General features: G+C 36.6%; 2 protein-coding genes and 2 long non-coding RNA genes across 4 annotated transcripts; 3 read left to right on the top strand and 1 right to left on the bottom strand.

Annotated features, from left to right (window-relative positions):
* Window positions 1-16843: 16843 nt before the first annotated feature.
* Window positions 16844-18415, top strand: LOC108981631 (UPF0481 protein At3g47200-like). Its single transcript, XM_018952862.2, has one exon. It carries the CDS (start codon window positions 16844-16846, stop codon window positions 18413-18415), a length of 1572 nt encoding a protein of 523 aa, XP_018808407.1.
* A 9273-nt stretch (window positions 18416-27688) lies between these two features.
* Window positions 27689-28606, bottom strand: LOC108981633. The gene is made up of 3 exons (XR_001994591.1): window positions 28500-28606; window positions 28320-28411; window positions 27689-27721 (listed from the first exon to the last, which is right to left on the bottom strand). It is a non-coding gene; the product is annotated as an uncharacterized LOC108981633 (long non-coding RNA).
* A 61-nt stretch (window positions 28607-28667) lies between these two features.
* LOC118348256 lies at window positions 28668-41240 on the top strand. The gene is made up of 3 exons (XR_004801349.1): window positions 28668-28888; window positions 29910-29914; window positions 41230-41240. It is a non-coding gene; the product is annotated as an uncharacterized LOC118348256 (long non-coding RNA).
* A 3993-nt stretch (window positions 41241-45233) lies between these two features.
* Window positions 45234-46820, top strand: LOC108981638 (UPF0481 protein At3g47200-like). The gene has a single exon (XM_018952865.2). The coding sequence runs from the start codon at window positions 45234-45236 to the stop codon at window positions 46809-46811; it is 1578 nt and encodes a 525-aa protein (XP_018808410.1). The 3' UTR covers window positions 46812-46820.
* The last annotated feature ends 25269 nt before the right edge of the window (window positions 46821-72089 follow it).

Raw genomic sequence — 72089 nt, 5'->3', positions numbered from 1 at the left:
CTGATGGTTTTAACAGAGTATTTATAAGTTGATCATGTTTTAGTTTTTATATATTAAACTCATTTTGTATGAGTTTTGTTTAAAATATAGATTAAACAAATATTTGAAATATATTATCAGTATTAAGATATTTTTTTCAGAAGTACATAGTAGTGCAAGTTTTTTATTTTGAACTCTTTAAAGAGAAACTAATTAGTCTATTTTTATTAAATGAAATATTTGTTCTCCTACTCTAATCAGTTTTGTTTTAATGAGTCTTTAAACCAAAAATGTATTTTTTGGCATAATTGAATTTATTATTAATATTATTATGCAATTTTAGAAATATTCTGAGTTTAATAGGTATGTGCATATTGAGGAATTTAGGAAGTGGTGGTATTTTAGAATTAAGAGAAATTTTAGATTTTTAAGGAATTAAAATAGGTACTTCAGGTGTATTATGAGATTATCTGTTCATTGGAAATTTATTTAAATTACATGAATTTTTATAGGTGACGATAGACAATTGTTCAGTATAGTTGTGGAGAATTTTCTGTAAAGCTAAGAAGCCCAGGTAAGCAGGGTTCATATACTAGTTTTGCATAGAAGAAATGAAATGAGGTTGACTTTAAAAATAAGCATGTTTGTTTTTGAAAAGAAATCTGAAAATGGTCTCAAATGTTTATTCTGCATATGCATAAATTCTATATAAGATAAAGTATTTTCTGTGATGACTAGTGTAGATATGAGCTAATTTTGTGCATTCTTTTTTCTGAACTATGCAAAAGAAGCGAATATGAAAATCTAAAAGTTTTTGCTATGAATAAATGAAGATGTTTTGGATTCTGTTTATTTCGAACATGTGAAATGATATGAAGCTATTCGGTATTTTGTTTTGATATGATGTGTCATCTGAAAACCTTGGCATGAAGTTCTTACTCTGTATATGAATGTGATCTGATTCCGATGATGTTCCATTCTCTTAGTGTTAAGGCCCATCCACGGGTATAATAGTGGTTTATAACCCTTCCACGGGAGTGAAACATGTTATACAACCCAGCCACATGTATAATGGTGGTTTATAACCTACCACAAGGGGTTAAACATGGTATTTGTCCCGATGTGATGCTATGAGATGATATAAATTTAATGTTTCAGTTTGGATATGTCAAAAAATTTTCTTTTTGGGAACAAGTTTGTTTTTCTGAAAATTTCGCTATGATGTTTTGTACCAAGTTTGTTTATACATTCCGAAAGTAAATATGTTGTTTCTGCATTCTGAAAGCAAATGTTTTGTTCTGCATACCAAACGTTATAAATGCTCATGTTTACATGCTAGTATATGCTCTCTGCTTATTGAGTTATTGATAACTCACCCTTTATCTCAACAATATTTTTCAGATATGTTGATGGTTCAGCTGAGGATCAAGATTATGAGGCATTTGGTGAGATGATTTAAGTATAGTGGATTAAACATAGAAAGTTTTTATGAGTATTGGCGATTTTTATTAAGAAATTTTATTGTGTTATGATGACTTGACATTTTGGAAAGTTGGTTATATTAAGGAAATTAGTTTGAATTAGAATTTTTATATGATATTGGGAATTTGGAGTCTATTATTATATTGTTGAAATGTGAGTTTAAGTGATAGGAATTAACTCTCCGACCCGTGCGGGACTTGGGCATTACAAAGTGTCTCCTCATAGTCCAATGATAGGAATTTCTCTTTGAGGCGGAGCTTCATCTCTTCCCAATCGGTAATAGGTGGTTGTCTACGTCGATGGAATTGCTCATCTATACTCTGTCACCATACTCTCGCTTGCCCTTTCAATTTCATTCTTACGAACCGAACATTCTTTTTGGTTTCCATATTAAACCATTCAAAATAGTCTTCCAGTGACATTAGCCAATCATGAAAGTTGTTTGGGTCTAAGCTCCCATGATAATCAGGTACATCCACTCTAATTCTTGGTTGAAGTGCTCGTACTCCCTGGGTTGGTGGTATTGCCAAGGGAAACAACCAATGTAGCCACCTCTACATAGTTTCCTCCCATATGTAAGCCATTCAGATTGAGTATGTTTGTTACAAGTCAGACATGCCAATTTCCCCTTACCGCTCCAACCTTTCAAGTTTCCATAAGCGGGAAAATCATTTATTATCCATAACACCGCAGCATGCATCTTGAACGACTTGCCTATTGATGAATCAAATGTTAAGACCTCATTCTCCCACAAATCTTTCAATCCTGCTATCAATGGCTGCAAGTGTATGTCTATATCATTTCCTGGTGATATCAGACTTGGAATGAGCAAACTCATCATGAAATATGGATATTTCATACACTTCCATGGTGGTAGATTGTACGACATAAGTACAACTGGCCAAGTGCTATGACTAGTACTCATGTTCCCAAACGGATTAAATCCATCTGTTACTAACTGAAGTCGAACATTACAAGGTTCTTCAGCAAAGCATGGGTGTTCCAAGACAAATTCTTTCCAAACTTGAGAGTCTGCAGGATGTGACAAAACATTATCATTCTTGACTCTAGATGATAAGTGTCATGTCATATCCACTGTCGTTAAACGTGACATAAATAACCGTTGTAATCTAGGTATCAATGGAAAGTGACGTACAACCTTCTGTGGCACATTCTACTTTTCAGTTGTCCATCTTGATTTGTGGCAAATGGGGCACTCGTTTAACTGCTCATTGTCTCGCCAAAATAACACACGATCATTCTTACATGCATGTATTACATTGTAATCAAACCAGAGTCTTTTTTTCAATTGTTTTGCTTCGTAAAAGTTATGGGGTAAAATATTGTCCGATGGAAGTGCCTCTTTAAAAAACTCAAGCAACATATTCACAACCTTAATAAATATTTGGCACATGGATTTTATATGAAGCAGTCTAATTGCAAATGACAACCTACTGTGCCTTCTACACCCAGGATATAACTCACGCTGTGAATCATTCCACAAGCGGATAAAAGGGTCATGGCACAAATCATTTAAATTTGATGGATCTGTTCCACTTTCATCCATAAACATTCTCGCACCAATGTCGCCTAGCATTTGTTCTATATCCTCTTCGAGATCGTCACCAACAACCTCAGGATGTACATCTTCATCGATGTCTTCTTCTTCATCTCGAAATTTGAATGACGTTGGATACGGTTCTCTATGTAAGACCCAATCGGTATAACCTTGGTCAATACCTTTGACAAACAGATGCTCTCTCACCAACTCTATCTTATGAGAATGCAAATTATTGCAAAGTCAGCATGGGCATCTAATACGACAATCACTGCCAATTGTATAGGATGCGAACTCCAAAAATTTCTTAACTCCTTCAGCGTATACATTGTAATCCTCACCCAACCGATCTTTAACTCGTATCCAACTCTTATCCATGTCTAATAGCCTATTGTAAATAGTCATGTGCATTAACAAACAATCAATTATCTAACATATTGTGCAATTTCTTGATTTCACCGGGTGGTTGGTCATGTCCCATTCGGGATTGTAAGATCATAATCACCAACCTACCAACTATTATCTGTCACGTCCAACAAAGTTTAGGCAGCATCTCCCCATAGTTCTCCAAATATACTCGTTTGGTCGTGCACACCGACGAGTAATACATCGATGCACCTTCACCAAAACTGCATATCCAGAGAACAATAAGGGATGATTCTACCAAAATCATAATGTCGGATGCAACAGATATAATTTGATAGTTTGCGAGAATAATCTTACGATCACAAACTGTCCACTCTGGACAATTCAAGAGTTATCAATCAATCGTTTAGCATGATTGATAACTCTCAAACGGGTCTAAGGTTTATTTCAATGCCAAGTAGAAGATACGATATTAAAACACAACAATAATAAAAAATGCGAGAATACAAGATGATACATTATATATATCATGGGTATTTAAGTATCCTAAATATATCATAGGTATTGCTTATTAGCTTAATTATAAATTATAGTTAATTTTAAGTATTAATTAAAATTTAATTTTATTATTTGTTAAGTTAGTCCTCATAGTTTAATTAATATGAGTTTAAGTATTAATAATTCTTATGTTTTTATAATATAATTTTAGCACATATTAAGTAATTAGTTGTAAGATAGTTTTAACAACTATTATCTTTTAAATATTAATATGAGTTTAAGTATTAATAATCCTTATATTTTTATAATATAATCTTAGCCCCTTTTAAGTTAGTTGTAAATAGTTTTTAGAACTATTATCGTTTAAATATTAATATGAGTTTAAGTATTAATAATTCTTATGTTTTTAGTTTTTATAATATAGTTTTACCACATATTAAGTAATTAGTTGTAAGATAATTTTTACAACTATTATCTTTTAAATATTAATGAGTTTAAGTATTAATAATCCTTATGTTTTTATAATATCACTTTAGCCCATTTTAAGTTAGTTGTAAGATAGTTTTTACAACTATTATCTTTTAAATATTAATATAAGTTTAAGTATAATTAATTCTTACATATATATACTATATATAATCTACTATAATATTACATGTTTATATGATAGTTTAAGATAGTTTTACAACCGTTCAAACATGGTAATATACTGTTCGAACATGTTTATACCCGTTCGAACATGTTTATTTCTTCGAACGGTATATTACCACGTTTGAATGGTATCAACCCAGTTTCCAAACACTAGCCAGTTCAGATGTGACACAATCTCACAAAACATCATAAACTCATATTCAGAAAACACTACAAACATACAACATATATACTTGGAATAACAACCCTCTAACAAACATACAACATATATACTTACATATATACTTCGAATAGCAACACTCTAACAAACATACAACATATGTACTTCGAATAGCAACCCTTTAACAAACATATTTTGTGTTTAATCTAACAAACACCTACACAATATATATATATATATAAACTACAAAATCAATAAAAAAAATGACAGATTTAGAAGTAAAATGATAAAGAAAGTCATACATTTAAGCAAAATATACTAAGCAATCCTCTTTCTAAGATGATAGAATGAAGGATTGTGTGAAGAAAATATAAGATTTTGGAGAGAAAACGGAGAAGAGAGAAAAAGAGGAGATAAAAATGAGGGACTGACGGCATGCGGAAAGATTATAAGTTATGGCCAACCGTTCGAACGTAAATAAAGTGTGGTCGAACGCGAAAAATTTTAGTGTGCCAATTTTCCCGCCCGCACAAATTTCTTGTTCGATCGGCTAAAAATTATGTTCGAACGGTAATCCAGGAGTCTTTAATTGGCAGGGTATTTTCCCACCACTGCAATAATCCGTTTGAACTATAACAAATAAAATTCGAACGGTAATCGAGTGCCATTAATTGGCGGGATTTTTTTTCATATGTTCAAATGCAAATAATGTGTTCGAATGGTTTATGAATACCGTTTGAACACATCACCTTAATCTTTAAATATATTTTTTTTCATCATTAAATGAAAAGTACTATAAGATCATATGTATTTGTAATATATACTATCATATATATAGTAATCTATACTAAATATCATAGATATAGTATAGTATATATATATTATACTATACTAAAGTATACTATAAAAATGTAAGATGATTTCTATTAGTAATATATACTATCATATATATTAGTAATATATACTATATATCATATATATAGTATCATATATATTATACTATACTAAATTAGTATAAAGGAAAATATATTAGTAATATATATATGATATGATATATAGTAATATATGATATGATATATAGTAATCTATACTATATATCAAATATATTAATTTCACATAGTAAATTATAGAGAAATTTATAAGATAATAGTATATTAGTAAGCTATACTCTCTCTCTCTATATATATATATGCTGTATAGTATCATATATAACATATATAGTAACGTATAATGGAATATATAGTATGATATATATGTAGTTAAGTATAAACTCATAGTATATAGCACTATATACTATCATATATATATATATATATATTACAACCTCATATATAACACTTTGATAGTATTCTACTATTATAATATATATTATAATATTACATATATATTACAGTATATATAATCTACTATAATAGTATATATATTATATTAATTTATAGGATTATAAATATAATATACATTTAATATAAATTTTTACTAAACTTAAAACAAATACCGTTCGAACGTTAAACATTAATGTTCGAACAATAGTTTAAAACCGTTCGAATGGTCAACTATAACGTTCGAACGATTATGCACATACGAGTTATCGCGGGAAGAAATCTCTCTCACGCTGTCATCCCCACCGTTTGAAAACAAGAAGAAACGTTTGAACATCGATCAATCGCAGTCGTCTGCCGCCGTAATCAGCACCTACGTCAAACATTTTTCCTTCCAAGCAAAGGTATGCATTTTTAAAGTTATTTTACCATTTATTTTATGATTTTATATTTTTATTCGTTTTCTCTAGAAAAATTGTATTTTTTCATCCATAGTCACAGAAGAACACCACAAACCCACCGTAGGATATTTAGAAATGAATAGTAGTATGTGTTTTGTCGAAGAAACCACGGAATCGATGCATTTTTTGGTGTTTTCATGGCCGCTTAGTTGACTCAGCCATGGCCGAGTTTGATCTAGTTTTCGTCAAACAGTTTTAAAACGTTCAAACGGTTTGTTGTGTTCGTTCGACCATATATTTTATTGTTCGAACGCTTTATATTACATTCGACCCATTTACTTTGTATTAGCTTATTAAATTGTTTTGATCGTTTTATTGAATTGTTCTATCAATTCATTTATTAAATTGCTATTAGTATATAATTTTGTAAATCTTTTCTTCATAATTAGATTTTATCACTAATGTTGAATATATATTTTATTTTTCAAATTTCAGGTTCATAATAATGTTTTACAGGGGCCATAAACGTGGTAGATCAGTGGAACCTTCCATCCAAATAGTTTGAGAGCAGACTGTTTTACTTGAGCAACAGGTAAAACTATCTGATTTTGTGGCTCTTATATGGGAGGGTCATTCCCTCCCATCAGTATTCAATGATCGTAATTGGACACCAATCTTAGATCAACGAGAATAAGGAATGGAGCTCATTTCCTACATTGAGATTGTTACTGAGTTTTACAAAGAGCTCGATGGTGCCAGCCCAGACGATGGAGGGGCTCCTGTTATATTTTCAGCAGACGAACTCGCTGCATATCTCTAGATTCATAGGCTTCTCAACGCATATCCGAACCTGCCGCCGAGAGAATCTGATCCTTCAGGTAATGTAGAGATGTCTTAAGATGAGGGACCAGTTTACACAGATGAGATTGATACACTTGCTGATCATGAGATCAGAGACTTGATTGTTGGTCCAAATGCTCCAGTGTACAATGGGACGAAGAGTATTAGGCATGCAGATTTATCTTCTTTCTTCAAGATCATGAATTTGATCATCGCCAACAATATTGACCATCGACAGTACAAGACCGAGGTCAGCATGGATCAAGAGAGATTTATGATATAGGTCACTCGTGGCATTCCGATCAGCCTCATGAGTTATATATTTAAGAGGATCTTATCAGAGGCTCGATTCATTACGACAGATATACTGTCATTTGGAATCCTCATCACTCGATTTTTGCTACATGCCGGGGTCATGCCAAAACCTGCCGAGCATTCCCGGGAGCATATGAGACTGATCAACAGCACCCCCCTGTCACGGAGCACGAGACACTCGAGATTTCATTTTCGTGGAGTTGTTCCTTATAGGGCTGATATTCAGAGAAATGCACAGCCGGGAGATACTAGAGTATTGGCTGGTGAGACATCTACACAGGCCAAGGCAACATGCACATCTACTCGTGAGGAGATGGTCAACATACTGTGTGCTGAGATCGGCGTACACACATCAACAATGATTGATGCAGTGCATATTGCCATGTCTGAGTTGCGTACAGAGATTATGGCTATCGTCTCTGGATTACATACATAGTTTAATGAGTTATGTACAGATATGAATGCCAATAATGCAACTCAGGTCACGCTCAGTACTCGACTGGCACAGGTAAAGAGACAATTAGCTGCAGTCGATGATGTGTGTAGAGACCTCGCATCACAGTAGTTTCTATTTTTTTATTTATGTTTTTTTTTGTTATAGTTATGGACAGTATATATGATGTTTTGAAAATTTGCTTTAGTTGTAAATTAAATATTTTGTCTTCTCTGGAGTAATTATTGATTTATATTATGTGGTGTATGGTTGATAATATTTATTTAAATAAAAATCTTATTTAACATAAAAGAAATCATTAAAATATTTTTAAATTAATTACATAAAATTAATTAATGAATTTGTATATATGATATATATTTTTTATATTTTGAGTTTCGTACCGAGATTAATATTACCTTCGAATGTATAAATGTGGTGCTTGAATATGTTCTAACTAAATATATTCCGTTCGAACGGTTTTGAAACCTTCCGGCCAGGATTTGCCACCAAATATTTTCTGTTCGAATACAAAAAACTATTGTTTGAACGGTTATGAACTTTCCCCGCCATAATAAATTACTTCCCTGCCAAATTTTACTGTTTGAATGGAAAAAACTTTTTGAGACGATTTAATTCATCACATAAATACTTAATGTTATCCATGATCCCAAACAAGTTATAATTACTTTTGCATGCAATATTGCTCATCCATAACTCATAATAATATGTATGCATGTTTAGATTGATGAACATCTCATGCAACAATAATATTGCCAAACAAGCTTGCAACATATATCTAGAATGCCTTTCATATTAAACATTAATTTCAAGAAAAAAAAAATATTATATAGTGGAATTAATAAAAGCGAGCCTTTTTTTTATACAAAAAAAAAACAGAAATAATAAAAATTAGCTGGCCAGTACGTACTTGATATTGGAGGAGCGAATGTACATTATAAGTAATATTTTCAAAATCCATACTTCTTTATACTTCACAAGAAAAAAAAGTAATTTTTCAAAAGATAGTTCGATGATCATGAAAATTAAAAGAGAACTGTTGCGTATCACTTGTACACCGCACACCTCTCTTTTATTTATTTAAATTTATTTATTTATTTTTATTTTATACCAGACCAATCATATCTATTTGATTTCAATCTCTCTCATCAATCTATTTCACCAAAGTCCATCTCTCTCTCATATCGACCTCTCTCTCCTAAAGTTCTCTCTCTTTGACCTCTCTCTTTCCTCAAGCTCTCTCTCTCATCGATCCCTCTCTCTCTCTCTCTCCCTCCGTCCTTAACCCTTTCTCCTCAAGCTCTCTCTCTTCTGATCAAGCTCTCTCTCTCATCGATCCCTCTCTCTCTCTCTCTCCCTCCCTCCTTAACCCTTTCTCCTTAAGCTCTCTCTCTTCTGATCAAGCTCTCTCTATATCTCCACGAGTTTAGTTTTGGATTGGTTTGATTTTCACTTTATTTTTGTTATCAAAATTTTTACACGCAAGACAAAAAACATTGAGAATCTAAAGTCGGTTTTTGCATTTTTATATTTAATTAATGAACTCGGTTTGCCACATCAAGTGTGTGGTGTAGAATTTAAAAACCCACTGATGAGAATATTTACTCAAATTAAAATAACTTTATCAATATTGCATGAAGGCCATAACCGAACTTTCCATGTTTTTCAAGGATTTGTACTCTCAAGTAGTAAATCGAGATATGTTACGGAAGATGGAAATAGACATTGCTACTATACTATGTAAGTTCAAATAGATATTTTCACCATCATTTTTTGATGTAATGGTCTATTTAGCAATACATTTACCTCAGGAGGTACTGTTAGGTGACTAGGTGCAGTTCCGTTGGATGAATCCAGTTTAAAGATATTTGGGTTGATTGAAGTGCACTGTTGGGAATAAAGCTCGAGCTAAGGGTTCAATAGTAGAGGCTTATATACACGATGAATGGTTGACATTTTGCATTCTATATCTTTTTGGAATTGAGACTCGATTTAATCGTGAAGAGCAAAATGTTGATCTTGCTACTCCTCCGCCTTGCGAGCTATTAGTGTTTTTCCAGAATGTACGGCCCATACACTACATGCACGGCTCGAGATTATAGATTTCATACTATGAACTGTGAACGTAATCGAAAGATGCAAAACTGTGGTGTGTTGGTCGAGGACAATCATGGAACAGATGATATTGACTACTATGGTGTCATACATGATATTAATGGATTAAAATACCTGGGTGAGAATGTGACATATTTTTTAAATGTGATTAGTGGGACATAGGCAGTGATCTGGTTTCAATACATAAGAATAGTTGCTTTACGAGTGTCAATACTGCATGTAAATGGTATGAAGATGATCCATTCGTATTGGCTTGTCAAACTTCCCAAGTCTATTACTTGGGTGATCCAATAAAATGGGCCAATGAAGATAGTGAAGAGATAACTTGGCAAGTCGTACAAAAATTTATTCCTCGGAATATCTATGATGCAGGAATGGTAGCGGATCACAATCATAGTGGAGATGAAGATAACACTCCAATTATAAAGGCCTACCAGGAATATGAAGGGGTTATTAATTTATTTGTTGACCTCCATGCACTTGAACTAATCCCCTTATGTAGAGATGACGTCCCACCCGTACATCTCGACCCATCCGCATTAAATGATCATTCAATTCATGAAGTAAGTGAAGAAGAGGAAGAGTTTGAAGAGGAAGTCGATGAAGAAAACGAAGAAGAAGATGATGATGACGAAGATGTTATTGAAGTTGATTCTAAAACAAGCATGAAAAATACAACTAGAGATGAAGAATAAAAGTATTCAATATTTTATTCACATAGGTGATAGTACAAGACATTTTTTTATAAATTATTCTATACCAACTTTTTTAAAATATTAATCATTTTCAAAGATGCCACCAAAACGACAATGAAGAAATGTGCCTCCTTCCCCAAGTTCTGAATCCGTTCACGACTACCCAACTGAGGACTCTGCTCCTGAACAAGTTGATACGCAAGGAACAGACAGCCAATCGATACCTACCAATAAGGAAATTTATTGATAATTAGTTATATTTCAATACTTTGGGGACTATATTTAATAATTTTATAAATATTAGCTGATGTCTTGTCATGTCACGATGTGGCTTAACACGTGGCCTTGCTCTGGAAAAAAATAGAAGGTAGGAAAAAATCAAGGTCAACACTCCTGATAACTTCACTAGAAGAGTGGATGATAGTGCAATATCACTTGCCTCCTATGTCGGCATACTAGTCTAAGCTTATGCCCTATTTTATGTGCGATCAAGGAGAGATGTTCCAAATGAGGTTAAGGATCACATTCGGAGTCGTGTACTAGTGAGTTTATATACGAACGTAAATTTTTTGAGAAGATTTTGATTTCATATTTTTGACGCAATTCACTTCTTAGGATGAATTCGACCTCAATTATAGTTGTAGCGAGGATGTGCGAACTATGGGTGAGTTGATGGCCACATTATTTCGGCATCATACGGGACGATGTCATGACCACTTCAAGAAATTTGAGATGTTGGAAGAGACTGTTTATTCCCCTTTTCAGAAAATGAATTTAGACTATTGGAGTGTTGTGATCTTTTTATAAGTCCTGATTATCAGGTATTCTATATTTATTCCCTATAACTTATTTACATCTATATTGTTTTCATATATTATATTTAACATTGTTAATTTCTCCTGCAGAACCTAAGTTCTATCAATATACATAATAGAGTGGCTTTGACAATCCACTATTGCGTCGGTTCAAGGTCATTTTAATGTCTTACTGATAAAATGGTAATTAATAACTTATTAAAATTCACTTATTTTTATCATATTCTTTTATTTAAGTACTAATATTATACTTTTAAATTACTAATGCGGCTTTGTTAGAAACGTGATAATCTAGAATATTTATGCCCCATTCATGTCTATGCTGCTACTCACACTGATAACCACAGTGGGTGGATTGATCATGTTGCTAAAGATAATTATGTAAGTGAGGTTATTTTCTATGAATAAATTATGCAACATGTGGATTCATATTCTGTTTGATTCCCCATTTCTTTTAATATGTTACTTATTGTGTGTTTTTGTTGAAATTGCAGAAAAAATTATTGAGATCCAATCAGCCTCTGAGGAATCATCTCCTAGTGATATAGACATATTCATGCAAGTGCTTGGGAACAAGTTTGGTTTGGTAAGAGGTTTCAGACGTTCTTTCAAGTGTGTCAGTTCATCCTCCACGACCTCGACTTCGGAAGTTAATAATCTTACTAAAAATTTAGATGCAGCACGCTAAGGAATTGAGCAGATGAAGTCGAGACAACAAGAGTTGGAGTCCTTCTTATCGCAACAGTCTGATTTGGAGAAGTGTTTGCAGGAGCGACAAAGAGAGCATGAGGAGAGAATACACATTGAAGTCCAAGAACAAATACAGAGGGAGATGATGATCCAAATGGAACGTGTTATGTCACTTCAGTAGGATCGTGGTGGGTGAGGAAAGAGGAAGAAATGATCAGTATATCATTATCATTATTAGAAACTTTTATTGTCTATTTTTTACACTCTATAAAATATTATTAGTTGTTATATTTATGGTGTAATATGAAACAATTTGTATGCATTTTAATTTTATGAAATTACTATTTTTGATCAGAATGTTCACATGTAAAGAACAAACCGCTAAACATGACTTCATGTTCGAACCAACTTTCGAACATAATACTACCAAATTCCAACAAACGTTCGAATGTAAGAAACTACATTCGAACATTTCAAGTTATATATTAGGGCCCGCAACAGGTGCATGAAAACATATAAAATTATAATAACAAACCAGCTTATCAATAATATTTCCGTAAATGCTCAGCGTTCCACGAGAGTGGCAACTCGTTTCCTTGGGAGTCCCTAAGATGGTAAGAGCCCAAACGACCACGTAAGGGTCCTCCCATCGGGGGCCTAGCTTTCCCTCATCCCGTGTTGTTGTTCATGTCTCGTTGAGTATGAGATCTCCGACCTTGAATGTTCTCGGCCGCACACGCTTGTTAAAGCATCTCTTGGCCCTTCTTTTATTGGTTGTTATCCTTATCTTAGCTTATAGTCAGACTTCTTCCAGTAGGTCTAGTTGTTCTTCTAGCCACCTATCATTGAACTCTTGCTCCAAGTGCTGAACTCTATAGGTGGGGATTCCAATCTCTATAGGTGGCATTGCCTCGTGGTAGTATGTGAGGGTGAAGGGGGTTTTCCCGATCAGTGTTTTCACCATGACTCGATAGGCCCATAGAACGGCGAGGAGTTCTTCTGCTCACGCCTCTTTTCTATTGTTGAGGTGTTTCTTCAACATTCCCATCAGTATTTTGTTTGTCGCCTCGACTTCCCTTTAGACTGGGGATGTCCTTGGGATGTGTTGGGGATGAGTATTGAAACTTGATCTCCAATTCCCAGCACCAATTGTAGTAGTGGTCAAAATCGAATTGCCTCCCATTATCCAATATGATGGTGTGTGGGACGCCAAACCTGTAAACTACTGACTTCCATAGAAACCGCGTGATGTTGTTAGGGCCTCAACTTCGACCCACTTGGAGAAGTAGTCCACAACCACCACCACAAATTTGACTATTCCTTTGCCCCGGGGGAGTGGACAGACAAAGTAGATTCCCCATTGGGCGAAAGGCAAAGTTGGAGTGATTGACGTCAACTCCTCTGGTGAACAATCGGGCATCCTGGCATACTCTTGGCATCTTCAACACTCCCGCGCATAGTCCTTGGCGTCCCGTAAGGCCTGTGGCCAATAATAGTCTGCTCTCATTGCCTTTCCGGCTAACACTTGTCTTTCCGAGTGATTCCCACAAATCCTTTCATGTATTTCTGCTAACATGTGTCGCGCTTCTTCCGAAGAAATGCACCTTAAAAGAGGCGCTGAATGACCCCGTCACTATAGGACTCCCTCGATCATGGTGTAGCGCGCCGCTCTATTTCTAATCTTCCTTGCCTCCTGTTGGTCCTCAGGTACCTCGTTGGTTTCCAAATGTCTAATTTTGTCTCTCACCCAATCTGTGGCTCATGACCATATTTCCATTACCTTGATTCCCACAACAGTTGCTTCCATCATTCGGGTCACTGTATTTTCTGGTAGGGGGAGTCCATCTGCCAGGATGAGACACGCACCAAGTTGTCCGCTTTCTATTTTTTTGTCCTCGGTACTTGCTGAATCTGGATGTACTTGAAGTGGGGGTGTTTGGCCTCTATCAGTGCCAGATATTTCTTCAATGTTTTGTATTTTACAACGAACTCCCTCTCACTTGATTCACCATTACTTGAGAATCGGCCTATACTTCGATCTCGGTAGCACCTAGAGACCTGGCCACCAGTAATCCTGAAAGCGCGTTTCATACTCTGCCCAATTATTCGTTGTTTAGAAGCCAATTTAATGGTGTAGTTGTATTCTTCTCCCTTGGATGCAACGATATGCACCACCACTCCCTCTCCAACCTGGCAAGACGAGCCATCAATGAATACCTTTTAGGGCTTTACAGGAGGTGTGTCATCGTTCTCTACCAGGAAGCTGGTGAATTCAGCAACAAAATCCGCTAATACTTGCCCCTTTATGGTGTTTCATGGTGCTTAGTCAATGTCGAACCCGCTCAGCTCCACCGTCCAGTCGTCGCAACACCTTCTTTGGAGGGGTTTTCATAAGGACTCGCATTGGGTGAGCTTGAAAGTACGGACACAGCTTGCGCATAGTTACAACTAGCGCAAGGACTAGTTGCTCTCTACAGGGATATATGGCCTCAGCCCCCGATACGCCCGACTGGTGAAGTAAATCGGCCTTTGGGTCCCCTCTTCTTCGCGTACCAATGCTGAGGAGGCTGCCTAAAGGGAAACCGCTAAGTACAGAGTCAACGTTTCTCTGCATTGGGGTTGGTTGAGGAGCGGTGGACTCATGAGGTATTTGTTGAGGGCTTCGAACGCCTAGTCACACTCGCCATCCCATGCATTTGCTTTCCGCAATACTTTAAACAAATGTAGGCACTTGTCAGTTGATCTTGGTACGAACGTTGGCAATAAAAAATTTCACGTTTGCATGTAGGTAGCCACAGTGTTCAAATGTATATGTGACGTTCAAACGTAAATTTGCTCTCTGTTCGAACGTTAAAAAAAAATAAAAATAAAAACCTCATCTGTCTGTAGTGACGATTTCCAAAAACCATCACAGAAAATATTTTTTAGTGATGTTTTGGGGACTGTCACAATTTCCCAACTGTCACTAAAAAGTAATTATGTTGTAATAATAATCATTACAATTTTTTCAAATTCTTATACAAAATAAAATAAATAATTCAGTTTTTTCAAATTTCAAAATAAAAATTATATTCTAAAAAAATTTATTTAACTTTTTTCACTATTATAAATATTTTGATATGTATAGTCATAATTAGCAAGAAATGAAATCGGTATAATCAAAGAAAACCCCAGACAAAGAATATTAGTACGATGTAACTATCACGTGATGTATGCTTGATACTGCTAGATGCAATGATAAAGCTTGGGCTAGTCAATACTAAACTTGTTGCGGTAATAAAGACTTCTTTTGTGTTATTCAAAAAATAAAAAATAAAAAATTCTTTTCGTTTTTATTTTTTATTTTTATTTTTAAAATTAATTAATTTCATTAAATAGAAAAGGTGATACAAGAGAAGGGTGGGTTCCCCAAAATTCCTTTCGTGTTTGCTAGTTGGGCAGATAGTCCTTGAGATTCTTGTCAATAAAAGAAAAAGGAAATTCCATGAGTACTGTCTTAACGTTTAGATCAAATATCAGCACGATACCTCGTGTAACATGTTTTTCTCCTTTCCTGAAAGGATGCACGATGACGTACGGTTGGGAATTGCTTTAGTTTAGATATGGTCATAAGATTGTACGAGTGTAGAATATTTTTATTAAAGAAAAGTAAAATTTATTATTAAAATATTAATTTCTTTTATGTAAATTTTATATTTTTTTAAGAAATACACTACGCATATCATGCACGCATGATATCATATGCATGACATCATCAAATTGGAGCCGTAAAGCAAGCTAGTAACTAATGCTTGATTCCTAACTTGGCACATTAATAAAAGTTCGAGTAATGCTATGTTCCCTAATTTATATTATTCATTTTGCTCCCTTGACACGACACTACAATTACAACGTGGTTTAAATGGTTTATTAAAAAAGTTCAAATTAAAAATATAAAATAAAAAGGTGGATGAAATATCAAATTTTAGACTTCTTCTATTTGTATTTTCGAAGGCAATCTTATTTTGAATATATATTTTTAAAGTTACGTGGCACCACAATGTGGTGCTACATCAAATAACAAAGTGAGATATATAAATTAGATGGCATAATATGAAATAGATTCACCAAATTAGGAAATGTTTATGTGATAAACCCTCGTCATTAATTGCTACTCATTTCGGAGAAAACGATGATACTTTTTCTTTTGTGATCAAGAAAGAGAGCACATGGTAAGGATGCTAGCAAAATAAATATATTAAGTAATCAAGAGGGATTTACGCTTTAAGCTGTAAAGGCTGTCTGGATTCTGGACAACACATGATTCCAATCTGTATCTCGAACTAATTAGATACATGCCAAATGCTAAAATCGATAGTTTTGAGAACACACTGAAAAGGGGTTAAGCGTAATTTTATTTCTTGTCGTCAGCCTTGTATAAAGTACTTCATTACCTGAACATTAATGGTACCAAATATCTCACTTGCTTGGGTGCACGTAGGCGCAAATACGTACGTACAGACGCCATGGCCGGATGTGGGGAGCATGTTATTTCCATGGAGGAGTTGCTTTCGAAAAAGGTTAATGTTGTCATAACCGAAGCTGGTGAAACAAGCAGAGGCCGCGACAATTCCGGCCTGCGGAGGCGGATCATTGAAATCGGCGAGGAAGCCTGCGAGCTGAAAAAAAAGAGATTTGAGAAACTGCGGAAAGCAGCCTCAGATCATCTCAGTATTAATACGCCAAATGGAGGTCAAAATGCTACACCAAAAATACAAAAGGTTCCGCTGTTGCTGCAAGATCACAAACATTTCGACAAGTATTTCAAGCCAAGGATAGTTGCAATCGGTCCCATCCATCATGGTGAGCCAAAATACAAGCGAGCCGAGGTGTACAAGCTTAGAATGGCATCCTACTTCGTCAAAGACAGTGGTAGAAAGGATGACATTTTGTACGACATTGTTGAGAAGAACATCGAGCAACTGAGGCAGTGTTTCGACGAGAAGGTGACCGAGAAATATAGCGATCAGGCCCTCGCCTGGATGCTGTTTGTGGACGGGTGTGCAATATTACAGTCCATCCATTGTGCTGTTAGCAATAACTGCAAAGACTGGACAATGAAATACGATCTGATGGCCTTTACGAAACAGGATTTGTTCCTGTTGGAGAATCAACTTCCTTATCAGCTCCTTGTGGATTTGATGAATTCCAGCGCAAAGAAAGCTGAATTGGAGAAGTGCATCCCAATCTTCATCAATCAGCAGGCCGTATACAATAAGTCGCAGCCGTGCGAGAATGGATTACCGACTACGGAAAGGCCAATCCATCTTCTCGATCTCCTCCGGACGAAAATCATGAAAGGTAATCGACAAAGTACTAACGGCCCCATTAAAGCTGGCGACAAAAGCAAAAGTACGAACACGATCCAATCATTTCTCCGTCTTCTCAGCTGTAAACGTCGCCTTAGGGAAAGTGAAGACAGCAAGCAGAACGGGGAACGATTAAAGTTGACTTATCGCAACGTGGAGGAGCTTAGAGCAGCAGGAATCTATATGAGGTGCAATGATAGTGAGGATCCCTTGACAACAATACGTTTTAATAGATTACTCGGTTTCTACCCGGGATACCTCTGGCTTTCTCCAATAACAGTTGATGACGCAATGGGGCCCAAGTTCTTGAATTTGATAGCCTACGAGATGTGTCCGGATTTCTACAACAAGTTCGAGATCACCTCATACATATTATTCCTGGATTCACTCATTGATAACATCAAAGACGTAATGGTGTTGAGGAATAAGGGAATACTCAAGAACTGCCTTGGCAGCGACGAGGAAGTGGCTCGACTCTTCAATGAGATCGGCACCGACTTGGTTCCTGACCCCGATGCATATGGGGATGTCAAAGATGCCATTCAGAGACACTACGATGCTAAGTGGATGAACTGGATTGCTGAAGCCCTCCACGAGCATTTCAGAAGCCCCTGGACATTTATGGCTTTTTCGGCCGCCATAATAGTACTCAGTCTAACTTTCATACAGACTTGGTTCGCAATATTCAAAGAAGACGCAGGTAATTCCCGACCCCGAGTTCGGCGCTAGTTGCGAGTTGATCACCATCATGCATGCATCGTGAAAATAATTTTTATGATTTGGAGAGAGGTATAAAAATATAACAGATACATCTTATCATTTAAATCTGCATGATCTACCTATTTAAATAAATATGAAGTTTAAATAAGCTCATGTGAGGAGCTCATGTGTGGACTACTGTATCTGGTATTAATTATTAATTATCTTATCTCTCACTCTACACTCTCTTAGCACTCTTATCTTCTTATCTTTCACTCTACACTTTCTTATCTGAAATAATGCATGCAAACTGTCTCAGTTGGTCTTTGCATGCGTACTACTGCTCTGCCAGCTTAATGAACAATTCTGCATTCTCTCTTTCTCGCTCAGTTTTATTCAACCTTGGCTATTTTTTTTAAAATAATGCTAGATACAATTTTAAACTTTACAAGTCCTGTGTATTTTTTTAAAAAAAGAAGTGAAGTCCATTAATTAAGGGTGTAATTACCTGTCCAATTTTGTACATTTTTTAGAACCGAATTGGTATATATATACCAGTTTTGAAGTTTCAAGAACCAATACGGGACCAACTCACTACTGAAACCTGGACATTAGGTTTTTCTGGTTTCGGTCCCGTCCGATCCAATTTTTTCGATTTTGCGAATTATTTGTTTTAGTATCTATTATGTTTGATTTGAATAATGAGTTGAGATAATATGAATTTAGGTGAAAATTAAAAGTTAAATAAAATATTGTTAGAATATTATTTTTTAATATTATTATTGTTATGGAATTTGAGAAAGTTGAATTGTTTATTGTATTTTATGTGAAAATTTGTAAAAATTGCAATGATGAGATGAGATGAGATGAGATGGGTTCAAAGTATTTTTGAATCCAAACCTAACTAAGTCTATTTACATTATAGTATAAATACATCATTTTATAATAATCATATACTAGTATATATAGTATTGAATTTAACTATAATCTATATATATAAGTTATAGACTTTTTATATTTGTATACATGATCAAATGTGTAAAAATATATTTATAAAAAGAATATATATTATAATTTATTATGTCAAAAATGTATTTATCCTTGACATATATATATATATATATATATATATGTATGTATGTATATCAAAAGTAAGTTTCTCACTTATCTAGATCTCTAGAGTTTGGAAATGAATTATAGGAATTTTGATCCATAATTAAAATATTAATCAAGATAGTTAGAGATTCCAAATCTTATAAGATCTAACTAAAATAAGTTCAGTATTGGAAAAAGAAATTTCGGGCCAACTTTCATTAAACTTCTAATTCCAGTTCTTGCCATGTCTCCCAAAAAACTCTGTTAGAGATGTTTCTATTTTCTTTCCACCACAAAGTGCTGCAACAGCCATGAAAAGAAGAAAATACCATGATTTTCGGCTTTTATTTATTTATTTGATACCGCGTCCTTGTCTCCTTTTTTGTTGTCATCACTTTAACCGGAACCGGCCTAAAACACCATCTCCACCAACTTTACTCACAACCCACTGATCCTCCAGTACTGCATTCCATGAAAAGAAGTTCTGAATCAATCTAATTATATTCTCCATCTTCTAAACATCTCTTTAGCTGAGTAAGATCTAAGGTTGAAGAAAGTGATCAGAATCCACTCGTTCATCATCAAAGCATTTCTTGGGTTGAGGTTGCACCACCCCTTCTCATTTCACTGACTAAGATACCCATTTCTCCTGTTCTGGAGACAATTACTGAAGAGGAGGTTGAAGAATATCATGAGTGTTGAATCCTAAGAAACCAGTGATACAAGAATGTAGCACAGGTGCTCGTAAAAATGCGTCAAAGACAGAATATATTCATAAAACCGTTCTCTAAATTCATTTCATCCTCAGTACAGTAGCACTAGTATTTATAGCAGAAATACACAAGAGTCTAGAAGATTCTAATTTATTTCACACGGGGCAGAGTTGGTTATGGCATTCTGTTGAGGATCAACAGCAGAGGAAATGGAAATGCAATTCTGTTGGTGGTGCGCTGCAGATGCATCGGTCTTGACTTGTGAGGAGTTATCCTCTACAGCAGGTTCACATGCTCTAACAATGAGGATCAAACAGCTCCTAAATATTTGAGAGTGCTTGTGTTTGCATTTCTTTCGATATGTTTGATGTGAAAACCTTAGAATTAGCAAGTTTTGCAGTTCATCCTTACGAATTAGTGATGCTTAGTGCAAGGACTTGAATCTATTTTGTTTTTTATCTACCAACTTATTCCACTGGAATTCAGTTATATTTAATTCCTTCTTAATGCAATTTTCTTGTAAGATCCCTTTATCAAAGTTGATGATCACTCTAATGTTCTATGTGACATTTGCAACATAATTTTGTCACTCGATCGACAGAATTATGATACGAGTGACTGAAAATAACTAAATTATACCAAATAAAGTTGTGCAATATAAAAAATAGGAAAAATCTAATTGTAAGCGATTATGCGCACTAATACGCGCACCCATTCAATATGATTGGTCCGAAAGTAGATTTTATTGAAAACAGTGCTAATTTGAATTTAGAAAATGTATTAAATAAACGGTTCTGTCAAGTCAAGTCAATCCATGTGTTATCCGGGTTTACATGAAAATGATCCGATTAATTATTGGGTAAATCAAGTTGGTGTCAAAATTGATTCAAACCAAATTATACCAATTTAGTTAGATGAAAAACCAACACAGCTGGTGAACCAAACAAAACATCTAAGTACTAGCGACAAAGTTGTGTCAATGATGCATAGATCATTTGATGTAGGAGAAGCACACACAATTCCATATCCTAAGAATTGCATTAATTAAGCCTGAAATTCAAAAATCTTGCCTCCGAAATATGAACAAATGCACACACTTAAAACAATTCAAAATTCATGTCTTAAAGGATTTTAAAGTTGTTTAAGTTTAAAAAGTCCAAATTTCTTAACTCTAAAGAATATCTATATGTATATATAGATTTTTATAAATCTCGAAAGTCTTCCAATTTTAAATGTTAAGAGGTGCAGCTGTTAACATTTGTTACTCTTATATCATCTACCAACTCTCTTCAAACAATTTTCATTTTCCCTCTACAAAAATTGAAAAATAAATTATATGGTGCGACTATTTATCTAACTCAAATTGAAAATTTTTGTATGACTATTTAATACGGGTCAACAAAACCTTTACATAACTCATATAAATAGTAGGTAAACAGATTAAACTAGCATGCATAACCCGTTTGTCCTTATTAACATAATTTTGCATGAGAATTAAAATTTATAATTTTAGTAGCCATGATAGATATATATATATATATATATATCTATCTATCTATTGAAAAAAAAACTACCTACCAACACAACCAATATTTTTGAGATATTAATCTATAATAAAACCAATATTAAAATCCCAACAATAACAAACATAAACATATTATGAGATTACCAATAAGTCCAATATTACAAATCATAATCCCAACAACAACAAACATAAGCATATTAAAAGAAACCATTATTACAACCCAACAATAACAAAATTGTAATAATATCAATGTAATAATAACACAATTGTAATAATATCAATGTAATAATAAAAAAAAATTGTAATAATATCAACTTTTTCAATTCTCAAAATAAAAATAATATTAAAAAATATATTCTGACTATTAAAGTCGTACTTCGCACACCTTTGGGTCAAGTTTGGACAACTCAAGTCTTATGAAATGGGCCTGCAAAGGATGGAGAATAGTTCTACTAGGAGAGGGCGGCCTTGGGGCCGGGGAACCTCCGATGCCAAAGTTAGTAAGTATTTTTGAAAGTTTGTAAATAAGTAAATGAGTCTAGAGATCAGAGAGATATTCACGTACCTGAGATATGCTATTTATACTACAAGTATGGGGAGACAGATTGTGTCTGCCCCTATGGAGTGTGCGTCCTTCGCACTGTTTCCTGTGTCTGAGTCCTTTAATGCAGCGTGGCTTTGCAACGGCATCATTAATGTGACATGTAGCATGGGTAGTGGTGCTATTAATACGGTGTGGTTCTCCAACTTCTTTCTTCCAGACAGTATCCTCGGTGGTCTGTTGATGTCTTTCTTGTTAGAAGATCAAGGATTCTCCACACATTACACCTACTATGCAGACGGGCACTTGAGAGCTAGACACAACTCGAGGGGCCTTTTAGATCGACGAGTCTCATCCCCTGCAGCACCCTTTTTGCTGCAAGTTGCTTCCAGAGAACCATTCCCATGGGCTGAGTTGGAGACTATTTGTCTTGGGTTGGGCTTTTGGTCTTGATTCTCATATCTTTCATTCACAGGATCGCTAGGTTTAGTAGGGAAAATCCCCTTACAGTTATCCTGCTAATTCTCACCTGACGTGTACGATTAGAATTTTATCACTATTCCAACCCGCCTAGCCACTGAAGCCCGGATCCCATTGTTGATGTGTGCATAGCTCCGAGTCGGGGAAGACTCCCTTTCGTTTGGTAATTTTGGCAACGTTTTCCCATCATTTTTTATTGGCTCGCCTTTTGATGATTTTGATGACATCTTTTTAAGCTCATTAATGTGAGGGTGTCAGGGGCTCTTCGTGTTCGCGTCGCTTTGTAGATTTCACATCCATAATTCGGCTCATACTTCTCTCTTTTGCCATGGGGTGGGTGACCAACCGTTGCCTTCCCCTATATAAATTTAGAGTTGGGTGTTGTTTCCTTCTATTACGTTGTATCCTTCTTACTATTTCTGCTTTCCAATTTTTCTTTCCTCTGCCCAATTATCTTTACGTTCTTCACTATCTCATACATTGGCGATGATGGCCTCTAAAAAGTCTACTCAACCCAATGTTTACGGTGGGGGTTTACCAATGTTGGGCCTTTGTTCGGGAGCAGTCGTTGGCGTTCAAATGCCATGGTATCAATGCTGGTTTTCCTGGCCTTTACTTACCAGGTACCGGAGTCAATATTTTTCAAGATTCTTGGTCTCAACGAGGGTGTCGTCGATGCAGAGGGCCATGCCATTCCCTTGCCCTGTTAGCGACCTTCTTGATTGCCAGGATCTGGCCCCCTCCCTACAACAGCCGAATGCTTGGAGGCTTTTGATATGTTGCAGCATTATATGGCGGCATGCTCTGCTAGAATCATACTCGAATGATGCGAACTTTATCGGTCGTGAGTTCCTTCTTACCCATAAAGTGGTCTGGAAAAAAGGGAAGGTCTGCAGTTTCAGGACAACACTTGCCCAGGTCACCCTGGAATCGAGATATCGTAAAGGGAAAGACTGGTCTCCCAAGTTATTTTCCGTGTCCAGCCGAGGATGGGAGCTCCTGGTAGGCTAAGTGAGTCGCCGTGAGTTTCCTATTCGAACGGACTGGGGGAGGGCAAGGTTGTGCGTCCGTCGCCTACTTCCTATGAGGCACGACGCATTGTGGCTATCCGAGAATGGTGCAAAAGAACCCTGAAGGCATTCTCTCCAAAGTCCTCCTTTCTGAGGAGAGCTTAAGAGGTTCACTGCCTTCCCTTGGTCACCTTTCTTCTAATGATAGGGCGACTATGGCCTGACCTCGGGTTGTCCTTGCTCGAAGTGCTCCTCGGACCCTTCCTCACTAGGTAAGGGGAAGAAGCCTCACTTGGAGGGTGCCAAGGTTGACGGCAGGTGCTCTTCTGGAGCTTTGAATCCTCCACTGCAAGAGTCAGCTACCCTAGAGGTCGGCTACCTTGGCGAACCTGACGAAGGTGCCTGTGAGGGGTTTGGCGGATGACCCCCCCGCCTCGTCATTGCTGGTTGCTACTGCTAAGGTGTCTACGGACAAGGTGGAGCTGAATGCCCTAATCGAGAACCTTTATACGGTTATGATTCCTGGGTGAGCTTAGGTGGAGAAGCATTCTTCTTGATGGATTTCTCCACCTTCTTCTCGCTCTGTCGCTGGTAGCCACTCCTTTAGGGATGAGGCTGCTGAAGAGGGGGCGGTGCCTGCTACTTCCAGCAACCATGTAGAGACTAAGGGCCACGAGGGACGCAAATCCCTTAAGGATGTTGTAGCCAGCACGGGTTCGAGGTGCCGGTTGATGGCCTGTCCATTCAGGCGGAGAACTCAAAGGTCGGTGATCCCCCTCTGGATATTATAATCGGCAAGGGTTCGAGGGGTTTGCACGACCAAACGCTGTAACACCCCGCCTAATTAACCATTAGGATTAACCCTAAGACGCCCTTAGACTATGCTTATAATTTTGGGCTTTAAATATTTTTTATTTTTTTATTACAATTATTATTATTATTGCTTATTTTATTATTTAATTTAATGTTGATAGTTAGATTCATTTAGACCATGACACTTAGTGTCATTAATTATTTAGCATGGTGGGTTAGAGAAGCAAGGCCATTAATAATAATTCTATTAAGGCCTATAGAACCTTAGGACATTTATGGGCCAAGCCTTAGAAGGCTTTAACCAAGCCTCTTAGGAATTCAAGACTTGGTAGGATAACCTTGGCCCAAGTATGACGAAGGCTTAAGGCCTTTGGGCCAAGCTTGGTATAGATTTGACCCATGGCCCAATTAAGCCAATGAAAGTCTTTCAAGCCCCATCCTTGTGAATCTTGACGTCTCTTCTAATGTCTCAAAATCTGGAAAGAAGGCCCCAACTCACTTAAGCCCAAAAGCCTTGTTTTGTTTTATTTCACTCTTCAAATTGAAAGCCCAATACACTATACCATGAGTTTTCTTAAGCCCATATCATACCCTAAGTACCCAAATTAAAGTTCTAAAATTGGTTAAGACCATTAATCAACTTACCCAAGATTATTGATCTTTAAACCATGTTTTGAAGCTTAATTTTCTTTCATAATCTTTCTTAACCTTTTGATATGAAATTTTCTTATTTTATTACTCAATTAAATCACTCTTAAATCATTCTAGATAAACCTCCATAGATGTCATTGGAGGAAATTACATATCAAACTCCAAAACTACACCAATCGGCACACGTGTGCCCTTTGTGTGCATGGACAATTTTTTCCCTTAAGCCCAACCTTTTTGTGCTTTGTTCTCAAAGGCATTATGGTTCTTTAACACCTCATATGATACCATATAACCTAGACCAAGCCATGAATGGAATTAATTGAAAAAACCAAACCAAATAGACAAAACCGATTGCACCTAGGAAGCTAGTTGGATACAAACTGAATTGGTTGAGTTTCAACCACCCATCTGCCATGGTTAAACCACCCAATCCCCAAGAGGTCATCATGGTCATCATTACCATTTGACTCAGATTTCCCTCCCAAAGAGGCACCAAAAACGTAGGCACCCAAGACCATTTCACTCGGCAACCACCTCCCTTTCATCACTTTCTTTGAGTAGCACCTCCATGATCACATGGAAGCCAACCCTCCACCTTCTACCACCTAAAAAAGGCTTCAACCAATGATCTTACCTTTGCACAATTCAGTCTTGAAGAAAAGCCAAGAAGAGGAGTCAAAGTGATGATCAAATCTGCCCATGGAAATCACATGAATCCGTCAGCCCCCTTGGATGGTTTTGAGGATTTTTCTCATCTCCCCTCTGCATCAAGACTTGACCAAGCCCCATAGGAGAAATGTAGCAATTGTAATGATGAAATCATGGGAGTTTAGGGCATTTTTTCGTTCTACACAAGTGACACAAGCTGAAGGACTACAATATGAAAAATCAAGCCCTTATACCACCGTCCACCTCAACCAATCCCCATAGACCAAGGCCAACGCCTCTACCCTCTTGGCCACCTATAAAAGGTCTCTTCACCGACCTCATTTTACCACACCTCCTCGCCAGCTTCCCCTTGAGCATAGAGAGCCATCTTCTCCCTTAATCTTGAGAGAAACCGAAAAGTGTGTGTGAGCTTGAGTGTTCTTGAAGTTCTTGTGTTGGAAGCTTGAGTAGGCCATGAAATTTGTGGGTTTTCTTTCCCTAGAACTTAGTTTGCATGTAAAGTCCTGTTTTCTAGTGTTAGAATAAATTTTGGTTAAGTTTAGATAAAGCTACCTTGCTTGATTCAAAACTGGATTCATTAAGGATGGGTTAAGTGTTTGAATTATTTTAAGTGGAAATTTACTCTTGTTTATGAACCTCATCCATAGTAGTATTAATCCTAATTTAATACGAATTTGATTTTAGCCGCTACGATCTTTTCCAAAAACTCAGAAAGTTTATAAGTTTGCCTCTAACTTACACCTTGATAAGTTATTGATGATTATTGATAAATCAGTAGGGGTGAGAATCGGGCGGTCCGGACCGGAAAAACCGACCAGACTGGCCAATTCAGTCCGAACCGGACCAGACCTGGAGTGGTTCCGATCCGGTCCAATCTGAAATTCAAAGGATCGAATGAATTCGGTCCGGTCCATGGTTCGGTGGTTTTTCGGACCGGACCGGGACCGAATTAAATATATATATAACTTAATAATTTATATATATTAAGTATATAATTTTCATTTGACCAATTAACCTAATCCTATCACTAACTCATCATTAAGTAATTATTAACTAATACTAATATTTATAATTTTATACTAATAGTAATATTTATAATTTTATAGTAATACTAATATTTATACTAATACAGGTATTATATTAATAGTCTAGACTCTAATATGGTATTAAAAAAAATATATACTAATAGTATATTAGTAATAGTCTAATATAGACTAAGACTATAGTTAATAGTTATAGTTATAGTAATATAGTTATAACTTATACTAAATCACCACAACTAATATTAGTATATTACTAACATATAGCTAGGGCTGTGCATAATGGGCCGTAAGCCCGACCCGTCCGAATAAACCGACCTCCTCAACCCGTGAAATACGGGTTCATCAGGTCATTTGTTTGAAATCGGGTTTTAATCCAAACAACCAGTCGAAACCGATTCAGTTCACGAAAACAACGAAAACACTCTCCTCTCCGCTGCGGAAACCCTAGTCACTGTCGCCGTTCTCAATCGCCGTTCGCCGTCGCCGTCGCCGTTCGCAGAGGTCATCGCAGACGGGTGCGTTCTCTCTCTCTCTATCTTGTTCTAACTTCGAGCTTTGTTTGGTGCTCTGTGTGTGCGTTCTCTCTCTCAGAGGTCATTGCAGACGGGTGCGTTCTCTCTCTCAGTCGTTGGGACGTTCTATTACATTTCTCTGCTGCTTTTTGTTCTCTGTTATGCTTCTGTTGATGTGTTCTTTTCCGTGCTGCCATTTGTTATTCTCATTTGATGTTCCTGCGCGCTGCTGAGCTGTTGTGCTTGTTGCTCCTTATTCTAGCAATTATGCAGGATTCTTCAATCTGTTGATGGGTAGATCACAAGTGATAAGCATAATTACTTTTGTTCTCAATAGGGATTAAAATATATCTATCAGGGATGGACAAGAAATTCCTCATTGGCATCAATATGCCAATGAAGCAGGATAGAATGAGTCTTTCGGTGGTTTATGACGAAGAGCCTCGAGAGCTTTGGGAGCTTAGTTCAGCTTTAGAAATACCAGACTGGAACTTTGTTGGGACTGGAACTTTGTTAGAAATACCAGAGACCATAAACTAAAAAGGTTGCTTTTAATAATCATATTCGTTTTTGTTGGAACTTGCAAAAATAATATAAATATAAAAACTTTTTTAATTAATCTGCCGCACTTTTGTGTTGCAATACAACACTTTTAATTAATCTGCTACACTTTTTTAATATAAATAGATTTTTATGATCTATTGTATTTTGAATTTTCATTCAGCAGAGAAGTGTGGCAATGCAATACATATATAACATGCTATCTATATATATATATATATATCTATATATATATATACATGTATGTATATATATACACACACACAACATGTTTACTGATGGCATAATAACTTGAGAGAGGCTTCTTTGCATTGAACTCACTTTCTATGTCATATGCTGCATAGCAACCTTCCTTCCCTTTAGCACAGAGCACAAAGTAAAGGCCGATGAACATAAGGAACATGCCAGTAAGGCTGCATGAAAATAAACATCCAAATGTTTACAAAGTTTACATGAATATACTTTAGAAGCATCGAGCTATGGAGGGTGATATATAGTTACCAGTAGAGAAAAAGCAATCAAGTCTCTGATATTCACAAGTGGCCAACCAATATGAATTCTGCTTGTTGGTCTTGTGATATTATATAAACTAATTTATTTTAATTGGTTTCTCCAATGCATGTGGATTGGTATTTATCCGTCACTCTCCAATGTACTGCTTATTACAGAAGTGATAAATAAGAGTGATAAAAACCAAAAAGACATTGAAATTATTAACATATACAACAACCAAACTTTAAAACGAACCAACTTCACCTGTCCAAGACTTCCCAAGTTAAGCCATAACCCTTCAAACGAATACCAAAACTTCATTATACATCCTTGACAAACTAAGCTTTATTTGTTCCCCCTGTAATAATTAAAGATCGATTCTACTAGGTTGTTCCTTTGTCATCCTTGCCTCACCGTAGGGTTCATCGTTATCAATCCGGCGATTGTTCCTAAATGTCTCGTTAACATAGACATAGCCGCACTCTGTGGGAGGCTTGCAGCAACCAGACTATAATATCACAAGACCAACCAGTGTATATTTGTTAAGACATATATAGTGCGGCTATTACAAATCATTTCTGTACTTATCTAACATGATCACTCGTTACCAAATTTGATAAATATCCTCAGCTTGTTTTACATTTAATGCTGAAAACAGATTTGCAATTGATATGTGTGTGTGTGTGTGTAAGTGTTAAATGTTAAAATAATCTCTGGAATTTGTCATTTGCATCTTGTCTTTTTCTTTTGATAGTGGTTTCTCTTTCTTTTGAGTTTCTTTAAATCATAAAAATAGAGTAATTTTCAGTTCATATCCTAATATTTTGATTTTTATATGTTATATTATATGTCAGCTCATATATGGATTGCTTCGAAAGTGACACTCCTTTGGAAAACCGATCACAAATGGCTTCAAATATTAACTTGTCTAGTGACACAAGTCTCCCAGTCCCTCCTCGTAAAAGAAGGGCAAATAAGGACCCCTCAGCAGTGTGGGATCATTTCACTAAAATAGATGGATGCCCTTTAAATGACCCAAAAGCGAAGTGTAATTATTGTCACAAGATTTACTCTTGTCATCCCAAAAGACATGGTACATCAAGTATGCTACAACATCTTGGTACTTGTAAGCAACATCCTCATAGAATTAGACTTATGGATCAACAGACTATGAGTCGTGAGGGGGCTCTTGAGGGAATTGGAGATAGTGATGTCAATAACTCGGCAAAGGCACATAAGTTTGATTCAGAAATTATATGAATGGCAATTGCTGAAATGATAATTTGTGATGAGCTTCCATTTAGGATAGTAGAAGCCCAGGGATTTAGGAAACTATGTAGATCACTTGAACCGAGGTTCCAAGTGCCATCTCGAATTACTGCGGCAAGAGACTGTATTAAACTATTTAAAATGGAGAAGGAGAAGTTAAGGAAAATATTTAAGAAGGTTGGGCGGGTTAGTTTAACCACTGACACATGGACTTCGATTCAAAACTTAAATTATATGTGTCTTACTGCACATTTTATCGACTGTGAATGGAAACTACACAAAAGAATTCTAAACTTTTGCATGATCCCTAATCACAAAGGAGAAAGTATTGGAAAGTATGTAGATTCATGTCTACAAGATTGGGGTATTGACAAGATCTTTACTGTTACAGTTGACAATGCTTCCTCAAACTATGTTGCCATTGAGTATTTGAGGAAGTTCGTAGGAGGTCATTTGTTGGAAGGGAAGTATATTCACATTAGGTGTTGTGCCCATATTATGAACCTCACTGTGAATGATGGGCTCAAAGATTGTGATGATTCAATTACAAGGGTGCATAATGCGGTTAGGTATGTTAGATCATCTCCCGCAAGAATGGATAGATTCAAAAAGTGTATAGAGAAGGAGAAAATTGGTTGTACGAAATTGGTATGCCTTGATGTTTCCACAAGATGGAATTCGACTTATCTAATGCTAGAAGTTGCAGAAGCATTTAAAAAACCATTTCTGAGATTGGAGAAGGATGATGATTCTTTTTTTCGTTATTGTCGAAATGTGAACTTGAGCCCTCCAAACTCTAGTGATTGGGAGAGAGTTAGAGTATTGATAAAGTTTTCGAAGATTTTTTATGATGCTACTGTGAGACTTTCTGGTTCTTTGTATGTCACATCTAATGCATATTTCCAAGAGCTTTGTGGCATCCAATCACATTTGTTAAAAATGTGTCAAAGTAATGATGCAGTGTTGAAATGTATGGCGGCGAATATGAAGATTAAGTATGATAAATATTGGGGATCAATCGAGAAGACTAACTTGATGATATTTATTGCTGTTGTTCTTGATCCAAGATGCAAATTTAATCTTTTGCATTTTTTGTTCAAAAAAATATATAGTGGTAATTTAGTCGAAAAAATGATGACAAAAATGAAACAATTGATGATTGATATTTATGGAGAATATAGTGTTGTGTATGGGAGTTCAAGTGGAGTTTCCTATTCTGAGCCTCCTTCCTCAATTGATCCTAGTATGATTGATTCTGATTCTCAACAGAGTTTTTGGGTTGAGTATGAGCAAGAAATAATTGAATCTAATTTGATGAACAAATCAGAGATCGATCAGTACTTGGAACATGGTTGTGAGACACGAGCTCCAAATTTTGATATTTTAGATTGGTGGAAGATCAATGAAGTAAAATATCCTATTTTGGCAAGAGTTGCACGGGATGTGATGGTCATTCCCTTTTCTACTGTTTCTTCTGAATCAGCCTTCAGTACAGGGGGTCGGGTGCTTGGCCCATTTCGTAGTTCACTATCTCCAAGAACAGTCGAGGCACTCGTTTGTACACAAAATTGGTTGAGTGATCCAATACCCATTGATCTTCGTGCCTCCTTGGATAATATTGAAAGCTTTGAGGCGGAATTGGGTAATAAACTTATTTCTTATTTACATATTTATTAAACTTTTTCATTATGTTTATTTTTATATCATTTAATAATTATCATGTGTTTTTTTAGAGTTTGATCCAAAATCAAGTTTTACTTACGTTGATGAGGAGTAACTCAAGACTTATGGTTTGCATGATGGTATGTTTTTCATTTTCACTCTTTTGTTAGATAAACTAAACCACTTTGTGTTGACTTGGATTATTTGATGTGCCATTATTGATTTGGTGTTAGACTTTTTCATAATGACAGATATAGAGGAAGAGATGGGAAGCTGCTGTTATTTGATTGTTGGATGCTCTTCAATCTTTTATCCGTTAATGTTCATATTTTTGTAATTTAGATAGTTTTTGTAATAGATGGCATATGTACATTTTTTTTATTAGTTCTAATTTAGATAGTTTTTTTAATAGATGGCTTTGTAATAGATGGCTCCCACTTTTTATTAGTTCTAGTTCTTTTGGTTTATTTTTGGGAAGAATTAATATTCTTCTTCTTTTGGTTTTTTTTTTTCATTGGTTTATGTCAATATTTTTTTGATGTCTTTTGAGATCTTAGTGAACCAGTTTTGCATGTTATATTCATTTCATTAAGCTGTAACTTAACACAGGTCGCTAACTAAAAAAAAACCGACGAACCGACCCGACCCGACCCGGTACTGTGCTGGTCGGGTCGGACCGGGTTGGCGCGCAAACAGTACCGGGTCAGGTCGGATCGGGCCCAGACCCAGTTGGAATGCATCGGGTTGCAGCCCTACATATAGCTATACTATATTATTAATAGTCTAATACTAATACTATTAGTCTATTATATAGTTATAAGTTATATTAATCATGATTCATAATAACTAATCACTATAAGTCTATAGTATTAATGTATTATTATATAATATATAGTATTAGTATCACTATATCATTATAATATATATACATATATTATATACACACACTATAAGTCTATATAGTATTAGTATACTAATAGACTCAAATATGGTATTAAAAAAATAGAATAGTCTAATACTAATACTATTATTCTATTATATAGTTATAACTTATATTAATCATGATTGATAATAACTAATCACTATAAGTCTATAGTATTAAATTATTAATGTATTATTAAAATTAATGTATAAGTCTACAGTATTAAATTAGTATTATTAATATTAATATATTAAATTATTAATATACCTCATCTGCCAACTGCTAAGAAGCCAAAACGGCGCCGTTTAGTATAAAATAGGACCTAAACAGCGCCGTTTAAGTCCAAGAGGGGTAGAATTTTGAAACCGCGTCGTTTCATGCAACTTAATTTTTTTTTTAATAAACCGTCTGTTGAAACGGTGTCGTTTGGGTCCAATTTCAATCCAAGGCGCCGTTTTTCCCCCCTCCTCCCTCCCTCCCTCCTCACTTCCCCAGTTCGACTTCGCCCCCCTCTCCCCATAAATTCGAAAGGCAATTTTGCGAAACGATAAACCCTAGCCGTTGCATCCCCCCTCCTCCAGCCCCTCGGTCGCCTCCCTCCGTCGAGTATTCTGGTACTCTCTCTCTCTCTCTCTCTCTCTTTGGTATTTAATCTTCGCGTATTTTGATGGTGTTGACTCTCGTTGGGTGTTGATTTTGGTTTTTATAGCCGGACGCCGATTGTCAATTTGTCAGTGACTCAGTTTGTGGTTACTAACTTAGTTACTTACTGGTTTCTTATGTATTTTGGAATTGGGATGTGGCCCAGTGTAATTCAGTGACATTGTTGTGACCGTTGTTGTGAACTTGTGTGGCATAAAAGGGATTTACAAAAAACTTATGGGTAAGGGACTCAAGGTCACCTACATTTTGTTTTTTGTTGGTTGAAGCACAATTATTTTTTGTTGGTCGAAGCACAATGGAAATAGTGGGAGATTTTTGGCACTCTTGCATTTTTGGCTTTCTTGGAATGAATATGAGCATATATATGTATGTATATATATATATATATATAGTTGAGAATCTGAGATGCATTAATTTGTAGAAAAATATAACTCATATATATATACATACATATATATGCTCATATATATTATATTTAATATATATCATATATAATTGAGAATCTGAGATGCATTAATTTGTAGAAAAATATAACTCATATATATATATATAGACATACATATATATGCTCATATATATTATATAGTTGAGATGCATGAATTTACAAGGTTTTAACACTATATATTAATGCTTGTTTTCTAATTCTTTTGTTCTTTTGTCTTTTTTTCTTGTTTGTCCTGACTCCTTTTTATAGATGGAGTCTTCTACAAATGAAGTGCAAGAGTCAAGACCAAACATGCCTCCACCCCCACCCCCACTCAATATAAGTGATCAATCAGTTGGTGGGTCACAAAGAGGTAGAGTTAGGTCTTTTGTTTGGGATTACTTTACAAAAATTCCAAAAGGTGATCCAAGTAAACCTAGGGCTGCATGTAATTATTGTGGTGTTTCGTATGCATGTGATACAAAGACCAACGGTACGAAAGATATGAAGTATCACATTGAGCACCAATGTAAGAAATGTTCATTTAAGAATACGGATAAATCTCTGATGACTCTAGGTTGGAAGGTGGAGGGAGGAAGTGGTAGTGGTAGTAGGAGACTTGTGCCTATTGCATTTAGTGTTGAGGCTTGCCAACAAACCTTAGCAGAGATGATTATTCTTGATGAGTTGTCCTTTAGGCATGCTGAAGGGGAGGGTTTCAGGAAGTTTATGCTTGTGGTTTGCCCTAAGTGGGTAGGGATTACATCCCGTATGACGGTTGCCAATGATTGCTTTAATTTGTTTTTAAAAGAAAAACAAAAGTTGAGAAATGCTCTTCGAGGGCAGCGAGTTTCTCTCACCATGGACACATGGACATCCGTGCAAAACCTAAACTATATGTCTCACAGCACACTTTATTGATGATGGTTGAAAGTTACACAAGAGGATTATTTCCTTTTGTTTGGCTGAAAATCACAAGGGTGATACCCTTGGTAAGGGCATAGAGATGTGTTTGCATGATTGGAGACGACCAAAAATACTTGCACTCACACTTGATAATACAAGTTCTAATAATGGAGCTCTTTCTTATTTGAAAAAAAAAAACAAAGTATAGGAGAGACATGATCTTGGAACATGAATTCTTACATGTTCGATGTTGTGCCCACATTTTGAACTTAATTGTTCGTGAGGGGTCAAAAGAATATGATGAGTCTATTGCGAAGGTAAGGGGTGTTGTGAAGTATGTTAAATCCTCCCCTCAAAGGTGGAGTACATATCAGAAATGTGTGGGGTTGTAAGATATTCAATCTAAAAGCCAAGTTTGCCTAGATGTACCGACTAGGAACTCCACCTATCTTATGTTGGAGAGGGCTTCAAAATTTAAAAGGGTTTTTGATCGGTTGGAAGAAGAAGATCTGTGCTTCCTTAGTAGTATTAGAGATGATGATGACGACAATGTCGATGATGAAAATGTAGACCCTGTGGTGAATACGAGAAAGTCAAAGAAGTTAGGGACTCTCAATGCATCCGATTGGGCGAAGGTACAGTTGTTTGTGAGGTTCCTTGCATTATTTCATGATGCAACTTTAAAATTCTCGTGGGGTGAATATGTAACGTGTAATGCTTTTTTCCCGGAGTTGGTTATTATTAAATATGCCATTAATATGGAGTGTGAAGAACGAAACCCCGTGGTGGGATTAATGGCCACAAATATGAAGAGAAAGTTTGACAAGTATTGGGAGAACTTGGAAAATCAGAATATGTTGCTCTATGTTGGTGTTCTTCTTGATCCTCACTACAAGATGCGATATCTTGATTTTGGGTTGGGAAAAATATATACACATGATCATGCAAAAAAACTTGATTTCAGTTGGAAGGTGAAAAATGCATTTATTCGCATATATGAGGCATACATGGAAAATGAAGAAGGGCATTCTCCTCAGCGCACAAGCACGACTATCAATAGTCATGTCACTCCGTGACATTCCCCAGTCATGCTTCCACTGCGCACTCTTACACTTGTTCTACTACTTCACGCATACTTTTAGCCATAAGTCCATCACGGTGACACTTGCCACCTCAGACTACAGGCTGCGCCATAACTACTTCAGGATATTGTTCCACAGTTCCTGACACTACCCATCATGTTCCACGCCCATCAATCACATAACCACCCTTATCTCTACGACACGCCACACGGAGTGTCGCTGCCACGTGGAGTACACTCCACGTATATTCCCTTCACATACACCACATCATCACTATGGCATACCCGCCATATGATGCATCACTATATCACATGGAGTACACTCCTCGTGTACTCCCTTCACATGCATTAGGCCACATCACCATTATGGCATACCCGCCATATGGTGCATCAGTATACCACACGGAGTACACTCCTTGTGTACGCCCTTTGATACACACTACGCCACATTATCATTATGGCATACCCGTCATATGGTGCATCTGTCCACCACATGGAGTACACTCTGCGTGTACTCCCTTTACATACGTCATACGCCATTATCATTTTAATAATAATATTAAAATGATTTCCGACGATTATAATATTTTTGGAGCTCTTCAAGAATATTATGGTTGTCGTATTTAAGATCAATCTTAATTTAATAACACTGGAAATACTCCTTATAAATATTTCCAGCATATTTAAAACACTGGGCGTGCCTTAGACGTCACACGATATCTTTCGAAACACGCCATCATGGTTTGACACGCATAATGTGGCTCGCAATCGCTAGCAAGAAGGGCAGATGATCATATAATCTCTACCCTCGGGATTTGCTTACGTCATAAAGAAGGAACGTATGTCAGAAAGAGAGAAGCGTACGTAAGAAGGAAGGAGCAGGGTATCACATGCTGTCTTGACCTCATATACTCATTCTCATGCCGTTCAACTTTTAAATCTTTGGTAAGATTATTAATTTGTGAAGTCGATGATGTTGAGGAGGATGAACATCTATGTTTCAAAGATAGTCCCAAACCTCTTGCCATACTAGACTGCGGCCCGAGCACCTGCGTGAATATGTCTATGTCACTAGGAGAGGATTCACCAGAAGCTGACTGCATCTCCATCATTTTTTCCTGCAATTTGAAAGAAAACACATAATAAGTAACGTATTAAAAGAAATACAAATAAAAAATAAATTATTCTCATGTTGCATAATTTATTTAACAAAATTAATACCGCTTACATAATATGCAGTGGTAGGATCAATCCACTCACTAAGCTCATTAGTGTGAGCAGCAACATAGACATGAATGAGAAAAAGGTTATCAGTATTATCATATTTCTAAGAAAGCGACATTAGCAATTTTAAAAATTTAATGTTAGTAATTAAATAAAAAAATATAAAAAAAATAAATGAATTTTCTAATTTTCTAATTACCATTTTTTCTGCAAGATAATAGAATGATCTTGAATCGACACGATGGTGGACAATCAGAGCGGATATATTCTGTGCATTTGTAGCGCTTAAGTGCTACAAAATTAATTAAGAATTTTAATTGTAATATATATACATATAATATATAGAACGAATATAAATGTAAATAATTAAAGGATATAAATGTAGAATACCTGATAATCTAGAAATGCGGAAAGATCACAACACTTTCTCCAATCTTCTAACTTCATCTGCTAGAAAGGGGACTGCGCAACCTCTTCCAACTTCTTGAAGTGGTCATGACATCGTCCCTCAATAACATCTTCATCATCATCATCAACCTCTTCTTCGTCCTCCTTATCCACTTCCTCCTCGGATTCGGATTCGTCTTCTTCTTCTGACTCTTCTTCTTTTTCTTCCTCACTTAACTGAATTGAATGATCATTTAATATGGACAAGTCAAGATGGACGGGTGGGACGTCATCTCTATACAAGGGGAGCAACTCGAGTGCACCGAGGTTAACAAACAAGTTAATTCCTTCTCCATCTTCCTGGTAGGCCTCTACAATCAGAGTGTCATCTTCATCTCCACTATTCTCGTAATATGTACTCGTTCCTGCTTCATATATATTTCAAGGGACAAATTTTTGTATGACTCGCCAAGTTATCTCTCCATTATCTTCATCAGCACTTGTCATTGGATCAATCAAGTAATAGACTTGGGTAGCTTGACGAGCCAATACGAATGGATCATCTTCGTACCATTTAGATGCAGTATTGACACTCGTTAAGTGATTATCCCTATGTATCAAAACCCGACCACCGCCTAGATCCCACCAATCACATTGAAAGACATATGTTACAAACCCATCCATATATATCAATCCGATAATAATACGTATGACACCATAATAGTCAATATTATATGTTCCATGACTCCCCTTGACCAACACACCACAGTTTTGAGTCTTTCTATTGCGTTCACAATCCAGAGTATGAAATCTATAACCTCAAATTGTGCATGCAGTGTATCGAGGTTTTCTATTTGAGGGACCATGGATCAATGCATACAATTCAGGAGAAACTAATCTGGGAACACGAGGACGTTGCTTCAAAATCTAACAATTGAAATAGTATATATTTATTAAAAATTACCCAGAGTTAAAAGTTTCAAAATGTAACATATATATAATTTTAGTTCATACATGTTCAAACTATTTGGGAAATTCTTCCTCGTGTCTTGCCTATATATTCTCTACGCCTTCAGTCCTAAGTTTGTCTATGTGCTCACTATATATAAGTGCAAAAGAATATTATTTTGGAGCACAAAAGTTATAATTAAACTTGAAGAAACTATAATTATTTGAAGCATGCAACGACATACCTAAGAAAGTCATCAATCTCCCAACAATTATTTAGCACATACCACCGAACTTTACCCAACACTCCATCAATTAAATCGTAACCCGGTTGTGCTCCCAAGGGTCGTACATTCTGAAAAAACAATGATAGCTCACAAGGAGGCGAGCAGCAAGATTAGCATTTCGCTCTTGACAATTAAATCGAGAGAGCAAAATGTTAATCATTCATCGTGTATATAGACCTCTGTTATTGAACCCTCAACTCTAGCTTTATTCCCAACAGTGCGCTTCAGTCAACCCAAATAGTTTTCAACTGAATACATCCAACGGAACTGTACCGGTCCACCCAACAGTACATGACAATCATGACTTTTCAATCCACTAATTCCCACCGGTAATAACTTCTGCAAAAATACGTGACAGTCATGACTTTTCAATCCACTAATTTTCCAGTTATCAGGGCTCACGCATATACCAATATTTGAAGCATAATCATTTGGCAACTCCACACCTTGCAACCATTTGCAGAAGTCCATCATCTCCTCCCTCATCATCATAAAACATGCATGCGGTATGACCACTCTGTTGCATTCCACCCGCAAATGTAGATTATGTTTAATTCTCATTCTTTCAAGATCTTTCCACGTCTTGATCGTGTCCTTTGTCTTTTTGTTAATGCTCATTAATGTACCCAGTATATTATCACAAATATTCTTCTCTATGTGCATTACATCCAAACTATGTTGCAACATGCAGAACATCCAATACGACAAGTCAAAAAGAATACTATGCTTTGTCCAATTCAATTCAACTGTGCCATGTTTTCTCTTATTCTTTCCCTGACCTTTGCCAACATTGTTCGCTCTAACATTTACCAGTTGTTCCACTATCTGTTCTCCAGACAACTCATTTGGTTTAATTTTGTCCTATACTCTACCAGCAAACTTAGCACATTCTCTTCTACATGCATGATTTGCTGGTAGATAACATCGATGACCCATGAAACACAACTTTTGAGAATATTTTAACCACTCACTAGCAGTTTCTTTATCACACATCGGACACGCTAACTTCCCTTTAGTACTCCAACTGGAAAGATTCTCATATGCCGGAAAGTCATTTATCGTTCACATTACCGCAACATGTATCTGAAAAGATGTCAACGTGGATGCATCATAAGTTCTGACGCTTGTTCCTCATAACTCTTTCAGTTCTTCAACCAACGACTGTATGAATACATTAATGTCATTCCTAGGTGATCTCAGGCTGGGGATAAGTAAAGTTAACAAAAAGTTGGGCATGTTCATGCATCTCCATGGTGGAAGATCGTATGGAATCAACACTACGGGGCCAAGTGATATAACTTGTACTCATATTCTCAAAAGGGTTGAATTCATCGATTGTAAGTCCTAGGCATACGTTCTGAACTTCTATTCCAAACTCTGAGTATTGATTATCGAAAGATTGCCATGCAGGTGAGTCAGCTGGGTGCCTCATATATGCATCATCCTTAACTCTTTTTTCCTCGTACCACCTCATACTGTGAGCTATTTTCTTACATATATATAGTCTTTTCAACCTAGGCCTCAAGGAAAAATATCGCAACACCTTAACCAGCACGTTTTTCTTATCCTTCCACCTCGACTCTCCGCATACAGGATATGCTTGTTTCTCCTCGTTCTCCTTCTAGAACAAAACAAAATCATTCTTGCATGCATGTATGGATATGTACTCAAACCCTAATCCCTTTATCAACTGTTTCGCTTCATAAAAGTTCTTCGGCAATGCAGACCCTTCGGGAAGCACCTCATTAAATAAGTCCAATAACATATTTATTACTTTTGTTGATATCCCACACAATGACTTAATGTGAAGCAGCCACATAATAAACGACATTTTGGCATGTTTTGTATAGCCTGGATAAAGATAGAGCTTTGCATCTTCCCACACTGCAATGAAATTTTCAGAATCAGTCCCTCGATCACTTGAGGGATTATCATCAAGCTCATCCGTAAACATCCCAAATCCAATTTCACCCAACTTCTCATCCAAATCATCTTGCTCAAAATCATCATCCATGTGTCTCAAATAATTCGGATGACTAAACAATACATCCACTGACTGTTCATACGGCTCACCATACAGTATCCATCAGGTATACCCTAGATCCATAACGTTCACAAATATATGACTTTCAAATTCTTCTAACCCTATCGAACACAAAGTTTTACACCCTTGACATGGACACTTAATGTAACCACGACTATCAGTAGAGGCCCGAACAAAATCAATGAAGGTTCTTACTCCACGCGCATAAGGTACGTAATCCTTTCCAAGTCTATCGCCTATACGCATCCAACTTTTGTCTATTTCTAAAAACATCTATCTATGAGTAACACGTACATAAAAAATTCACATGCATGTCATGCTCCAATTCTCATTGTTTTTTTATAAGGTAGTTGGTCCTATCTCATTCAAGATTATATTATCCGTATTGCACAAATCTCGTCACTCTACTACTTTCCACATTAGTAGAAATTTCAGCAGCACCTCCTCATAATTCTCCAAGTATACATGTTCACATAGAGACATTATAACCCTACAAATAGTATACTTGAATAACAGTAGAAGAAGACACCGAAACTTCATATTAAATGTGGAAAGTATGAGTAACTATACATTCCAACGTGTATTTGAGCCGTCACGTTCGAACATTTATCATATTACGTTCGAATGCTTATACTAGATATTCTACCGTGCGAACGTAATAACCAAAATCTTTGCACATATAAGCTTATCCTCCAATCGTTAAATTTTACGTTCGAACATGTACCAAAAATAATTTAGATTAGAATACATAATATGCTTCATAATATTAATATTGCTCAATTTTTTTTTTCTTTCAGGATAGGACTCATCTTCTGACTACTAGGAAAATAGAATGAACAAAAGGACACGTCTCGAACCAGGGCTCAAACAGTGATGTCTGAATAGAAGTCATGATCAACCACTTTCACAAACCCATATGGAGCAGAAGAGCGTTCGAGACGTGTTCATTACAAAATGTTGGATGAGTATCTGCACATTGAGGGGTTCGGGAGTTTTATATCCAGATGTGCTCCACACCTAAGGATGCACCCTCTCACACTGTGATAGTACGCGGTGTTCAGTTCGAGGTCCTGTTGGATGTCATCGCCAAGCTTTTCGGTATCAGTCGCGTAGCTGAGATATCAACTGCGGAAGATGCTCAGCCTATGGATGGATCCTGAGTAGATGCAAATGTAGGCACTTCTTCATCATCTACTAGCCCAGTTGACCAGTCGAAGGCTGGGGATACTGATGAGGAGGATGGCGACCAAGATGAGGATTTCTACATCCTCACTGGGACTGACCGAGACCGGATAGATAGGAAGAACTCCTTCAGCCAGGTACAGCTGCTTCCTTATCATGCATGTTGCATCTTATTGTTGCAACAAATGTGGATCTAGTATGACATAAGGCCACATTTAGCTGGAAACGCACACATTTTCTTATACAAGTGGAACGTGGAGATCCCATTGACTTGTCACTTCATATTTTTTAGAGGATCCGTTACGAGGTGAGTATCGTCTCCATGAACAACCTCCCATATGAAGTCCTCATTACCAAGCTATTACTAGCCCGGGGTGTGCAACCCATGGTGGAGAAATGGAGGACAGACTAGATTAGCCCCATCAACATTACCACACACCATCGGAGTATTGGACAGGAGAATGGGCATGCTCAACGTTAGCCTGAGCGGCCTGCTTGGGTTGATACGATGGTCTTAGATATTATTGCGCACATCGATCGAAAGATCGAGTCAGTATAACAGAGTGTTGGAGATTTTGTTGCCAATGTTCTCCATCGGATAGATATCCTAAACACAAAGGTCAACACATTGACTGACAATTTTAATAAATATGTTACCAATACGTTTCAAGTATTTTGTACTTTATTTTTATCATATGTAATGAACAATATTATTATTTAATATAACTACTGCTTTTTAATTTCAATTCCCAATCTTTTCTAATGTTAACTTATACAACTTTAATATTAAATCACTGCATTTCAATTCTCATACTTTTTTAATTTGAAATATCCAATTTTAATATTCAATCAATTAACGTTCGCACGTGAGAATCAATACCATTCGAACGTGATGCCAAATGTTTTTACGTTCGCACGTAAATTGACCCCACGTTCGAATGTCCAGGAAACGTTCTAACATGAATATGTATATGTTTAAATGTAATGCAATTTCTCAACTGCCTTTAATGATGGTTTCGACAAACCATCACATAAAATATTTTTTGGGACGGTTTGGGCACTGTCACAATTTCCAAACCGTCACAAAACTAATTTTTGTTGTAGTGTCTTCATCCATATAAAGAAAATTCAAACGCGAATATCATGCTGGGCCGGGTGTTACATCCTCCCCCCTTAGAAAAATTTCGTTCTCAAAATTTGATGCACTTTAAGCAAAGTGTTTCCACGCCTAATTTAATCCTCAACAATTATGTCGAACCTAACATTCCAAAATTCTAAGTTTCCCATGTTTTGTGACATCAATATAATATCAGCAATTGCGATACCCCATATGATAAGGATAATGATAGGTGATGTATGAGATCCCACATTACTTGGGAATGAGAAATTCTTGCTTTTTATAAGGTTCCAATAGAGCTCTAATTGTATCATTGACTAGTCCTTTCGGAGTATAGGTCATCATGTGATTTGGGCCTTCCATTGGGGAGTTACAGCACATGCACTCTTCATTACCAAGAAAGATGTGCAGAATGCGCACATTTTCTGAGCCGTTCTGGTCTCTCGATTTTCTTTTGAAAATTCTCATGACTTTTGGGTTGCCAAAAATCAATTACCGGTTAAAAAAAAGGAAACTATGGAATTCATGTTTTTAGCTTAAATTGTGAACTCTAAAAAAAAACTGGGTACAACCAGAAAAACTCGGGTTCCGGATTTTTAAAACTGGTTTCATCTAAGTTTCAGCTCAAGTCTAACCTAGGTTAATTTGGGTTAGGTTCCGATCCAGGTATACCCGGGTTCCCATACTAAAAACTAGATGAACAATACTACTCAATATTCTTTGGCCTATATATTACAACTCCTATCAAAGAAATTAGCTAGGAGATATACCGTTCTCTTTTTTTAAAAAAAAAATATATATATATATATATATATATATATAACTTTTTTAACTGCTCTTTCGTTAAAATCACGGAGAATGCATGAGGTGCAAATTTTAAATTCAAATGAGAACAATTCACGCAGGACAAAAACTTTCGGATCGAGTCCGCAAATGCATGTTGTAGTATTGTCTTTTGTCTTAATTAATTGAGAGCAATTTGGACAGCTTGTCCTAGTACTAATATAAACGAATTTATAAGCCAAGAGCCTAATGGCTTGATGATATATGGTTCGGTTCTTCAAATAAAAAATTTGTGTTTGAAACCCCACTCCTTTTGTATAATATATTTATATATATATATTAAGAAATTATAAGCGACCAGTTTTAACTCAAATTTTCGTATCTAGAATCATGTACATGTGCGTTGGCTTACTTCTAGGACATTTGGGCTCATTTGGTTATAAAAATTATCTCATCTCATCTTATATAATAATTATAATTTTTTTAAATTTCTACACAAATACAATAAATAATTCAAATTTCAAAACAAAAATTATATTCTAACAAAATTTTATTTAAATTTTTTCACTATTATAAATATTTTGCTTGATACTGCTAGATGCAATGATAAAGCTAGGGCTCATTAATACTAAACTTGCTGTGGTAATAAAGACTTCTTTCGCGCGTGTTATTCAAAATAAATAATTCCTTTCGTGTTTGCTATTTGGGTAAATAGTTCATGATATTCTTGTCAATAAAAGAAAAAAGAAATTCCATGAGTGTCTTAACGTTTAGATCAAGATCAGCACAATACTTCGTGTAACATGTTTTTCTCCTTTCCTGAAAGGATGCACGATGACGGGTGGGAATTTGCTTTAGTTCATGAGTAATATTAGATACTATTATAAATAGTACAAGTATAGTATATTTTTATTAAAAGAAAATAAGATATATTATTAAAATATTAAATTTAATATAAATTTTTTTTTATATATTACTTTTTAAAAAAATACACGAGACTTACGTACGTATTCTATAACTATTATTTCTCAGATCAAGCCAACCAATATCATAAGTAAATTACTACTCGTACCATAGTTTTAAATTTTGTATCGTACTGGTCGATACGGTCGAAATTTTTCGTACCAGCAGGTACTATATTTATTTCGTGCTGGCCGATATTTTGGCCAGTTTTTTTTTTTTTTCATTTTTTCAAACTACAAGCTTATTTTTTAATTCTCAATTCAGATTAGACTATTTATAATTTATATATATGTATTTATATATAATTTATTTATATATAGATTATTATTTTAAAATATAATTTTGAAATGTTATTTATTTATATATCGACTATTCTGAAATGTTATCCGAAAATACTATTTTAAAATGATATTGGTATCAAAATATTTCGTTTCTGATACTGTATCTGTATCTGGTACCATATTAAAAACATTGAGTCGTACGCATGACATCGTCAAATTGGAGCCGTAAACCAAGCTACTAACTAGCTAGTACTGCTTGATTCCTAACTTGGCACGTTTATAATAAAGTAGCTAGTAATGCTATGTTTCCTAATTTATATTATTCATTTTGTTTCCACATCAGAGGACAATCATGATTGCATTCTATATCTTGAAATAATTATATATATATATATATATATATATATATATATATATATGCCAAATGCTAAAATCGATAGTTTTGAAAACACATTGTGAATAGTGAAAGGTGGTTAAGCGTAATTTTATTTTTTTTCCTCAGCCAGTATAAAGTACTTCATTACCTGAACATTAATGGTACCAATTAAATATCTCACTTGCTGGGGTGCACGTAGGCGCAAATACGTACGTACACACGCCATGGCCAGAAATGGGGACCATGTTATTTCCATGGAGGAGTTGCTTTCGAAAAAGGTTAATGTTGTCATAACCGAAGCTGGTGAAACAAGCAGAGGCCGCGACAATTCCGGCCTGCGGAGGCGGATCATTGAAATCGGCGAGGATGCCTGCAAGCTGAAAAAACAGAGGTTTGAGAAACTGCGGAAATCAAAACCAGATCAACCCGGTATTACTAAGCCAAATGGAAGTCAAAAGGCTACACCAAAAATACAAAAGGTTCCGCTGTTGCTGCAAGATCACAAACATTTCGACAAGTATTTCAAGCCAAGGATAGTTGCAATCGGTCCCATCCATCATGGTGAGCCAAAATACAAGCGAGCCGAGGTGTACAAGCTTAGAATGGCATCCTACTTCGTCAAAGACAGTGGTAGAAAGGATGACATTTTGTACGACATTGTTGAGAAGAACATCGAGCAACTGAGGCAGTGTTTCGACGAGAAGGTGACCGAGAAATATAGCGATCAGGCCCTCGCCTGGATGCTGTTTGTGGACGGGTGTGCAATATTACAGTCCATCCATTGTGCTGTTAGCAATAACTGCAAAGACTGGACAATGAAATACGATCTGATGGCCTTTACGAAACAGGATTTGTTCCTGTTGGAGAATCAACTTCCTTATCAGCTCCTTGTGGATTTGATGAATTCCAGCGCAAAGAAAGCTGAATTGGAGAAGTGCATCCCAATCTTCATCAATCAGCAGGCCGTATACAGTAAGTCGCAGCCGTGCGAGAATGGATTACCGACTACGGAAAGGCCAATCCATCTTCTCGATCTCCTCCGGACGAAAATCATGAAAGGTAATCGACAAAGTACTAACGGCCCCATTAAAGCTGGCGACAAAAGCAAAAGTACGAAGGTGCAAAACATGATCCAATCATTTCTCGGTCTTCTCAGCTGGAAACGTCTTCTATGGGAAAGTGATGACAGAAAGAAGAACGGGAAACGATTAAAGTTGACTTATCGCAACGTGGAGGAGCTTAGAGTAGCAGGAATCTATATGAACTGCAATGATAGTGATGATCCCTTGACAACAATACGTTTTAATAGATTACTCGGTTTCTACCCGGGATACCTCTGGCTTTCTCCAATAACAGTTGATGACGCAATGGGGCCCAAGTTCTTGAATTTGATAGCCTACGAGATGTGTCCGGATTTCTACAACAAGTTCGAGATCACCTCATACATATTATTCCTGGATTCACTCATTGATAACATCAAAGACGTAATGGCGTTGAGGAATAAGGGAATACTCAAGAACTGCCTTGGCAGCGACAAGGAAGTGGCTCGACTCTTCAATGAGATCGGCACCGACTTGATTCCTGACCCCGACGCATATGGGGATGTCAAAGATGCCATTCAGAGACACTACGATGCTACGTGTATGAACTGGATTGCTGAAGCCTTCCACGAGCATTTCAGAAGCCCCTGGGCAATTATGGCTTTTTCGGCCGCCATAATAGTACTCAGCCTAACTTTCATACAGACTTGGTTCGCATTCAAAGAAGACAGAGGTAATTCCCGACCCCGAGTTCGGCGCTAGTTGCGAGTTGATCACCATCATGCATGCATCGTGAAAATAACTTTTATGATTTGGAGAGAGGTATATAAATATAACAGATACATCTTACCATTTAAATCTACAAGATCTACCTATTATACTTATTTCTCTTTAAGTTATAAAATATATTTGAAAAAAAAAAAATTATAAAGTCCGAGCTAGTTCACGTAGCTCTTTTGAATTACATGCATCCTGCAACGACCATGTCGTTTGCAATGTCTTGGGATTTTAAATAAATATGAAGTTTAAATAAGTGAGGAGCTGTGTGGAGTACTGTACGATCTGGTATTAATTATTGATTTGTACGTGGAGTACTTAGAGCACCCCCCCAATAGATTTTGTAAAATTTATTTTTATGTAAAATTTGAAGAAAAGTAATTCAAAAGTGCTTCTAATGGATTATTTATTTTTAAATATATTTTATATTTTGCTATATATTTAACTATATTTAGCATGAACTATTCACAAATATAAAAATATTTTATTTATTTATTCTCTTTTCATGTACTTTATCTCTCACAATAATTTCTCTCTCCTTATACTTTTTTTTCCAACAAACTATTAAATAATATAATATAAAGAAAAAATAGATAAGCTGATGTATGATAAATTGTAAAAATCAATATGTAAAATAGAAAAAGTATATTTTGGTGATGTATTTTAAAGGATAAGATACATAAATTATTGGGAGTGAACGCTTATAAAGTAAGATAAAGTATTTTTTTTTTTAAAAAAAAAGACGAAGGTCACATGTCCATGAGTGACCCCTCCCAATTTTATTTAAAAAAACCTCACTTGTGATTGAGGAAAACCGTGGTAACAATCCGGACATTTGAGATTTACAAATAATGAATAAGAAAACATCCTAAATATCAAACCAAAACACACCAATAAACCAAAACCAAATAACAAAGACTATTACTTAAAAACGAACATTAGGCAAACCCAATATTTCTAGTCTCAAAGACCCTTTAAGAAATCTCGGACAATCATCCACATTATTCCAGGTAGACGTGCACCCCTCCGCCCCTAGCTTAGCAAGATAATCTGTAGACGAATTTCTTTCACGATAAATATGCTTGACTTCCACCTCCAAATTCCCCAAAAGCATTTGTATCTCTTCCCAGAAATCTTCTAAATACCAAACTGTACATCTTTTATTTCTTAGCCAATTTACAACCAATAAAGAATCCATTTCTATGTCAATGTGATAAATACCAAGAAAATGAGTAAGATGCAAACCATGAAGAAGGGCCATCAGTTCACCCTTATTATTATTTCCTGTACCTAGATGAACTGCAAAGGCCACCTGCAATTGGCTCAAAGAATTTCGAATGACTCCCCCTGCCCCCATCATACCTGGATTTCCGAGAGAGCTTCCATCAACATTTAGTTTAAAATGACCCGCCACAGGCGGCATCTATCTCACTAGTTTCGGCATTTTACGTTGATCCAATTTAATCGGCAACTAGAAAGCCAATAAAATTGCCTCATCTGCAGCTTGCAGCCCAATACCTCCCTTTAAATTTTCCCCTAACCAACCCACCCAAAATTTAATTTTTTCCCATGTCGACCTCGCCGACTCCTTTATATTTTCCATCCTTGCTTAGCATCTCCTATTCCAAAGACACCAAATAAGAATGCAAGGAAGGATACCAACCAAAGACCCGGTTTGAGAATTTTTTTTCGCTTTAAGGAACAAACTTTCTACACGAACCCTCCATCCACAACCACACATAGAACTCATACCAACAGAAAGAGAAGCCCGCAACCACAACTCTTCTGCAAACTCCCCAACTGCCGAAACATAGTTTAAATCGTCATACCAACCTGAAGAGCAACAATTGCATCGCGAAAAAATTGGAATGCCTAGTTTACGAACATTATCATCAACACTCAAGGCATTATGAAAAGCTTTCCACACCATAACAGAAATTGTTTTCGGAAAACAAGGGTGACATACCCATTGAGGCCATGTCACTTTTGGCACTCGAAACCGAATATGAGTCCAAGCACTTTTGGTAGAAAATTTGTCATCCACATTTTCAGTCCAGATCAGAATATCACTTCCATTTTTATTGCTTCCCAAGCTATTCACCACAGCCAAAGCATTATTAGGACCCACTAGCCTAGAAATACATTCAACATCCCAACCAGCCTCCAATTTACAATCTTTAACAGTAATATTAGGCATAGGGACATTATCATAATGATTTATTAAAGGACCCTCATCCGACCATTTGTCATACCAAAAAAATATATTACCTTCTCTAACCTTCCATCGAGAAAGATAAAGAACCAAAGGTACACACTTCACGATTATACGCCAATTCCTGGAGCCCTTATTCGCATCCACGAGCGAAACATGATTTCGTTTAATATATTGACTCGAAAAAAATTAGCCCATAGAGAATTCTCATGAAGCAATTTCTAGGCAAACTTTACATGAAGAGAATGTTGAATTTCATCCAATCTTTTAATACCCAAATCCCCTTCCACCTCTGGGAGACAAAGCTTATCCCAAGCTCGCTAGCATCTTTTTTCCTTTCCTTCCGACGAACCCCAAAAAACTTTTCTAAAGCAAGCATTTAAACAATTGAGCACTACCTTCGGAATTTGCACAGTACATAACTAGTGAATAGGAAAACTTGACAAAACATGTTTTATCAAAATTAAATGGGCACCTTGTGAAAGCAAATTAGATTGCCATCAATCCACTCTTTGACGAACCCGCATCACTAACTCATCCATATGGACCGCTTTAAGCTTGCCGGAAATAATAGGAACACCCAGGTACCAAAATGGACAAGCACCCTCTTTAAAACCTGTAGAAAGCAAAATAGCACGACGGAGAGCAGGTGTAATATATTTAGAGAAAATGAGAGAAGATTTCTCCACACTTACCTCCTGTCCCGACCATGTCTCGTAGGTATGAAAAACTCTCAAAATGTTACGGAGAGACCTAAGATTTCCACTTGTGAAGAGAACATTATCATCAGCATAAAGATGATGAGAAATACACAGAACCCCACTTGGATGAGCAAAAACGTCAATCTTCCCCGACATTAATTCCTTTTTTAAAAGCCGAGATAGAATTTCTTCCACTAAGATAAATAATAAAGGGGAGAGTGGATCCCCTTGTCATAAACCACAACCACCTTTGAAAAGACCTTTAGAAACCTCATTCATCACTACCGAGAACCAAGGCGAAATAATACAATTACGAATCAACCCACAAACTTGGTTAGAAAACCTAAAGGCCTCCATAACATGCAATAAAAAATCCCATTCAAAACTGTCATATGCTTTGGCCATATCCACATTCATCAACACATTGTTGTTCCTCCTTTTTTTATTAATAGAATGAATCATCTCTTGAGTCAAACTAATATTATCAAAAATGATTCCCCCCGGAAGAAAAGCCCCTTGCTAAGGTGATATCAATCTAGCAACAGTAGGAGTAAGCCGCTTCACAAGGATTTTCGAGCATAGTTTATACATGACCGAGCATAAACTTATAGGCCTAAATTTATCAAAAGAAGATGGATTTGCTACTTTCGGGATCAACACCTAAGAGGATGCTATGTAATATCTAGGAAATGAATTCCCTGCAAACAAAATCACCCACAGCTTCTACCACATCAGTTTTCACAATATCCCAACATGAACGAAAGAACCCTGAACCAAACCCATTGGGACCAGGACTACTATCCACCGGAATTGAAAAATAGAATTTTTTACTTCCTCCATAGACGGAATCTGACAAAGTAAATCATTATCTTCTGGAACAATAGACTTCTCAACCAAATCGGATAAGTTCGGAATAAATGCATGTGGGCGAGATCTCAGAAACATATCAAAATATTCCACTGCACCTTTATGAACTTCCTTCAGAGATGAAAGATAACGTCCATTAGGTAAATTCATCTCATAAATCATCTTAGTTCTGGTTGCCTTCACCGTACGAAAAAAAATTAGTCGAAGCCTCACCTTTTGAAAGCCAATGAACCTTAGAAACCTGTCTAAGTCTAACTTCTTCACGTTGAAGCCAAGTATCCAACTCCAGTTTAGAAGTAATCAAGTCTAACTCCACCTCATCCAAGAAATTTTCAAGCAAAGAGGCTTCAAGACTTTCAATTCTTTTCTCCAACTCTCTGATATGAGTATTAGTCTTGCCAAAAACATTTGTATTCCATTCATGCAAATAATTCTTGGTATTTTTTAATTTTCGTACAAGACGGAAAAAACCTGAATCACTCACATCCTCCTCCCAAGCCTTCTTAATCAAGCTCATAAAAGACTCATGTTCAACCCACATTTGTTGGAACTTAAAAGTAGGAAAACCATACGGTTGAGAATTTGAAATACGAACAACCATGGGTGAATGATCAGAACTAGTTCGAGATAAATATTTCAACTGAATTCCCGGCCAAATCAATAAGAGTGAAGAAGTAACCATCGCACGATCCAATCTCACCCAACGTTGTGCCTAACCCCATTGCCCGTTACACCATGAAAACCGACTATCCGAAAAACATGGCTCAACCAAACCGCAGGCTTCAATACAAATGTTGAAATCTAGCATAGCCAACGCTAGCCTTGGGAGACCCGCTAGCCGTTCTTTGTCAAATCTAACAATGTTAAAATCACCCGCAATGATCCAGTTAACTTGATTCGGCGCAGCATTCACCAGTTCATCCCACAAAACTTTACACTCCCTTTGAGAACATCGGGCATAAACAAACGACACAAAAACCTCCAAGCCGTTCACAGATAAAGAAACAGTGATCTGTTGCGGTCCTTTAGACACAATTCGAACCTACCAAGAACCATCCCAAAGCACCCATAATTTACCTCCGACCTTTGCATTATTAGTACCATCAACTTAATTCAAATAATTCTTCAATTACACCAACTAATCATGTGAATGAAAAGGTTCTACAATACCTAACAAACAAGGCTTAAATCTATTTATCAACTTCCTCAATCTTTTCTTTGAAGTACCCAACCCCCTAATATTCCAAAACATCATAGACTGCATTATATATTAAAGCGAATAGGCTTGCTAGGTGCCCTGGTAGAGCTTCTTAATTTAATTCCCACACCTTTGTCTTTTTGCTTATTTTTCTTGTTATCACCTTCTAAGTCGTAAGCTTTCCCTGCATTGATATTTGTTGTTGCTACCATTATCTCCCCATCAGAATTGTGTTCATGTTCAACAACTTCCAAACTAAAGCCTTGTTTTTCTCCCCCAGACGAACTAGAAGAACCCATCCAATTTGCTCCTCCTTCCATAGACGCCACAACTTCCAACCCCTTAATCGAAAAAGCCAAAATAATTGCCCTATCAGAGTCTTCCATCAAATCCAACTCCACCGAAGCATTCACCATGTCCACATTATTTCCCTATGAAAATACTTCCGTTTCCGCCAAAACAACAATCTCCTACACAAGGTTCGCACCCAACTGCACCTTCATACCCGATGTACCCTCCTCTGCTTTCTCACTCTCCTGTCCAACCATATCAGGCTTTTCTGATATAACCACATTTGTTTCCTCTGGAGGATCTTCAACATGTCTGTCCTCATTGTTTACATTCCCATCGACCATCTCAGGTTCTGGAAGAGTTATTTTAAGCATACCTTCCTCTTCCACAGGACCAACAACAGTATTTTTCCTCACCCAAACAAGATCATGTTTACCATTACCGTTATCCTTGTCACTCTTTTTCTTCCCAGTTCCCTTACAGTTTTTTTGAAGATGTCCTTGCACCTTGCACCGTCGACAATAAGCTTGTAGAGTTTCATACTCCACTTCTTGAAACCAACTGTTAGGACATTGTGGAGTCCCAATCGAGAAACCATTGATTGGATCTACCTCATCATCCATTTCAACACAAACTCTAGCCCCATTCGTTCTAGTAGCACATTTAGTACAATTATCTCTCCGTAAGAATTTACCTATCGAACTAACAATACTACGAAGGATTGACTCATGGCAAAAGTTTGGTGGTAGCCCAGGAAAAAGCACCCATACCGAAACCAAAGAAGCTTTTGACTATTTGCAAAAATCCGTATTCCAGTGAAAAACCCTATAGTGAACACCCTCCACTTCACAAGACTCACGAGCAAATGCTTTCAGGAAGTCATCTTCATTAGAAAACTAGACAAATACATTCCTTGGCCTTCACATAGAAAAAACCACTAGCTGATGCAGTATACCCCAATAGGCCTTGATATACGACCTAATAACATCAAGAGACGGCCTCTTCCTATACCAAGGAGAACTTAAAGGGTTGAGCCGACAAAGAGAGTTCTTTCTTGGAGAATACCACACAGAGTTCTCCATTGTTATGTGGGATTTGGATTGAAGCCTTGTGGAATCTGCAGTGAGGCATCGAAGGAATAGCTGTTCAGGAGTAACGACTTTAACAGCTAGTCAATACGGTGTGTTGAGTATTAAATAAAATGCTGCGTTACAAAGGGGTTTGAGTTTTAATGAAACGATTCGTTTGGACTTGTGATAGCTTATAGAAATAAGCTTAGACGGCGTCGTTTTGTTTTTCTTCTTTAATTGGGAAGCTTTTCCCGAGTTGTCTGTTAGTTCTGTTATAGCTTTCTATAAAAGGGGGGGGGGGGATTGTGTAATCGATTAGATCATTTTTCTTTTGTAAACAGTCACTATAAGGAGCTTGGAGATTGCTCGAAAATCTCTCTCATTCAGTTCTATAACAGTGTGATTCATTCTTCTATTATGAGAGTTCCATTACTTGAGTTGTGGCATTCTATTGTTCTGAGTAATTGTATGAAACTAGATAACAGGTTCGTGAATGCGAAGGAGGAAAAGGAAGGCACATAATAATTGGTATCAGCTGTAGGCGATCCTTACATCAAAGGTTTCTATGGCAGAAGGAACGCATGGTGCATTGAAAGTTCAGCAAGAGGCATCTCAGAAACAGTATGAAGCAATCCAATTACAACTTCAACATCATCAGCACTCTATCACATGGATAACAGAAAGGTTAGATCAACTTTCCGATATGTTGAGATCTATTGTGGAAACTGTGAATGACATATCTCGTTATGATAGGGAGGTATCTCGAGATAGAGATCAGCCTCCTAGGAATCATGAGGGAAGAGGTGGTTTTCAGAAAGGAATTAGGTTGGATTTTCCTCATTTTAATGGTCTTGATCCTGCGGGATGGATCTTAAAAGCTAATCAATACTTTGATTGCTTTCAAGTACCTTCTCATCATAAGTTAATGGTGGCATCACATCATATGGAAGGTGAGGCATTGGTATGGTACCAAAATGCCTTGGATTTGGGTCAATTTAACTCTTGGGAGACCTTGGTGGTGGCTATGCAAACTAGGTTTGGACCATCAGCACTTGATGAAAAAATGGAGGCCTTAATGCGACTAAAACAGACTAGTTCTATTGGTCTATATACCACACAATTTGAGGCACTGTCTAACAGGTTAAAAGGCTTATCTAATAGACATAAAATGAGTTGTTATATTAGTGGCTTGAAAGATGACATTAGAATCCCTGTTAAAATGTTTAATCCAATGAATTTAGGAGCTGCCCTTGGCTTGGCCATGTTACAAGAAGAGTATGTGTTGTCTACAAGGAAACCTTGGAGTCCAAATCCTCATTTTGCTGAGAAATGGCCAGTTAATCAGAATGCACTTAAAGATATTGGTGAGGAAGGCAGCAAGAATGCCCTTCCCTGGAAGAAAGGGAATGCCTCTCACATGGATGAGAAGAGAAGGAAGGGTTTATGCTTTCATTGTGAAGAAAAATGGAATCCGAATCATGTTTGTAAAAAGACTAAGGTTTACTTCATTCAAGCTGATGTTGATGACTTAAACCAGTCTAATAGTGAAGGGCCTTTGTGTATAGAAGATGCAGAACCTGATCCTATAGCTGTTGGTACCTTAGAATTGTCTGTTAATGCTATTTCTGGTTCTATTGGTGCTAATGCTATGAGATTACATGGATGTGTAGGTTCTTGTGCTGTTGAAATTTTAGTAGACTCGGGGAGCACACATAATTTTGAGGATCCTTTAGTGATCTAGGGTGCTAAAGTGACGATACACCATGCCTTTAGTTTGCAAGTCGGAGTGGCCAATGGTGAAAAACTTTTGAGTCAAGGTTGTGGAATGGAGACATTTAAGATTCAAGGGTCAAGATTTTCTATGCCTTTCCATGTTCTGGCATTGGGAGGATGTTGTCCTCGGGGTTCAATGGTTGAAGACCTTGGTTTCTATTACTTGGAGTTTTGTTGATATGTCAATGCAATTTGAGTGGGATGGTCAATTGGTACGCTTACAAGGGTTAAATTGTGCCAGTATACAGATGATGTCTGGTATGTCAGGATTTAAGTCCCATTTTGTGAATAAACAAGGCTGGTTGTTATAGTTGATGCTTGTTGAGCAGCACAATGAGGAAGTTTGTGTAGAAGGACCCATGGCTGACTTACTCAAGGACTTCACTGATGTTTTTGCTGAACCTGTTGGTTTGCCTTCAAGAAGAACTTTTGATCATCCAATCCTCCTCAAGAAGGGTGCTTCTCCTATTTTAGTTCGACCATACAGGTATCCTCATTATCAAAAATCTAAGATTGAAAAATTTGTCAATGATTTGCTACAATCAGGTGTGGTCAGGCCTAGCCAAAGTCCATTTTCTTCTCATGTACTATTGGTCAATAAAGCTGATGGAACTTGGCTTATGTGCATCGACTATAGGGCCCTAAACCAGGAAACTATCAAAAATAAGTTCCCAATTCCTGTTATAGATGAATTGCTGGATGAATTGTTTGGGGCTAGATTTTTTTCCAAGTTGGATTTAAGAGCTGGATACCACCATATTCGAGTGAGGGAATGAGATATTCCAAAAACAGCTTTTAGAACTCATGAGGGCCATTATGAGTTCTTAGCGATGCCCTTTGGTCTCACTAATGCCCCTGCTACATTTCAAGGTTTAATGAACCATATTTTCAAGCCTTTCTTGAGAAGGTTTGTCTTGGTTTTTTTTTTATGATATTCTCATATACAATAAGGATTTGGCTGAGCATTTATTGCATGTGAACACTGTTTTAAGTACATTAAGACAACATACTCTTTATGTCAAGATGTCTAAGTGCAAGTTCGGTGTACAAGAGGTTGAGTATTTGGGCCGTATAATATCTGGGAATGGGGTACAAACAGATCCAACAAAGACAACAGCTATGGTGAATTGGCCTGTTCCTACAACCTTGAAGTCTTTGAGAGGTTTTTTAGGACTAACAGGCTACTACAAGAAATTTATAAGAGCCTATGGGTCTATAGCAGCTCCCTTAACAGATTTGTTGAAGAAAAATTCTTTTTGTTGGAATGATAAGGCTGTTGTTGCTTTCGAATTGTTGAAAACAGTTGTTAGCAACCCTCCTGTGTTGAGGTTGCCTGATTTCACAAAGGTCTTCACCATTGAGTGTGATGCTTCTGGTATGGGTCTTGGGGCAGTCTTGATGCAAGAGTCTCAACCCATAGCTTTTTATAGCAAAGCTTTGAAAGGGAAAGCCTTGTTATTGTCAATATATGAGAAAGAACTGTTGGCTTTAGTCTCGGCTGTTCAGAGATGGAGACCCTATCTGTTGGGCCATCCCTTTAACATCAAGACTGACCAACAAGCTCTAAAGTTTTTGGTTGAACAAAAAATTGGTACTGAGGCACAACATAAATGAGTTTCCAAACTCATTGGTTATGATTTCACAGTGGATTATAAGAAGGGCAAGGAAAATTTGGTTGCTGATACCCTTTCAAGGAAAGATGAGTAGGAACATGCTGTGATGGCTATGATTTCTTTTCCCACTCCTTTGTGGATTGAAGAACTCAAGCAGAGTTATTCTTCATGTCCTGATTATATTGATTTGGTTCCTAAATTGCAGCAAGGTCAACAAGGGCCAAAACATTTTTCTGTTCAACAAGGATTGCTACTCAGAAAAGGGAGATTGGTGGTTGTTCCCTCTTCATTCATTCTGCCCAAGATATTGCAATATATTCATGACAACCCACAAGCTGGTCATGTGGGTTATCACAAGACTCTTCAAAGGGCACGAAGCGATTTTTGGTGGCCAGGCATGAGGAAGGTTGTGAGGAAATTAGTCAAGGAGTGTGAAATCTGTCAAGTCAGTAAAAGTGAGAATGTGAAGTATCCTGGTTTGTTACAACCTTTACCTGTTCCTGACTCTCCATGGCTTGATATCTCCATGGATTTCATTGAGGGTTTACCCCTTTCTAATGGCCTTTCTGTAGTGCTGTCTGTAGTGGACAAGTTGACTAAATTTGCTCATTTCTTCCCTCTCTCCCATCCTTACACTGCTGTTAAAGTAGCTCATGTTTTTTTTTATGGGGTTTTTAAGTTGCATGGTCTACCTAGATCTATAGTTTCTAACCGAGATGTTGTTTTTACAAGCTCTTTTTGGAAGCAACTGTTTCACTTGCAAGGTATTTCCTTGGACTTTACCTCTTCATACTATCCTCAATCTGATGGGCAAACAGAAGGATTAAATAAATGCTTGGAGGGTTATTTGAGATGTTACTGCAGTCAACAACCAAAAGTGTGGTCTTCATGGTTAGTTATGGCTGAGTGGTCTTATAACACTACTCTACACTCTTCTATTCAAATGACTCCCTTCGAGGCTCTTTATGGTTATGGTCCACCTAAGCTTCTTTCTTATGTGCCTGGAATTTCCTCCAATCATGCTGTTGATCAGCAGTTGAGAACAAGGGATGAACTGCTCAGTTTATTGAAGGATAATATGGCAAAGGCCCAACACAGGATGAAGTTTCTTGCTGATAAAGGAAGAACAGAAAGATCTTTTCAGGTTGGTGATTGGGTTTTCTTAAGACTGTGGCTATGCGCCACAACATGAAATTAGCTCCAAGGTTTTATCAGCCATTTCAAATTCTGCAAAAGGTGGGATCAGTAGCTTATAAACTTGATTTACCATCCTCTTCAAAAATCCACCCCATTTTCCATGTTTCTTGTTTAAAAAAGAAAGTGAGACAGCATGTTATTCCTTTGCCAACCTTGCCTCCAACTGATTCTAGTGGTCTTTTCCAACCTGAGCCATGAGAGATCCTTGACTGCAGACTACAGCAGAAGGGTAACAAAGCTATGACTGAAGTATTGGTGAGTTGGGTGGGGGCTGCTCCTGAGGACTCTTCTTGGGAATGTTTGTGGAAATTGAGGCAACTGTATCCACATTTGGTGGGTACGGTTTTATAGATGTTATGTGGGATTTGGATTGAAGGCCTTGTGGCCAAGTCCTTTGAGAGGGGGAGAATGTTATGTGGGATTTGGGTTGAAGCCTTGTGGAATCTACAGTGAGGCATCGAAGGAATAGCTGTTCAGGAGTAACGACTTTAACGCCTAGTCAATACGGTGCGTTGAGTATTAAATAAAACACTACGTTACAGAGGGGTTTGAGTTTTAATGAAACGATTCGTTTGGACTCGTGATAGCTTATAGAAATAAGCTTAGACAGAGTCGTTTTGTTTTTCTTCGTTAATTGGGAAGCTTTTCCCGAGTTGTCTGTTAGTTCTGTTATAGCTTTCTATAAAAAGGGGGGATTGTATAATCGATTAGATCATTTTTCTTCTGTAAACAGTCACTGTAAGGAGCTTGGAGATTGCTTGAAAATCTCTCTCTTCAGTTCTATAACAGTGTGATTCATTCTTCTATTACGAGAGTTCCATTACTTGAGTTGTGGCATTCTATTGTTCTGAGTAATTGTATGAAACTAGATAACAGGTTCGTGAATGCGAAGGAGGAAGAGGAAGGCACATAACATCCATCCACCAGTTTTGGAGCACGCCACGGAACCACTACCTTAGGGAGAGGCAACGGAGAAGACGACACCATGTCTGCAAAGGAGCGCATTCAATCCCCTGGCGCCGTAATGCCCCTTAGGGCCATGGCGGCAGCCATACAACCCTAGGAATCACAAGCCCGAAAATCCAAATTCTGAAATCGCCAAAATCGCCATATTGTTAGCTCCGTAAATCTCACAAGCCAATATGAGGCGTGGCCGGGCTTGATTATGTATGCATCTAATCAATGTATTTCTTAATTAAAGATATATAATATATATAATAAGAGAGTACTAATTCCTTATAATTGTCTACTAATTAGTATGTTGAACTAAATGTTATCCATGATCCCAAACAAGTTATAATTACTTTTGCATGCAATAATATTGCCAAACAAGCTTGCCACATATATCTACAAAGCCTTCATATTAAACATTAATTTCAAGCAAAAAAACAAAAAATATATAGTAGAATTAATAAAAGAGAGCGTTTTTTATCCAATAAAAAAAACATAAATATTAAAATAATTAAATGGCTAGTACGTACTTGATATTTGATGAGCGAATGCACATGATAAGTAATATTTTCGAAGGATAGTTCGATGAGCATAAAAATTAAAAGAGAACTGTTACGCATAAGCTTCATGTAAACCACACACTTTTATTTTATTTTATTTTTGTTATGTCAAACCCATCACATCTATCTTAATCATTTCAACTTCCCTCTCCTCAATATCTTTCACTAAACCCCATCTCTCTCATCGACCTCTCTCTCTCCTCAAGTTCTTTCTCTCTTCGACCTTTCTCTGTCTCTCCTCAAGCTCTCTCTCTCATCGAACCCCCTCTCTCTCTCATCAAGCTCTCTCACCGGACCCCCTCTCTCTCTCATCGACCTCTCTCTCGTCGAACCCGCTCTCTCTCTCATCGAGCTTTGTCTCTCTTCTCAAGCTCTCTCTCTCCTCGAGTATAGTTTTGGGTTGGTTCAATTTTCACTTTATTGTTTTCATCAAATTTTCTATACGCAAGTCAAAAAACACTAACTCATCTTAACTCATTTCACTACTATTCATTACTATTCAGCAACTTTAACTCACAAATCTCACTACTATTCATAATCCATCTTAACTCATCTCAAGTCATCTTCGAATCCAAACATCTCCTAAGAATCTAAAGTCGATTTTTGTATTTTTATATTTAATTGATGAACTCAGTCTACTACATCAAGTGTGTGGTGTAAATTTATAAACTAGCTGATAGAATATTTACTCAAATTAAAATAGCTTAATTAATAGCGCCTGAAGGCCATGCAGTAATTACCTTTGAAAATTAATGAAAAATAATCAAGTCTATGTGCACTTTTAAAAAAAGAAATTCATGAGAAGTTCTTCTTAATTATGTACGTCAAATTTTCATAATTAAAAGGTGTAAAACCTTATTTTTCTACTCTATACAAACTCAAGATGATAATAAAAAAAATATCAGCTCCCAATGAATTCATACTTTCCTCGTTCGAATTCAAATTTAGAAGTACCAGATATTTTTTATTATAAGAAATAAATAAATAGAGTCAAATTCCGACACAATTGGCCCCAAAAAAATTGAGCCATCATTGTAAGTAGGGCTGCAACCCGACCTGGTATAACCAGGTTTGTGCCTGACCCAACCCGAATGCAACCATTTAAGGTGCCAAACCGACCCGCTCCGACCCGACAAAAAAAAAAAAGTCTGCTTCTGCACGTCAATACACAAAATCTCTCTTTCATACAAAATCTCTCTGAATCTCATATCTACAATCATCAAGAAAGACACAAAAAATACTTGCAAAATGGAAAACCCAGAAGAAAAACGAAGGAAAACCCAAAAAAAATCTGTTTTTCCTCTCTCTCTGTTGCCCACTCTTCCTCTGTGATTGTCGACGCTGGCCACGACATCATCCCACAAAAACACAGCCGCAAGTCACGTCTCAGACCGATGACTTCTAACCCGCACCACCGCGCTCTGCTTCTCTCTGATCTATGCCCAAAGCCAGGTTCCATCGCTCCTTCACTCTACAGTGGCTCTGTTTATTCCAACTGGAGCAAATACTTCGTTCAATACTCCTAGTGGGCGATCGATGAACTGGAATGATGACAAAAACTGAGAAATGGATGTCTAAAATGGAGACCAAAGGATGACGAAGAAGAAGACAATAATATTCAATGAAGGTTGCGATGCCATCTTGCTGGCTTGCTCCGTAGATCCAAAACCAAGTCATGCGGAAGGGGAACGAACAGAGCATGAACAATGAAGGAGAAGACCCAGGGGCTAGGGTTCGTGTAGAAGTGAAAGAGAAGTTAAATAGACGGGTTGCAAATTATGGCCCGACATTCATCGGATCCGACCGTATCGAAACCGACTATTGGTTTGAACCTGACTCTATCGGGTCGGATCCAATCTTGTAGGACGGGTTAATAAGCCCATCGAACTTTTTGCACAGCCCTAATTGTAAGTAATAATTGAGCTATTCTTACAAAATTAAGAATGTGTTTAGTTAAGATCACTCTATTACTATTTAATATTTTATTATTATTTTTTTGTGTATTTTTTATTACTATTCACATATCATCTAAAATTGCCTTACTTCCTAAACGTAGCATAAAATTTCCTCCATACTCATTAGATCGATCCAGACTTGAAACTTGAAAGCCACCCCGGGCTTTTGGCTTTGCGATAAACCATGCATGTTGGTGGAGAGTGGGCTGTTGAGGCCACTGGCCGGTGGTGCACGTACCTCAGACTCAGAGAGAGTTAAACTAAAAAAAGAAACAAATTTTTATAAACAAATCTGAAACATATGAATTCCACTATAACTCTGATCTCTTAGCTCTCTTATCTTCTTCTCTTTCACTCTACACTCAAACAATTCAAAATATCTCAGTATATATGTAGAGAGACGACTCGGAGGTCCATTGCACAAGCAATGACCTCATAATTGAGCAGCACTGAAGTCCACTTTTACAGCCACCGTTTTTCATGAATTTTAATTACGGCCACCGCCTTTGAGAGGCTTCTCCCAGCTGTCTCAAGTTTACATCATCATAAACTCCCCCCGGGCTCCCCTGGGATCGGCGTTTTTCTTTCATCGCTTAAAATAGCAAACGTACAATTAATGATAGCGGTAATTTATAAAAGGATGAAAGTTTGGACGAAGGGCACGCGCACACATATTGTTGAGAATCAAAAGAACATCAAGTGCACAACTTCTGAGGCAGTACGACTTCTACGTATGAGGAGGTCGTGACCAAGTAGCACTGACCACCATGAAGTATATATGATTAGGATTGAGCTCCAACTCCGACAGAGTCAGAGTAGTACTTTTTGACCTTCGACTGCAGGAAAATTTTTACTCTAACTCCGACTCCGAACGGAGGTCGGAGTTCCAAACTCTGATCGGAACTCCGAATGGAGGCTGGAGCTCCACACGGAGGTCGAAACTCCGAACGGAGTATTGGGCTAACTCAAGGCCCTTTCTTGACTTCTGGGCTCACCAAAGCCCAATTTCGAACCTGCAAAAAAAATATTGAAAAAAATAAATAAACTTAAACATAATACTTCAAAAACTAAATAACATATAGCCATAAGTTATAACAGTCTCATTTATTACAACACTGAACACTGACTTAAAGATAACTACATAAACACTAAACAATAAACATTGTAAGCAATTAACAATATGTGCACTTGTGCAGCAATGATTTCACTCAATGGTCATACCTTAAATGAAGATATAAAGTCGCAATAAATACAAGGAAAAAAACTAATGATAAAAAATTGAATACGGTAAAAGTATAATTTGATTCTCACCAATAAAGGGGGTTCTCTATATAGTCCTTGAACTCCATCCCAACTCTCAAGGGGAGTCCGTTTCAGACTCAGTTATTGGCAATTATGTTAGGGTTCACGATTAGGTCCATAAAATCATAAACAGTAGAAATTAAATAAATGAAATATTAAAAATAATTAAATAATCATTTAAAAGCATATAAAGTTACCCGATTCAAGCCTATAGCTCTCGGCATCAACGCCAACGGTATCTAGTCCAATTGGCATTTCACTTATCTAGTTTTGTGTGCAAACGAGGGCCGCCATAGTTAACAATGACAATAAACCTCAATAAGCATCCAACACACGGCCTCTAGTGTTAAACGCAGATTCTGAGGCAATTGTAGTGGTAGGAATAGCACATCTCAGGCTATATGGGAAATGACTGGATACTTGGCGGAATTAACCTTCCACCAAGTTAATAGCTGAAATATACCACTAGATGCCTCCACAACTTCCATAAAATATCGTTCAATCTAAGACGTACACTACATAATATTAATAATTGCAATGAGTTGATGATACTGCTGCATAATAAGATGGCATGTACCCTCTCCAGACGAGTCATGATCATCTAAGGAAGATGTCGACCCCGTCAACCTCAAGTGTGCAGAGCTACCAACTGTAGATGAAGGCTGACCATTATTGCTGTAGTTGTTGTATAAGTCATCAATATCACTTTTTAGCGCACTAATAAATTGTGCAGCCTTCACTGGTTCACAAAAGACAAGAAGCAACCCGTATGATCTCAAACATGTTTATATACACTTCAGCTTAATTCACATCATTCTTGTCATTGAACTACATATGTATGGCCCTCTACTATGTTAGGCATGATAGTCTCAATGGGATTGGATGGGCAAGCTCTGATTGCTGCTTACTACCTCAACAAATTGCTCAATCTAGGATGATCTCTCTATCTTCTAGTGATGATATAACTTCTTGAAGAAATATAACAACGTTGGACAAAACAAGTGTCAACCACATTTGTATGTATTAATTACTAGGCGGCTCATGAGAAACTATAATTCAACTTGATAACCACATATAACTATAAACTACTTGTAATTAATCTGTTGCAACAAGAACAAGAAGAAGAAAAAAGAGATTTCCTATCTCTAGAGGAATGAAACCAGAGAGTTCATTGTTATATAGATGCAAATACTCTAGGTTGCTCAAATTACTTAAAGAAACAAGAATGAAACCATCCAAACTATTTGAGAAAAGAGAAAGCTCGGATAAAGACTTTAGGTGGCCTATTTCTTTAAGAATTGAGCCATTTGAGTGATTATCACCAAGGCTGAGAGCCTCAAGATCAGTCAACGAGCCAATTTCTGGAGGGATTTTGCCTAACAACTGGTTAGAGGACAAACAAGATAGATGAAGGCTACCCGAATTTTTTCCTTAGTGGCATTTCCACAAACACCTAGAGTGTACAAATAATTGATATACTATATAATTATAATATAATTTTTTTTCTCACTAAATCACTACAACCGTAATCAGTAATACCATTTCCTCAATAGTAAATACACAGTATTTAGTATAATTATAATATGGTATACTATATATAATATAATAATTATACTATAAATGTGAATTCAAAAGAATCAAAACCATAAAATTCAAATCAGAGGAGTTGGAACTTATAACTTGGACTTACTATTACTAGTCTGAGCTGACAAAGGCAGGATGAACCTACGACGGGAGCGGGAGAAGGGCCTCTAGAACTAGAATGATAGGGGAGCAAAGGGAGAATTGAGAAAGAAAGCTGAAAGGGGCAGGCACGGAATAGGTGGGGGATAGAAGAGGGAGGGAAGAAAAGATTAAGGGAGAGCAAAACGACATCGTTCCACTTGCAATGGAACGATGTCATTTAGTTATTTTTTAAAAAACATTGTTGTTTTACATCTGTTTTTTTTTTTTTTTTTTTAAAGTAAGAGTTCAAAGTCGAAGTTCGTGGGCTCTGAAATCCGACTCCGACTCCATATAAATTATCGGAGTACCTCCGAACTCCGCTTCGAACTCTAAAAACTCTGACTCATTCGAAGGCGGAGGCGGAGGCAGAACGGAAGTCAGCCGGAATCAGAGGTCTCAAAATTTTGCACAACCCTATATATGATGATGATCAGGCACGCCCCCTCACCTAGGTGCCTTTTGTACTTGGGTGTGTGTTATTACAGAAGTCATATCCTAACATGCAGAAACTTAATTATAACATGCAACAGGAATCCATTCATGTGAAGCATGGAAAAACTGGTTAACTTAAATCTGGCCGAATATTGGGTGATCATATGCATGATTAGTGCACTTAAACTTCATATCATTCGTAATCGGCTCCAAACACAATCTATATTATCCTATTGTGCAATGTTTTGCATTCTTTACCTTGATGGTCAGTGATTACATCTTTCACGATCAAAACGATTTGTGCTCGTGGCCATTAATTTGGCACCAAAATGTGTAAAGTAGATTATGTAAAAAAACCTACATAAACATTTTAGGGACGAAAAATGAATTTAAAGATCTGTTTCTTTAATTGTAACATAAGTTCTCAAAGCTGGTTACATTTTTACCTGATCATATTTGCATTGGCAGGACAAATTGAAGTTAATTAATTTTATCAGATTTGAATTAACATCCCATATTGCATTCACTACAACAGAAATTAGTTTTTGTGACGGTTTGGAAATTGTGACAATGGCCAAACCGTCACAAAAAAGCATTTTCTGTGATGATTTGTGGAAAACGTCACTGAAGGCAGCTGAGAAATTGCATTACGTTTGAATGTATACATATTCATGTTAAACGTGCCCTGGACATTCAAACGTGAAAATTTTTTGCGCCAACGTTTGAACGTTATTGATTCACGTGTGAAAATTAATTTATTTAATATTAAAGTTGGATATTTCAAATTAAAAAAGATTGAGAATTGAAATTCAAAAACAATATATATATAAAATAATATTATTCAGTACATATGATAGCATAAAGTACAAAATATTCTTGAATTTTGTAAACAACACGATAAAAGTTAAAAATACATTACATTTCTATTAAAATTGCCAGTCAATGCGTTGACCTTTGCATTTAGGATATCTTTCCGATGGAGAACATTTGTGACAAAATCTCCAACACACTGTTCTACTGACGCAATCGTTTGGTCGATGTGCACAGTAATATCAAAGACCAACGCATCAACCCAAGCAGGCCGTGCATCTCTCATAGATGTACCCGTCGGCAGCTGACTAGTACTCCCAATATGGGGAGCAACACCGGGCCCAAACTGGGTCGAAGGAACAAGATCTAGTACATGGTCAGGCTAATATCGAGCATGCCCCCTCTCCTGTCCAATGCTCTGACAGTGTGTGGTCATGTCGATGAGGCTTATATGGTCTATCATCCACTTCTTCACCTTGGGTTGCACACTCTAGGCCAGTAATAGCTTGGTAATGAGGACTCCATATGGAAGGTTGTCCATGGAGACAACGCTTGCCTCGTAATGGATCCTCTAAAAAATACGGAGTGGCAAGTCGATGGGCTCTCCACATGCCACTTGTATAAGGAATTGTGCATGAGTCCGTCTAATTGTGGCCTTATGCGCCAAAAGATCCACATTTGTTGCAACAATAAGATGCAACATACAGAAAAAAGGGAGGAGATGTACCTAGCTGAAGGAGTTCTTCCTATCAATCTGATCTCGGTCACTCCTAGTGAGGATGTAGAAATCCTCATCTCGGCCACCATCCTCCTCATCAGTATACTCAGCCTCCGACCGATCAACTGGGCTAGTAGATGATGCAGAAGTACCTACATCTGCATCTACTCGGGATCCATCCGTAGGCTAAGCATTTCCTACAGTCAATATCTCTATACACAACGGATCCCCAGAAGCTCAGCGATGACATCCGTCGAGACCTCAAACTAAACATCGTGTACTATCACGATGTGAGAGGATGCATCCTAAGGCATGAAACATATCCCCATATAAAACTCCCAAACCATACTCAATGTGCAGATACTCATCCAGCCTCTTGTAACGAACACGTCTCAAACTCTCTTTTGCTCCCATATGAGTTCGTGGAACTGGTTGATCATTACTTATCATTCAGACATCACTGTTTGACCCCAATTCAAGACGTGTCCTGGCTTGTTCCTTCCTCCCCCTTTTCTTAGTCGTTAGAATATAAGCCATATCCTGAAAGAAAGAAAAAACTTTGAGCAATATTAATACTAGGATGCATATTATGTACTGTAATCTAAATTATTTATGGAACAGGTTTGAACATAAAATATTACTTTTGAACGTTACGCTTATAAGTGTGAACATTATATGTTTTTACGTTTGCACGTTAATTTACTCTAGAATAAGCATTCTAACGTAAGATGAGTTAGGTTCGAACGTGATGACTATTAGTTTGCACGTATAAAACATTATTAGTTTTATACGTTCACACATTCCAACGTATAAAACAAATACGTTCGCATGAGAGTAAGATCTTTAACATATTTATCAATATGTTCGAACGTACATAACTATTAGTTTGCATGTATATTTGACTTATGGCATTTGAAAGGTTTTATATTCAAATGAATTCCAAATAATATTCGCACGTAATACTAACGTTCCCACGTATGTGCCGCTCAAGAATATGAATGATCATATGTATGAACGTTACAAACGTACGTTTGAATATAAAATATACATTCGCACACACTCTCAATATGTTTGCACATACTATAGAACATTCGCACGTTATATGATTAACGTGCAAATGTGTATGTCGCCTTCCTCATTTGGAAGGTACCCAAAGGCTAAAGGGGGATGTCTAGCTCTTTTGTGACGTTTGTGATGGAGTTTGATGGCGACGGCGACGATGCAAGCAGCGGTATGCGATGGAGGCAATGAGTATGAGTGAGTATGGTTTTGGCACGTTATGTTGTTTCGCTTTCGGACTGAAGTTTATATACACAAAACGTTCGAACGTTTAAGTGTTAACGTGCGAACGTCACGAGATGAGTGAGAGAGACATCCGAATGTTTCAATTTTAACGTTCGAATGTTAAAATACTTAATTTCCATGACATGCGGACGTTATGTTATTACATGCAAACATTTGTCACTTAATGCTCGAGACATGTGAACGTTATATTGGTACATTCGAACGTCTTTAGAATAAATGTTTTATAATTTATACTAAATAATATATTATTTATAAGATAATATACGAAAAGCAAATTATTACTATACTCTAATATGTAATATAATTAATATACTATACTTATACACTATATACTAGTATATATTATAATATACTATATGTATACATTGTACACTATACTTATACACTATGTAGTAGTATATATGTTACATTAGTATATAGTGCACTAGTCTAGTATATATACTAGTCTAGTGTTGTGAATATATTATTAAGTGTAATTAACAACTAATATTATGTACTAACATATTATAAACTAATAATTTATGAAATACTAATAACACTATGTACTAGTATAGTATATATAGTATATATACTTTATAGTATATATACTTAAAAATTTTGGGGGACCCTCAGTGAACCCGTCTCTCTCGAACCCGTCTCCCTCAGCGCTTGATACAGCTTTGGTTCGAGGGCTCGAGGGGGTGGGAGCTTCGGCTCCTCCCCCCTCTCCCCACCTCTCCCCACCTCCGTCCGCTCTGTGCCCACAGCCGCTCCGTTTTTGTGTTGTTTTGTTTTGTAGGCTAAATAAGGGGGAACAACAGCTCTGGTCTTTCCGGTGACAATAGATCAGCACGCGCCTCTCCATGGTGTTGCCCAGCCGCCGATCTTCAAGTCTACCGAAGGCGATGCCATTCGGAGTGGCGAGTTGCCCGCACGCGTGGCCAAAAAACTCGGAGGCGTTCGGCGAGTGGCCTTCTCGCGACGCCGAGAGGCCCTCTACCGTCGCCACGCGCGGCGCCGCTGGGGTCTGTGAGTCCGGAACTTCCAAGATCGGTCGATGGTTTTCTCCCAGGGTGGCGCGTGTTCTGCACGCGCCTCCGCAGCCGTTCGGAGCTTTTTCTTCTGCTATTCTTTTTAGTTGTGTTCCATTGTATTTTCTTGTGTCCTATTTAAAAAAAAAAATCAAAAAATTTAGTCCCTGCGGACCGTGGTCCGAACTAGTGGTATGTCCCCATCTCCGCTTTGGCGGTGTATGGGGTTGGTGCACCCTACCTCGCGTAGTCGGGGTATGGGTTTTGTCATTAAGTTATTGGTTTACTCTGTCGGGGACAGAGATGTGTACGACGAATCTCTTAGACTTTGATCTTTAGAGTTCTGTCGTCTGGGCTTGACCATGTCAGCCACGAAAGTGTGCTGATGAGCTATTAACGTTTGTAACTGACTTTTTAAGTCAAAGTTGTATGTCCTTTTTATGAATGGAATGTGACCCTTTATTATCAAAAAAAAAAATATAGTATATATACTTGTCTAGTATTCGTAATATATTATTAAAGTGTAATTAACAACTAATGTTATGTACTAACGTATTATAAGTTAATAATATATGATACACTAATAACATTATGTACTAGTATATATGTATGTTACACTAATACATTAAGTGCACTAGTATAGTATATATACTATATATAATAGTCTAGTGTTGTTAATATATTAATAAAGTGTAATTAACAACTAGAGTTATGTACTAACATATTATAATCTAATAATATATAAATATATAAACCACTATTGTTTAAAAAATATATAAAAATCTGAATCACGTTCGAACAATACAAATCTACGTTCGCACGAGTTGTGATGACGTGCGAACGTGGAATTACACATGCAAACATGTTAAAAAATTTGGCGGGACTTTTCCCGCTTTAATTTTTAGACAATATATGTGGAACTTGAGATATTTATATTCGAACATGTACAACGTAACGTTCTAACATCACATCTTGATGTTCGCACATTAAACCTAGATGTGCGAACGTGAATGGAAAAATTGGCGAGATCTTTCCCATGTGAATTATGGGCCACCTTGCTTGCGAAATCATCAACAAAACGTGCAAAATTTTTTAATGATACATTCGAACTTAATCCACGTGATCTGTGCTTGTTCTGTGGATTATTAACATTCGCATGTGAACTATTGTACATTTGAACTTTTGTAGTATTAAAAATTAGGCGGTTCTTTCAGCGGGAACCCATAATTTCCGTAACATGCGAACTTATATTGTGACTTTTGAATAGACTGTTATTTTGATGTAACGACTTTTCATTTAAAATGTCGCTGCAATAACTAGATTGACATATTAAAACACCATCGTTCTTGTAATTTAGAGCCAAAGTTGCCGCAATAAGTCAAAAAAATTTGAAAAAAAATAAAGACACCCCAGACTTGTCTGGGGGACCTCAGGAATTGAAGGCAATTCATCCAATTTGCCTTCAATTTGTGCCTAATAGAGAGAAAAGGTTAGAGAGAGTTAGAGTGAGAGAGAGTTAAAGACAAAAGAGCTTAATTGAGTGAGGTTAGTATTGTATTTTTTTTTTTTTTTGTTTATTTTGATTTATGTTGTGATTTTTCTATATATTATTTAGTTTGAACTAACTAGTATTGTGTTTTTTGCTTGAAGGATTATTTGTTGGGTATTTTTGAAGCTTGTCATTTGTATCGCATATATACTCAGTTTAAACTCTAATGATAGTCAAAATTTCGGCAGCATTTCCCTACAATTCTCCAAGTATGCTAGTCACAATAAGTCGTTGACCCTATTCATGAGCCAAACAACTTATGGACGGCATACCTAAAGAATGTAAGGAAACGCTGAACCAAAATTTTAATTGACTAATACAAGAGTTTAAACTGAATATATCTGCCATATAGATGATAAAATCCCAAACTGTCTACTTTGAACAATTCAAGAGTTGTATCCAAACATTCTTTAAGCGAATGTTTGGCCACAACCCTCGAACGGGTCTAAGGTTCAATTGCATCTAAAAATAACTCTAAAATCCATCTTGCTCCTAACCAGTAAGCCAAGCCACTAGTAAACCAACTCCTACAACTATCACATTCCAAATCACTAATAATATATATAAGTAGAAGTATTAATAATTATTTAATCACTCTCTAATTTATGTTTCTTATTTTTTAAGGATTAACTATAATTTAAATTTACTTATTTTTTAATTATACCTTATAGCTTTTAACCCCATTATCTTTTAAGTATTAATTTTGATTTTTAAGTATTACATAAATCTTATGTTTCTTATTTTTTAAAGTATTAATTATAATTTAAATTTACTTATTTTTTAATTATACCTTTTAGCTTTTAACTCCATTATCAATTAAGTATTAGAACTAAGATTTAAGTATTACATAAATCTTATGTTTCTTAACTTTTAAAGTATTAACTATAATTTAAATTCACTTATTTTTTAATTATACCTTTTAGCTTTTAAGCCCATTATCTTTTAAGTATTAATGTCCATCTTATGTTTCTTATTTTTTAATTATACGTTATAGTTTTTAATAAATTATCTTCAAACCATTAAATTTGAGTTTAAGTATTACAACATAGGAGTACACCCGTTCGAATGGGAAATCATTGTGTTCGAACGGTTGCAACCCAGATTCCAGACACAAAACAGAGCCAAACACAATCTCAGAGAACACATTCATGGGATAAACACAAACTCATAAGATGCATATTTCACAAACATTGTACAAATACAAATATATTTTCATATTCCCACATCCAAGCAAAAATATATTTTCATATTTGTTCAGAAACACAAATACATTCCCACATCCAAACACAAATATATTTACACATTTCTCACATCCAAACACAAATATATTCTTCTAACCTTAATCTTTTGTTCAAAAATAGAAGAGAAAATAACTAATTTGAGTTTAAGAGAACATAAATTTGAGATTTTTAATAAAACAATCACATGAAAATAGAATATTAAAGTAAAATAACTTACCAATTTGAAGAGAGAGAAAGATCCCTCTCACGATCTGATCTCTCACGGTCGCTCTCTCTCACGCTCTCTCAATCTCAAGAAAAATTAAGCAGAAATGTCCAGCACGTTTGTGCTGTTGGACATCTTATTTCTTATTTTCCCGTTCGAACATAATTTACTAACCGCTCGAATCTAAAAAAAGGGAAGCGGGAAACATTTTTGTTGGATCAATTTAGCGCACATCCATTCGAACGTCAATTATAATATGTTCGAACGGATAATTGAAAGTGTAATATGGTGCAAATTGCTCTCGCCACAGCTTATCAATGATAGCAACATATTATATATGTTTGAACGCTACAAATTGCCATTTGAACAGATAATTAACCTGTTCGAACATTAATATTAGGCAGTTCGAACGTGAGAGATATATATCTAATTTTATTACTATATATATAAAAGTCTAGGTATATAGAACACTTCATATTTATGTGTTCAATAAATATAAGTATAAGCTAATAAGTATAATATAAATTAAGAATCTATATAAGTCTAAATATATAGCAGAAGCTAAGGATATAGTAGTG

This window comes from Juglans regia, chromosome 4, assembly GCF_001411555.2.
Source record: "Juglans regia cultivar Chandler chromosome 4, Walnut 2.0, whole genome shotgun sequence".
Lineage (NCBI taxonomy): Eukaryota > Viridiplantae > Streptophyta > Magnoliopsida > Fagales > Juglandaceae > Juglans > Juglans regia.
This window is presented reverse-complemented; position numbering and strand designations above follow the sequence as displayed.

What these genes read in the sequence shown, in the direction of transcription:
- LOC108981631 (XM_018952862.2), top strand. Translation starts at nt 16,844, where the DNA reads ATGGCCGGATGTGGGGAGCATGTTATTTCCATGGAGGAGTTGCTTTCG.
- LOC108981638 (XM_018952865.2), top strand. Translation starts at nt 45,234, where the DNA reads ATGGCCAGAAATGGGGACCATGTTATTTCCATGGAGGAGTTGCTTTCG.